Here is a 71,939-nt window from a genome sequence, read left to right as displayed (position 1 = left end):
TACTTTAAAAACAAAATCAAACGCAGACGAAGTCGCGGGCAACAGCTAGTAAATATATAAATATTCAATAAAACGTATAATCGGGACACGCAATAATCCGCGAAAAACAAGAAAGTCTGTACTTTAAAATTTGAATTTTTTTCAATCTTTATACTCCACACCAAACAGATATTCAGCAAAGTAATCTCTACGCACATTTCGCTCCGACACCGGAGCATTCTCAGCTGGTGTTGACTTCACAATGAATTAGTGCTTTCAAAGATTTATTCTAAGACGTTTTATTTTTGGCGGATTATAGCAAATTAAGCTTAATGTTTATTGTGCGCTTCTATTAAATTTTCAATATTTTATCCTCGCATCCCATGACTTCAGCTAGCTATTATTAAGCCTAAAGGGTACGAACTGAAATCTAGAGGGGAAGTAGCGACTCGTCCTCTACTCCACCTCTGTTGTACCTTACCTTTGGGTGACATTCTGCATGGCAAATTTGTTTTTCGAATATAGTAGGAAGGTACTATGTTTTTGTATTATAATACACATTACCAACTACATACGACTTGGATGTCCACTGCTGGACATAGGTCTTTTGTTGAGAGTTTCAGAAACCATACGCCACAGTCCGGGAACCGCTTGTTTCCAGCTACTCTCAGCGATTCGCTTGAATAATAAGAGTATACTAATAGAAACGATTATTTTGTCAATAGTTAAATAATTAGGGTGTAATTAAACACACATACAAAGATTATAAACTGTGAAGCAATAAACCCTGGCTGTGGTCCGATGTTCGCGCATTATGACATACTGTTATGTGTGTACACTTCCCCTCGCGCCGCTCGCCGGACGCGCGTACAATTAATGCGTGTTATTGCCATTTCACAAGCCCCGCGTGATTGCTGCAGCGAGCTCCCGGGGACTGCTCCGGGATGATTGCATACCTACAAAACCTGACACGTTTTGAATTTCGCTCTTATATAATGTTGGTAGCTTTTGACGCAATGGGATGCGGGGTCATATCGTCTGTGAATTACATTTAATTAACATTAGTTATTCAGTTTAACGCAACACTACTTGAGTACGATACTAGGATGAGTAGAATTGAAAATTTTATAATCAATTTTTCAACAACAAACCACAACTGACCGACTTGACATATCTCTAATAGCAAGTGGAGAGCCCGCAATAGCGCCACATCATCACATCAATCCATTATTGACCCACCACAGGGTACGGGTCTCGAGAAGGGGTTAAGGCCGTAGTCCACCACGTGTCCACTGGCCCAGTGCGGATTGGTGGACACATATCACAATTCAATACGTAATCTAGTATTTTAAACATTGAAATAATACGTAACCTCACAATGATACGAATAAGACCTACAGCACGCAGGGCACAAAATTAGAATGACACTGAATAATCATTTTCCAAAAAGCTTCAGCGAGGTAGCCTATCTATCGTTAAAATAACATCTATTTGATGTGATGAGACACAAAATTCATTTTAAAGCAATTCTAACGCTACTTAAATGGTCGCAGACCAGCAGTAAGTGTCTATCTAAATGAATTTTTAAAATCGAGTATGTTCTGTACCCCTAGTACGATTTTGCACACCTCATAAAAGGCGATAGTTTTCGATTATAGAAGCTCTAAAAAGAGTAAAATGTACATAACTCTCATTTACTTGATGTTTAACTGCTTCGTTAGTTCCGTTTGCTCTAATTTGCTTTCTCACATGAGAAAAGGAGCATGTACCTAACAAATGGCCATTATTTAGCTGTGACTGATAAACAAAAGTGACTTGTATTTAATTAAGAAATTAAAAATAAAAATAACAGTAATTAAAGTAGAATTTCATCAATTGCTTGTAGTTATTAAGGTTTTAAAAAGCCACAAATTGATAAGAAAACCGATTATATTTTAAAACCCTTCGGCGAAAACTATCGGAGCTTGCGTGGTATCACATACTAGGGTACAGAAGTACAGTAGATGGTTTCTCGCACAGACGATGACGCCAAGAAGCGTTGCAGATATAAAATATAATAAAATATCTCCTCCTTTCATAGACGAGCCAAACAAATAGATTGAATAATATTTCTATAACGTTCGGTGCAATAGGGAATTTCATATCCGCCGTATCGGGCTTTGTGTCGCCCCCGCAGCTCCCGACAATAAATCCCGGCTTTTTGAAAACATCCACGCCACTCGCCAGTCTCGCGGCAAATATAACGACTAATATAAACTGCTGTGCCATAGCTTGCCATTTTGGAGACACAAATCGGTTTTGAGTTCATATTATTAAGGGCGTTTACACACAGAACAGATTACAAATTCTGCAAATCTACTTACTCATGAATTGCTCAGGATCACCTTACGGTCGAAGCAGGCGCTACGTAACATAGCCTATATGTGCTATAATGCGCAAAAACAAACGTGTTCGTTATACTAAAATGTAACATTAATTATCAGGGCCTATTTACTTTTGGAACGACAAGTCGTTAATATAGTCTGTAAACTATTTATTAGATCTTTAAATCTCATCGTTTATTGAGTCATTACATCGTTAAATTATACTTACGTAAGCAATTTACGATAGTTAGATAATAACATTTTTTTTTCGCCATTCGACCTCTAGTAATGAACAGTTAATGAGAATGGTTTGTCCTGTAGGTACAGCTGGCGGTGTTTCTGTCATTCCGTGTGCCGAGGTCCCTGAGCAACATGTTTAGTCGGCCATTAGAAGCGGCGTCCGTTAACTGGCAACAACTGTAGTTCCGTAACTTGCCCACGCGGGGCATTTAAATTGTCCTTACTTCTGCGTTACCTTGACTTTATTACTGAAGTGATACTATCAGTTCGCCGGAAACTTAGACATCGCGTTGTAAGGGGAAATATTTAGTTTGATAGGCTTTCTTTTCATTAATAATAATAAATATATCGGCAATACACGCATTACCATCTGTAAACCTAGCTTGTGCCAGAAATATACATAAATACTAATAATATACAGATAAAAATGCCGATACTGAAACTATTCATGTCAATCGGCCGTCAATTCAGAAATAGTACGGATTTACTTATACGTTTTGTTGGCTGAGGAATTCCATTGTCCTATACGGTGCCTCATGAAGGGGAGCATTTCTTAAAAAAAAAAAAGCCAGTTTCCAACAGTTGTTTTGCACTTCCAATTTTGATCATTCTAAAGACAGAGGACAATACTTTGTGAAGTGCCCAAGTGTAGGTAACAAAATGCCCCAAAATGTAGTATAACACCAAGAAGATTTTTTTGGCCCATTTGGAAAGCCATCGCCTATAAATAGAGCAACATCACACACAATCGCAAACAGTCAGATTTACGTCGAACCGAGACACGTCCACGAGGAACGCACCCGCGGATTGACGTCTACCACTTTCCCCCCGATGTCTTCTGATGGTGAGCTCTCGCGCTCGCCCCGCTCCACCGGTGACGCCGTAGCAACCCCTCAGGTCGTTATCGGCAAGTGTCCGTCCGAAAAAGAAAAAGACAATCGCAGGGCCTGCAATGAACACGTCCTGCATCGTGCCGAACTGTCTTCATCAACTTGAAGCTGCGGTGTTAAGCCTCTGATGCCTGAAATTACTCCGACACCCGTACCATTCACACCGGCACACATATTACAACAATGCTAGTAGTACTTCCTCGGACGAGCTTGTACCTTTGCTAAATCCTATTAAATGTTCCAGTTCTAACAAACCCAAAACCTTTGTTTCCTGCTCTTGTGCAAGCAATGGTGTTGGAATTTTACGATCAACGTTGGAAACCAACAGGACCATCGTCATCATCGTCAATCATCATGACAACATTGCCGGCCCACTACAGGGCACGGGTCTCCTCTCAGAGTGAGAAGGGTTTAGTCCACAGTCCACTCCGCTGGCCCGCTGCGGATTGGTAGACTCCACACGCCCTTGAGAACAATATGGAGAACTCTCACGCGTGCTAGTTTCCTGCTGCTTCATTTCTTAAATTGCAAAACACACATAGCTTGGAAAAATTAGAGGCCCCCGAAAGGCAAGCCAAACCCACTAGGCTATCACCGCTATAACTTGACCCTGAGACCGTAATTCAGTAGTTATCCCACCTTCTCTTATAAATATACTTAACGTCCATATGAATCGTAAGAGTAGTTAGGAGCATATCCCATTACGCGCGAGTGAGCTTAACTCGCAAACGTACACGAGTGAGTAAAGTGTTCCGCCGGCACAAAGGTACAAAAACATATAAAAAGGGATAATCCGGCCCTTTGTATTTCAATCCGCCTACACCTGGGGCCCGCCCGTATAATGTCGTCGTTTCCGATCAATCAAAGCACCCTTTTATCTCGAATGATCCAAACGGATTAAACCGTAAACGATTGAGACAGCCTCGGAACGAATGTGGATCAAAAATGAGATTGTTTCCGTCATATCTTGTCATGTTGCTTGCCATTCATCGGAGTTTTTTACTAGTTTTTGTTTTTATTTCGTAATTTATGTAGCGTCATTAGGGGGTAGGACTTGGGAGGTGGACAAAGAGATAGATACGTCATCTTAACGACACCTCCGACAGACTCTGATTAAAAGCGAGATTAGTGTGTACGCCCCTGAGACTTTGGATAGAATGGACGTAAGACATTGCTGAGTCGTCTTTGTCGACGAAGATGTCGCATCTCTTTAGCTCTAATCCGTCTGATCATATGGGGTGTCTTCTAAGTGAATGGTATGGAGATGGATTCTAAAACAAGTTTTTAAATAGAGAAATCATTTAAAGGCCTGTCATTTCAATTATATTTGTGATTCACAAAGTTTTTGGCCATGTATTTTGGATTATTCAAGAGATCTTCGGAAAAATCACATTTTATCACATAGTAAGTAATAATAATATGCGGTGGTTAGAAAATCGACTTCACTTTCGGGGGCCGACTTCGAATCCCAGTACCTGCACATTTAACTGTAACTTTTTAGGTTATGTACGTTTTAAGCAATTAAAATTTAATTCGTACTGGGTCATCGTAGTGGACTACGGCCTAAATCCTTCTCATTTTGGTAGGAGATATTCTCCGGTAAAAAGTAGTCTATTATCTTTCACCTGCAGAGTAGGTACACCTGTTCAGCAGTCTGTGCCTTTCACCAAAACCTGTTCAGCAGTTTGAAAACTCATTTAAACAAATAGATACAAAACTTAACCATAGAACAACCAATGCGAATGCACGAAGTAACATTTAGAAAATAATATCTACACAGATTAGCGCTGGAAGGGATTAGGCGGCGGCTGGCGACGCGCTCGCAATCGATACGCGCCGAAAGTGGCGCCGTTAACACTGTGCTTTATTACATTTTTATTACCTAAGTACCTTTACCTCCAATACAGTACATTTGGGGTTACTTCGGGACTTTCTTTAACAGATATTGTGCGCGAAAACAGTATTTCAATGCAGAAACATTTAATTTTATCAAACAGTTAATAAAAATCAAATATTTGAGGTGAAATCCAGATATAAAAGCAAGTGATATTTTAATTGCTTAAATTAAAACGCCCATAACTCTGAATAGAGCGACAGTAATATTAAATGTAATATTATTCTATAAAACTTGCTAGGTAACTCTGCAGTAACCGGAGCAGCTAAATCTTATAACGAATTGCGGTTTAGCTTTCCGCGAAGAATGCTTTATCAAAAATGTCTCTCATATCCTAAAATACGTGGGTGGATGCTCGAAAGCAATTTGGAGAAAGGTATTCACTCGCAACCGCAAGCACTGCCTGGGAATTGCAATGCAAATACTCGATTCCCTGCGTGCATACTCTTACCCACCTATGTACCTGTACGCGGCGTGTCGGAGTGCCGCGCATGCCAGCTACAAACTATTTACAGGGCACGACAACACCAACTTTAAAGTTTTATTATACTCATAAACTACTAATGGTTGAAAGGTATACTGTTGTACCAAACTACACACAGAACTGTTATTTATTTTGTTACAATTGTTCGGCAAGCGCTCGCTGCTGAGTAAACAGCACCAAAGTAAACGGGTCTATGATACAATTTGACGAGACCTACATATACCTAAATATTTGTAGTTATGAATCATTTATTCTGTGTAACTCACATTATAATCCTAATTTATAAAGCTGAAAAGTTTGTGTGTTTATTTACTAGACCGCGGTGATCTCAGGAAATAGTGGTCCGATTTGAAAAATTATTTCAGTGTTGAATAGCCCATTTATCGAGGAATGCTATATATAATCACGCTAAGGCTAATAAGAGCATAGCACCGATAGGTAATGTTTTAAAATCGGAGTTTTTTTTTCTTTTGGGAGCTTCCGCTGCTGGTTTTATCGAATATTTAAGCAGCACATGCTTAAATATTCGATAAAATCATGTATGTTAAAGTTCTTACCCCCTAAACAGCATATGTCTAGTCATGTAGGGCAACACCGCTGCCGAATCTCTCCACGAATGCTCCACTAAATTTAGCGTGTTTTATATGTATTTATAGTGAGTGTATGAGTGTGTGTCTATGCACGCACGTGTAAGTGAGACAGTATACCTATGTGGGTGTGGGTGTGCGTGAGGTTGCGTGTGTCAGAGAGCTTGTACCTAAGCATGTGTATATATTGGTTTGTGTGGTCATATTTATATTTTAAATAAGTATTACAATATGGATCAACATCAAATCAAATATATAACATGTAGACATCCATATTTCTTTATTTACGAAATCAAATCTTCCGCTTCGATCATAACTAAATTTCAGTAGCCATGTAGTAATTTTATTTTAGCTTGGTATTGTCTGTGTCACAGGATAGATATTTTTTTTTTATTGATCTGTTTATATATTAAACTAAGAATGTATGTTGGTGTTTAAAGTAGGATTTTCGGAGCTTATGTATGATAGCAAACAATGTCGCTTCTGTGTTTGTTAGAGGAAAATGTGGGATCTAATGTAAGCGATGAATTTGTCTTAAGGGTACATAACAACAAGAATAGTTGACGCAATGTGAGGACTTTGCAGGATCCATACTATAACTAATCATCGTCATCATCACTATCTACCCATTCCGGGCCCACTACGGGCTCCAGGCCAAGTGCGGATTGCTAACTTTGAATGCCTTTGTGAACATAATTGAAAATTATCTGGAATACAGGTTTCCCCACGGTGTTTTTTCGCTAAAGAAACTAATATCACATTTTTAATGCACCAGTGTTTGAAGCGCAATCTGTAACGGCCAGCGTCTAGTAGAATAACATAAACAGTGGTGTATCTTATTAAAACTTCTGAAGCAACCTGGGTACCCATCCAGAGCCGACTTTGATTGACGTTGCTCAACCAGCGCAATCAGCTCGTAACTAGACCGCGCTATGCGCCGTATACGTACACATACTTCGTTTGTGTTTCATTTCAGTTAATTGCATAATTAATCTCACCAGATTTGTTATTCAAGAGATTTCTGCAGGGAATATCTCGGGCCGCTCCGACCAAGGAGGCATGGAGGCTCTCTGCTGCTAGCAACAATCATAAATATCAATTTAGCAAGTTAATTTTCCTCGTTGCTCTGTTTGTTTGTAAATATTTATTATTAAATATAATTTTCACAGTTGAATATTAAGTTTTCTCGTACGCCCACCGGAGCGCAAGGTTAACAACACACAAAGGCATTTTAATTTTTTTTTTAAGAGACTTTTTTAAGTCGATATTTTAAGTCGATTTTTTTTTTAAGTCGATATTTCGACCCAGTTGCATGGATCGTGGTCACGACGGGACTGCGTAGGCACGAGATGCCAAGTTGGATGTCACGGGCAGAATCTCACTACCATCCGATTGAAATTCGGAAGCACAAAAATTTCAATCGTGAGGACGGTTTTAAATTAGCAAGTGTGTGGAACCCAGTGGTAGAACTATGCAAACCAAGAATGCATCGTACAGCTTCTCAATTTAAAAGTGACGTTGTCAGTGTGGTGTCAGGTGTGTCGAAATGTTCATGAAATACCGACAAAACGAACACGAAAGCGGGTAGTCAGATTCTGCCCGTGACATTCAATCCATCCAAGAGAAATGTTAAAACCACGAAAATCTTAATTTAAAATCTTTAACATTTCTAAACTTTTAAGAACCTTGCTTCTTGGTATTGTAACTTCATGTTAAGCTGAAGATTAATGTAAGACTTATTGGAACAGGAATGTGAACAATGCAGTGGCTTCTCGAACTTGCTTGGTAGTTTCAGAACTAGTTAGTTGCGTATAAAGGTACCTTAAAGCCAAATACTATTAGAGCCGAACGCAAAAGTTCTATATCCAAGAGATTTAAACTACCACTTCGGTGAAACTTCACATTTAATATTTTGTATTCTAGAGTGCATCGCTCAATACTAGTATATATGTATTACATACTTGATAGTGTTTGAAAAGCAACGGTGATCAAAGTCGCCAAATGGATAGATGACCTTTGACAGGACCTTTGAAGAAGTATTTGCCACCTGCCGTTCTCAGCTGCTGACACTAACAGTGCCAAGTAATCGTTTAACTCATAGTCGAAATCGCAAGTTTAGATGAATCGCACGCAGGTTAATCAAAAAAATCCTATCTTTTTTATATTAGCTAGCGACCCTCTCATATTATGTGAGTCGTGTGCATGTACGAATTAGGTATCGATAAGCCAAGAAAATGGTTCTCGATTTTTGTTACTTATACATTGATGGAGCGAGTACAGTCGCGATCGCGAGCGCGAAAATCTTATTGCCTTTAAAATCGATGCGAGTTCAGACATAGGTATATTTCTAAGACAAAATTAAAAAAAAAACTCTATTGTATTATTTTTCATTGGCTCCTTGGCTCGTTGGCATTTAATGTAGGAATCGTCCAGTTACAGTTTATACTAAGTAAAGATAAATGAAGTTATGTTGTTTTTCGTATTCTAAAATATAAATTGTATTCGTTTTAAATAGTTGATTTAAAATATATTTACTATGTAATCTACAGAAATCTACATATTTGAGCCCTCAGCCATTTTTAAAGGACAAAGCATGACGTGAGCGGATCAAAACCGTGCATGTGGGCGGCCCGCGGTCCGGCCTCAGGACTCATGAATCCGTTTTAATCTACAAGTTTTAAATGGATTCATTTGTGTTGGCGCGCACCGTCCTTTGTTCGCGGTGGTTATAATAATTAAACAAAAGTAGGAATATTGAATAAATTATATTCTCCTGAACATTTTGCGGGTCTTACAACTTTTTGCGGATCATGGAACTCGCTGTTTTTTATTGATTAATTAATTCATAGAATATTTTAACAATAACGATTACGGACAGCAAGAACACAGAACTAAGAATATACATAAACCTTGTACACGACTAATATCAAAAACCACCCCACTTTAGAGTTGATTCTCGAACAAACGGTTAGTCACTTAACATAACATTTTTTAGCAGTTTAAGTAGTTATTTTACTTCTAATTTTCTAAACATTTACCAAAAAATGGGTAAAAGACAAAAAGTTTGTGGGCTAGCAACATTCCGCGGGTGTTACATGCGCTAACAGTCAAAGTTAAAGTCAATTTTTTTTTTTAACACACACTTTGAACTTTTGCGGCGTATCTTCTTCACTGCATAGGCGCAAGAACTAAGCCTGTTCAATAAATTATTTACATGGGGGACACAAAGAATAAACTTCCGGATACTAAAATGAATTTAATAATTAATATTACAACTACAGCCTTACTAACTAATACGAGCGGATTATTCCGAAGTTGGGAAAGTAATCGTGGGAACAGTCGTTTACAGCGATCCGCTATGCTGACGCATCGCATTACACCGGCAAACACGTAGGGCTGGGGCTTCAGGCTTGTTTTATAACTTGAGGACCCCACTGAAGTTTCGCTAAGTTGTTTAAAGAAAAACTGTCATATCCACCAGATTCAATTCCTCATTATTAAAAAGAATGATTAGTGGTTTTTAAAATGTTTAACATTCGAAGTTAATGTGAATTTTAAGGTTTTTTTAAATCAGTGCAAAAGAAAGTAAGGCTATTTTCAAAATTCTCCACGTGGTTGAGCCAATCATAGGTAACAAAGAAACTTGCTGCATTAGGTATATTAAAATGATTTAATTATTTTTTTTTTTATAGTGACCCCTAGCGTCCTTAGCCCTAGCTATAACACCTCGCCGAATTTTAACTCATACAATAAGCAATTCACTATTCTGAGATATGTAGCTCAGAGTGTATTTTAATCTCATTGGCTCAGAGTAAAGAAACCGTGGAGATCCCATTATTCGTATTATGAAAACAGGACAATTATAACGTTGCCTCTTTTTAGTAAATGCTGCACAGAGTTGTATGAAAGAAAAAGATGGCACATGTTTGGTATCATTTCTAAAATCTATAAAAATAAATACCTTATATGTGTACCAATGTGTGTGGCAATGTCCAACATTTTGTTTGACAAGTTTATGTTGATTATCAGTGATTGAAAACAATGCCCGTTTGCTACAAGTTATTGGAAATTAAATTTTTAATCAATGATAATTCGGAATATTTTGTAAGTGTATTTGCTTCTTCTTCTTCTTTTGATTTATGGCTTTTCGTAGTGCCAAAACAACACAATGTACTTTGCCAGGAAATCTTGTTTACTTTACTATATAGGTCGTAGACAGAGAAGTAAATAGACAAATGGATAGCATCCGTCGCATTCACACAAGTAAGAGAACAACTTATGTATACGTCTTGTAAATAAACGAGATAAAGCGATAGGGTCTTTTGTCTCATACCGCGTGCCGATTTTTTCATGGATTAGCAAAGCACTTTGCGAAACAAGTTTGACAGTTAGCCATCGTTTTATTAGTAAGAGATATTTTATTAGTAAGAAATTCAAGACAACGGATTGTGAGCACAAAAATACAGACCTAACTAATTTGACATTGTTAATAACCAGCTTCCGTGAAGAATTTCTGCGAAAACATGGTTCGGTGCAGTGTTTTAGGATATAAAAGTGATAGTGAACGTAAATTTACGGATTTGTCGTTCCACTCGTAAGTACAATACTTTTGATTTGCTAAAAGTATAAATAATTACCGTTAATTATATTTCTATAATATACAACACAATTTGCAAAAGAAAATAGATCGTTTATAAGGTTTTATGCTAATTTTAATCATACATAACCTAAAGTATAATAGAGTGCAGTGCTGCCTACATTCAACATGAAAATTGCCCAAACCGCGCAGTTTAATTTATTAAAATTATAGAATTTAAAGTTTTATCTGTCAATAATCATAAATTTAATTCCATGGATGTATGATACGATGTTGATGTATTTGGTGGAACTGTAAGAAAAAAACTTGTTGACTCCAACAAATATACAAGCACTACGTTGTAAAGTCTAAAGCTAATTTTTTTTTATACTCCTCGAAATATTTCGGAATCCATCGAAGATAATCTTTGACCATTTTCATGTACAGAAAAGTAAACTTAAAACTATACTATGCGGAGAAACGAATCTCCCAACTATTATTAAAAATTATGTTTAAAATATTTTGTTCCAGTTTTCCTACGGTCCATAATTTATTGTTGCTATGAGTTGAATCCACAGGTCGCACTAATTGGACACTCAAAAAGAGTTCAAAGATTTGCAGCAAACACTTTCATAAAAATATGGTCATTAAAAAGAACAAGCTAACGGTTCTGTATCCTAACGCTGTTCCAACACCGGTCAGTAAATAATTTAGCTTTTGAGTTTTCATTGTATGGAGATATGCTGGATGATATAATTATGACACTTTTTGTTTATTAGCCTACTATAAAATCATCTTTAGTTTGTATATATATAGATTTATAATGTTAATGACAAAGTTGCCTGGAAGCTAGCCGCTCCGCTTTCATCTTCCAACTAATCACGAGCCAGAAGCCTTTCTCATAAAAAAAACTGCAAAATTGCTTCACAGACCAACGTACTAATGTTTTTCCATAAATGTTCCCTTTTTACAATTAAGTTAATTGCGGAACATGCAGTTCCTTTAGGATATGTTTCTAAGTGCAGCTGCTTCTAATGAAACAAACGCCTACATTTTGCTACACTGATAAAGTTTAGTATGTAGGTAGGCATAAGTATCTACGCTAGTGCATGAGGAAAATTCCTGTAAAACTAGTCGTAAGTTGGAAATTAATAAATAAATTTTGTATGAAACAAATAGTAATAAACAAATACCAACAAACTATAAGTGTGGTAGAAGACCTGAAATCTGGGACCTTAGAATCGGAGCAAAAAAAAATGTATGGCAACACTTCTCAAATATGCTCTGTCTCACAAGCGGCACGCCAACCTATCTATTTACTTCTCTGTCTACGATATAGGTACTGCTAAATTCCTATTCTAAGGAATGTGTCATCATTTGACACTGACAGCTACGATGTGATTGTTTGTCACATTTTGTTTTACCATTTATTATTGTTGCATCGCTAGATAATTTTTAATTTAATGTAATTTATTTGTATTTACACACTTGTTTTAAGCTATATTCTTGTAAATAATGATATATCTAAGTTACTCCGTCATTAGTCCTGATTATTGAGCAATAGAACTATACAAGTGAAGTGTAATCATATAAATGGCTGGCGACAACGAGCGAAGTAAACATCGGACCCCAGAACGGTATCAAAGTAAGGAAAAAGATAGGCAGAGAAGCCCTAACAGAGAGAAGCGGGAACGCAGTCGAGATCGCCACAGGGGCAGCAAAGAACGACGGGGAAGCCGGGATAGGGACAGGTATGGGGACAGCAGTAGTGAACGGCTGAGGGACAGGAGGAATTGCACCGAAAGGGACCGCTCAGAGAGGCCGCAGAACCGTGATAGAGGCAGGAGCTCCTATAGGGAATACAATGGTGGAGGGTTGGGAGGAGGTATAGTAACCTTTTTTTATAATTATGCTTTAACAACTATATTTTAGTATGGATCCTGGCTTACCTACAATCCACCGTACATTTCACTCCTATTGCCTGTAGACTTTTTGGATTATCTAGACTGGAATTAAAAACTACAACTTTGGCAGCTCATATTTGGGAAACCTGATGCTCTTTGAGAATTTTACTTATACAATTCTTGCTTTTATTGGTTCTAGTTATTTGTTTCCGCATGGTTTCTGTTTAAACATTAAAAAAAAATGACAGATTATTGTAGCCATTTTACTACTACAATGAGAGATTATTGTAGGTAAGCCAATATATTGAAAGCTCTTTGAGTATCAAAGAAGTACTCTGAAAATAGAGATCAGTTTTGCTTGATATGTGGATACAGATCAGTTGGTCTTGCAGGAAAAATTTATAACAACTTAGCGGCTACTTATTTCTGTCATAAAAATCTCTGTTAGTTAAAATGTCAAGTTAATAATTTTCCAGGACTAGGTAGTGGAGCGCCTGCACCCAAGGGTCGCTACAAGCCCCAAGAAGAGGAGTTCTTAGATGCCAGACGGGAGGAGAGGGAGAGGATAGGGGAGGTAGGAGTCTCCTCCGTTTGGGGAAAGTCACCTACCAGACCTGAGTTAGTATTAAGGGCATTATTAGATGATATTTTTAAAAACATCAATTTCAAAAGGAGCCTATTTGTGTCAATTTTTTTCAATATCTAAAAGTAAGTCATATGTGTGTTGAAAATTGTTCCAAAATTGAAGGATGCATTCGTATATTTCATACCCTGTAAAAGTATTAAATCAAAAGAAGCATATTTATTTTTTCATAAAAACAAATTCAAAACATTCTTAGTGTTTACTTACGACAACCATTCAAGATAAAAGACCGACACGAGCATAGTACCTATGCTACGCGATGCATACCTAATACAATGATAAGGTTCACATGATTTTAATTTTGCATGTTATTTTAGGGCTATATATTTGATTTATTTCAATGAAAACTATGGCAGTGGTTTACTCAAAAACTATTAGGTTCTCAGTTTCACAGATGAGTCTCTAGAGACATTACAGCCTCTAAGTAGTCGAAGTATTACTTCAGTTTTCATTTTAACATTGTATATTTCACTACAATGTCAAATTTTTCATTATTCAAATATGCCAACAGGTGGTAATGAGATGATTAAATTTGTTAAATTAAAACTAAAACTACTAGGGTGCCTACTACAATTTGGTGTGTGATGAAGATTACAATAAACTTAGCTGGGAGTTAGAGAGGACTTAGAGAGAATGTGAGATGGTGATATAATCAGATTATATCACCATCTCACATTTTCACAGCAAGCATTGCCAAGCGTGTAATAAAATGTAAATAGTACAGAAGTATACACATGAGATCTCACAGCTTAGCACTTTATTATTAGCTCACATTTGTAAAAAGGATTTAGTTGCAGCCCTTTGCTAGGCACATACCATCTCTCTCATATATGTTCCTATTTAACTTTTGTAATGTTATTACTCGATATAAACTTTACAGTTCTGATGAGGAGCCACCGCCAAACAGTTCAGAAAAGAGCAAAGAGAAGAAAAAAAGCAAAAAGTCCAAAGACAAAGCAGACACGAAAGTAAAACTAAAGAAATTAAAGAAAAAACTAAAGAAGATAAAAAAGGCACGCAAGAAAGCCAAGAAGAAGTCCAAAAGTACAAGCAGTGATAGTAGTTCCAGCAGCGAGGAAGAAATCTGGGTGGAAAAAGGAAGTAAGAATGGCTTATTCTTATTTAACCACACAAAAAGGGGATGTTTTTTGTTACAGGGTATCCCATTGGCCTTAGGTCTTTCATTTAGTAGGGGAAACTATAAAACCCGTTTAAATTTGTTAAAATAGTTGTCCACCTTAAATGAAGGTATATTGTGTTACATGCTACCGTCAAGAATAAGAAATATTTTGACTTGCCAAATGTTGTGCTATTAGTCTTAAATGCCTTTACATTGGTTAGCAGTAATCAATTTAAACTAGACATGCCACCAATGATGGTTATGGAGAATAATCCCTTAGTAACAAATAAATAAAAGCAATTTAAGTAAGACTAACTAACACAGGTGGTCTGAACCAGTCAATCTCGAGACTTACTCAAGTACGTAAGTACTATATCTTTTCTAAGGCATGTATTGTATGTATCTATCATCTTAATGTAATCCATGTGTCGTGTGGTGACGGCAGATCGGAATGCAATTGTCACTTTGTCTTCTGGTGTCGTCCAAGGCGACCGAGGGAATATGGCGGCCAGCAGAGACCTCTTTGCTACTACTGCCAACCACTGCTATCACCAACCCATCCGCCCAGCGTGGTGATTACTACAAACCCTGTCATTCAAATTCAAATTCACAAATGTTTTATTTATATAGACCTTATTGGAGGCACTTATCCTTAATATTATTATAATAGGATTATTAACCTAACCTAAACTAACGTTTTATATACACTTTGAAATTATTGAGATTCGAGAGACCATCTCAAGGATTTCATTTGGTAATTTGTCAAAAATAATATACAATTACCCTTAAATGAATTACTAATAAACTGCACCACAAGTTTATTTGTATGATCCTGAAACTAAAACTGCGTATTTTCCGTTTGTGTCCGTCCGTCTTATCTGATCGCAACGTCCCCGTGGCCAGCGGAGCCGGGGCCCGAGGGCGCGGCGGGCGAGGCGGCGGGCGAGGCGCCGGGCCCGTCGCCGCGCGCGGGCGGGGCGCTGGCGCCGCGCGACTTCGGGCGCGCGCTGCTGCCGGGCGAGGGCGCCGCCATGGCCGCCTTCGTGGCCGAGGGCAAGCGCATCCCGCGCCGCGGCGAGATCGGCCTCACGTCCGACGAGATCGCGTGCTACGAGTCCGTGGGCTACGTCATGAGCGGCAGCAGGTGAGCGCCTCTCACTTCGTGGCGACGAAGGTCTTTCGTCGCGAGTTCCAAATTTGGGTCCAGCGACTCCCTCGTGGGGGTCTACCGATGCCGCGCGTATCGGTGCGAAGTCACCGCTCCAGCTCTTCGGGACCCCACCGTCCATCGGTTCTTCGAGCTGTGATCTACTATGACGTGGGCTACTAATTTCCTCACTCCTGATCACGGACACTCGAACATGCCCCCCGCAGGCACCGGCGCATGGAGGCGGTGCGCATCCGCAAGGAGAACCAGATCTACTCGGCCGACGAGAAGCGCGCGCTGGCCGCCTTCAGCAAGGAGGAGCGCGCCAAGCGCGAGAACGCCATCCTGGCGCAGTTCCGCGACGTGCTGAGCGCGCGCGCGCTGCGCCGCGACGACTAGCCGCCGCCCGCGAGCGCACCCGCACGCCCGCATCGAGGTGTGGTGGAAGTACCTTTAATTCTTACTTTCAATAAATATATATCTAAACTAAAATCAAAAAGAAAAATTGTTTTGTTTGTTTGTACCCAAGCTTCGAAAGTTCTAGACCGATGTTAGCCATTTCATCGCCAAAAAGAAAGCTTAACTATCGCGAAGTAACATAGGCTATAATTAATTTTCAAATAAAATGGAGATCCTCAAGAAAATTGCAATAAAGTAACTCAAAATAACAAAAAAATCCTATACATAATAATAATAGATAAATATACTACGACAATACACACATCGCCATCTAGCCCCAAAGTAAGCTTGTGTTATCAGTACTAAGATGACTGATGAATAATATACATAATTAGAATATACATATAAACACCCTGGCACTGAAAAACATTCATGCTCATCACACAAACATTTTCCAGTCGTGGAAATCGAACCCACGGCCTTGGACTCAGAAAGAAGGGTCGCTGTAAACTGCGCCAATCGGCCGTCGACTTTATAAATTTCGTTATGTGGCGTGTGCTGAGAAAACTATTGATGATAAATGTACTTTTGTAGTTATAATTAAGATAATCATTATTACCTACAAAATGTCCGCGAGAACATATACCCAAGTATCAAAGACGGCCGACTGGCGCAGTGGGCAGTGACCCTGCTTTCTGAGTCCAAGGCCGTGGGTTCGATTCCCACAACTGGAAAATGTTTGTGTGATGAGCATAAGTGTTTTTCAGTGTCTGGGTGTGTATATGTATTTTCTAAGTATTTATTTATATATAATTCCTAAAAATATTCATCAGTCATCTTAGTACCCATAACACAAACTACGCTTACTTTAGAGCTAGGTGGCGGTGTGTGTATTGTCGTAGTATATTTATTTATTTAAAGTTTAATTTCAGCTTTTGTGTTTAAAAATTTTATTAGCGCGCCGGTAGAAACCAAAGAGATTTACATTAATATTGCAGTTTTAACTCTTATTCCAATAAATATTTTTATCATCAAGGGTATTTATATGTATTTTAATACGTTTTTAAATTTATTTCAAGAGTTTAAAAATTTTTAAGGACTGTATGTATTGTGAAGCCTCGTTGGCATGGTTGTCAGGGCCAGGACTCTTCTCTGATTTTAACTTTTTTTAGTAGATTGGTAAACGCGACAAAAAAAACACCCAGATCTCACACGAGATATTTAGTTCTAATTACAGGTGGAGAATGTCACAATTGAATGGAGAATTTGCATATAATTATACGTTTGTAGGTTTTTCTTCCCTAAAGATAAGAGATCGTTTGTATTTTCATGGAGTTCAGTGTTAAATTTTCTTTTTAGTCACTTCAAGCTCATTTATAATAAATATACAGTGTGCAATGAGTTTTAACGTTTCTGTGGGAAATGTAAAATGAATTGCCATTTGCCGGGAACAGGGAAACGCGTAGTGTTAACTAGAGTGTTTATTATATTTTTGGCGGGAAACGTGCCATACTTTTTTAAGGCTTTGGATTCCTGTTATAGCTTGGGAAAAAAGTCCAGAAAGTCAGCGTACCAATAAAATTAAATGAAATTTGAATAAAAGAAAATAATACTTGGTATTTTAAATTAATAATGTAAATTATCATGATTTTTAGACTTGATACTTTTAGTTATTTATGCAACTCTTGTATAAAATTGAGTATTAAAATAAGAGTATGGGTTTGATAATAGTATCACTTGAGTGTTTTAATACCTAATTTTTGAGCATACAAGAATTTATCCACTTTCATAACATGAAACCTATAACAAATTCTGAAACAGTTAGTTAACATTAACAGCCAGTCTGAAAAATGGCGGCGATTTGAATAACCTACTTTTTTACGCCGCGCGGCGTTCAGCCTTGCATGCGCGGGAATGGTAATGTTCTTTTCTTAAATTCATACACACCCATACATCGAGTAGTAAGGAATAGGCTGTCTGTGTGGAACCCTTTGCGTAGAAGGTATTGAAAAAAAAACAAGTGTTATAATGAAATTCAGTACAACATTATAACATCCGTTTTGATTATATAATGGTTATTATAACTTGTTTTAATGTTGGCTATTAAGCTAAATGAAGTAATTACCACATTAAAATTAAAAATGCAACATGAATTTATTAAGATGGCATGTCATAATAATAAAAAAAAAATATTTAAGCTTACTGTTTCTGAATCTTTTATAGAGGTCTTAAAGCATGGGAGTGTATAAAAATAATAATAACATTTATTAAAGCAAGCCAGCAAGCAACTAACTAGTGCGATCTTGGAACTCGTACTCGTATATAACGCGACATTTAAAGTTTTCATTTTGATGCAAAGAAAAAACCAACAGAGAATTAGGGTTTTCAAACACAAAAGTATGAAATAATAACTGTTTAAACTTTAAATTAGAATTCCAAACCATAGAGGACATTTTAGAAATCAAAGCGTACATATAACTCTTATTTGAAAGAAATATTCAAGCTGCAAAAAAGAATTTTAAAACTTATCCTTAACAATAACCATAGTGACTATTCCGAAGCTCAGTGTAAAGTTTTACCAGTGCATGAACAGTTGAAATATTGAATTTTAAAAGAAAACTTTTTAAATAACATATACTGGAACAAAGTACAACATCCTGTATGCACGTGCTAAAAAAATATAAATAATGGAAGGCCCAGGTATTCAGATATTCACTTCAAAACCCACAATGTTCAGGATGGCACTTAGATCTTTCATTAATTAACAGTATTATTGAAGCTAAATACCTAGTTTCTTAGCAGTAATCATTTATTCTCATGACTATTATTCTTCCTTCCTATTAAAGTATTCATTTTATAAAATAAATCTTTAAAGCTCACCAACCTGCTTTAGAGCAGTGTTGTGGGTCTGTACTCTATAAACCTGACTTCCCAAGGAGTGAAATAAAACAACTGGACTGACTCTAATACTGTATATTAAGCTTCTCTATAATTCATATTACTTGTTATCTTCAAATGACTCTACTACCAGTTCGGAATGCTGTCTTCGGCAGAGAAGACCACTGGCAAGAAACTCTACCGTTGCTCTTTTATTCAATCAATTAAAACAACTTATAAACACAATTACAACATTATCATATGTTATAACGCTAGGCCCTTTGATACAAGACATATAAGACAGGTCAAACATAACTACTATGATCACTTATAACATCAGGACTTTTGAAACAAATTGTTTGTATAGAGCAAGCAACCTCTGCTACATAAGCTATCTGTATGAAATAATGCTAAGGCTCCATATATGATACCTGAATAACCCAAAGGATATAAGAGATATACTTATCTGATGCTACATCAGGTACAACCATAGTACCAACAACTTTTAACAACTTATCTCAACTCCATCACCAGTATATACGACTCTTGTTTTGCCACAACAATATTTCGTTAAGTATGTCGTTTCCATTATAAATCATCTATTCCCAATTTGTAACGTTCTATCCACAATACTTTACTTAATCTTCTATTCTCAATTCATTCATTTAAATCCGTCCTCACTTTTCTTTGCCGCCAATCTAACTTGTCAAACTCGCGTCTCCCGCCATAGATCCTATACTTTTATTTGACAGTCTACTAAAGTCCATTATTCTATTTTCAATACATTATCAATGAGTATACAAACTATGATTTGTTGATATATTTAATATAATCATCGGGTTTATCATAGATAAAGTGCTGTAATTCCCTATTTCCTAACACACGCGGGCCGTCAGTCGAGGCCGGTTACGCACTTCGGGCGCGTTCAATAGGTATGGCGAGCGCACGAACGTTTACCGAGTTCCTCGCCTTATTAATGAATTACCCACTGATGTACGAGACAATATTAATCCTCGAAATATTAAGAAAAAACTGAAGTCCTTCTATTTAAGTAACTTATGATCATTTTTATACACAACATGGTAAACTGGCAATAATGTTCTGTAGTTAACGTACCTAGACTTAATTCTCTGTTAGCATATATTACAAACCTGGGTGGTTTTCTGATGCTAGCTATAAGTATTTTTTATTTTTTTGGAAACTATATGTAATAAATAAATAAATAAGCAAAATGCCAATTTTATATGTAAGCACCTTCATTATCTTAGTAGCTAATTTAGGAAGGTTTGAAATAAAAAAACTATTCACATATAAAAATAGCTTTAATATCATTTTAAAATATTATTTACAAATGTAACGTTGATGACTTCATGTAACATTATTAACACGCTTAAAAATACCCTCTTTATATAACAATCTTATATACTTATATTAAAAAAAAAACTTATATTTAATTGCATAATGTTATGATTTTGTGCAAATGGTAGAAAAGTAATTATTTGAAATGACAATTTTATGAGTCTTAAAATCACTAGTTCTACGTAAATTAAAATCACATCGTCTGTTTCCGACGTTAGATCAAATGTATAGTTGCAGTTACAACACAATTTGTGGAAACCATTAGTTTCTCTCTGCCTCGTTTGTCTAATGTTTAGCATTATTGTCTATGATCAGGAATTTCAAGTTCAATTCCAAAATTGTTAGGTGTTAATTAAATCTTAAGGTTTTTTTTAATACCAGCTCAAGTGACGAAATCGGCATTGTCTATTTTTTTTTTCATATTCCCGTGACTTTGTGGATCACGTTAAGTCACCGCTTTTTGTTGTTATTATTAACATGTGGCACAAATTCATTGCAGCCAGCGGGCTAGCGACCTTTGTTGATCGACGGCGTTTGTGCGTAACCGTGGGCCAGTAATCTAGAAATAATTCTACGCCTAGTGGGTAAGGCTTCGGCTACCTTTCTTTGGGATCTTAGGAATACCACTTGCTTCAAGGTGAAGGAAAACAACGTGAGGAAACCTGCATCGCCTGAGAATTGTCCAGTGTTTTAAAATAGTAGTAGTGTAGTGCGCGAGGCGGGCGCGCTCAGGGCGCGGGCTCGTAGCGCGCGAGGCGGGCGCGCTCAGGGCGCGGGCTCGTAGCGCGCGAGGCGGGCGCGCTCAGGGCGCGGGCTCGTAGCGCGCGAGGCGGGCGCGCTCAGGGCGCGGGCTCGTAGCGCGCGAGGCGGGCGCGCTCAGGGCGCGGGCTCGTAGCGCGCGAGGCGGGCGCGCTCAGGGCGCGGGCTCGTAGCGCGCGAGGCGGGCGCGCTCAGGGCGCGGGCTCGTAGCGCGCGAGGCGGGCGCGGCAGGCCCGCAGCTCGGCGCGCAGGTCGGCGATGGTGGCGCGCGCGGCCGCCAGCTGCGCGCGCAGCGACTCCGCGTCGCCGGGCGCCGGCGCGGGCCCGAGGCCGGGGCTCGTAGTGGCCTGCGGAATGTGCACCGTTCGCCCGTGACCGTTGAAACGTTGCCCTTCTGCCCGCTGCAGCCTTAGTACAAGATTTGCTCGCTCGCAATCGAAGAGTCGTTTTCCAGTATGGAAATACTTGAAACTTAAATTGGCCTATGCTTTGCTTTTGATAGAACATTTATAAAACAAAAAATCAAAAGTACAGGATTTTTGACACTATTACGTCCATTTTACTTTGATGATACCAACTGTGTCCACGGATCCGCATTGCGCCAGCATGGTGCTACTCATTGCGCAGAAGTCCCGTGCCCTGTAATGGGGCCGGTAATGCGTTCATAAGGTAATACGGAGTTTGATATGCGAAAACGACTCCTCGATTGCGAGCGAGTTAATCTTGTACTAAGGCTGATCACGTTGCCCTGAGATCAGTACTGGGACGGAAGATTGTGAAGTATCAAGTATTTCTGTTTAGAGATTGTACCAAATAAAGTAGCTAATTCCAAAAATAAAACCAGAACTGGGTGATCAGTATGGTTTTCATGCTTATGATGGATCCGAAGAACTATTATGGCAAACAACAGTAAGAGCGACACGGACAAAATATAGCCGTAAAGAAATAAACTATCCAATTAATAACACTTTATAATTGTAACTAGCGGTTGCCCGCAACTTCGTCCGCGCTTATGTTTGTTTTTAAAGCATCACGTAGGCACTGTTTATATTTTAACTGATGTTTTTAAGTTGTGTCTTATTGTAAAAAAAAACTAAATTATATATATAAGCATTATATATAAACAATTAAGTCCTTCGGTCACCGTTTAGACTCCACTACAATGTAAGTATAACGTCAACTGCCTATAAAGTCTAGTCATAGCATGTTCACGAATTACGTGTAAGGTATAAATTTTCTGTTAAGAATCCTGGAGTACCCCGGAGTTAACCAAATTAATAGTGCCGGAGAGCACGTTAAGCCGTCGATTCCAATAATTATCTCGAACATTTGACAATAGTCATCGTGTCGCATTTGAGTAGCGTGGTGGATTTATGCTCTACAAATCCACCACGTTACTCCGATCCCTTAAACGAAAGAGGGGGCGGCCTAGTAGTGCTGGTGAGGCGCAGACAGCTGACCTGCGCCGCTCGCGTGCCGGCCAGCAGGCGGCTGAGGTGCGCCTTGTCCAGTACGATCTTGAGCGCGGGCCGCAGCCGAGCCGCCGGCTTGTCCGCCGCCGGATTGTCCGTAGCTGGCTTGTCCGCCGCCGGCCTGTCCGCCGCCGGCCTGTCCGCCGCCGGCCTTTCCACCGCCCGCGCCGCTGGCAAAGTGCGCACCAGCTTCACTTGCTGTAAATTAAAAACTCTCCAGTTACTTCAAACTGTCTATATACATTTTTGGCGTTTTATAACGTAACGATTCGAACAAACCATTACTTATTTTTAATTTTTTAATAAGAATGTTTTATTTTATTTATGAGGTTCGCCAACAGATCTTACACTGAAACTAGCCTAGGAACTACAAAATTGAGAAACAAAGTTATTGTGTGAACCCAATGACTGGCAAACTGCGTTTCTGAAATACAATGTGTTTCTGAAACACAATGCGTTTCTGAAAAAATTCAAGTGTTTGGTCGCAAGTTTACATTGATATTATTATTGTAACGAAAGAAAAACGATAATGAAGTTGAAAACATTAAAAATATACCTTAAATTAAAACAAAACTAAAATGAACGTGGCTTTGAATTGGTTTGTATTGCTAGCTAGTTAGTTATTTTTGTTAAATATTTTCAAATCAGCAAACAACGTGAAATTAGAAGATTTTATCTGATCACACACATAGTTAATAAACACTAAAAATAACATAGGGTAAAGGTGGGACCCTTGTGGGACGCCAGATGGAACCCTAAACGGATCTGATTCGAAACCAAAAACCACAACTTTTTACTGTGCGCACGATAAATAAGATAAGAGTCAAGAAAACAAAGTTCCCTGAATACCGGCATTATACGATTTGGATATTAAAGTCATATGGTCTACACGATCGAATCGAATCGATCGCCTTACACTAATGTTGTCAATTATCCGAGTGGTGTATTCAGTTAAAATCAATACTGTAAATATTTTATTTCAAAAACCGTGTTGTAGAGCAACAAGGTAAATAAAGCAAAATAAACGGATATATTAAAGAATCGAAGACTTGGCTTACAGTCGGAACAAGGACATTGGTCTATAATTAAGAATATCATCCGCTCGCCCGCTTTTCAGAATTGATACAACATTAGCAAATCCATTTATCTGGAAATAGCCTAGTGGCTAGATAGGGATTAAATATAAGGTTGAGTGGATGAGCTAGAGTTACAGTGCAATTTATAATGAAGATAATTATTCAGGACCTGCTCCTTTATTTTCAACCAATCTCTAATTTCATTTTTAGAGATTTTAAGTAAAGAATTTTTATTCGACACAGAGCAAGAGACCGTTTTGTGGTCAGCACGTGTGAGTCGATCTATTATCAGTTTAGACAGGCTGCGTGTAAACGGCATATGGCATACGGCAAGGACATATCATTCGGATTGCTCGTAAGAATCGGCCGAGCAGTTCCAAGAATCGCTACCTGCAAGTCGTCGGGGTGGATGACCCTTTTCAGCGGCTGGTGCTTGTTGAGGGTGAGCAGCTTCACTCCCTTGGCGGGCTTGGCGGGCTTGGCGGGCCTGGCGGGCTTGGCGGGCTTGCCGCCGGGCGCCGCGCCCAGGCTCTCCTGCAGCATCAGCTTGCCCGCGTCTGCACAGGCCGAGGGTCAGCGGCGCAGAAATAACACCAGACTCGCTCGCCAGCGCGCCGCTCACCCGACAGCACCACGGTGCGGCCGCTGCGCAGCGCCGTCAGCACGGTGGAGCCGCGGTCGGCGGGCAGCAGCGTGATGCCGTGCGCGCGCAGCAGCGCCGCGCCGCCGCCCGCGCCGCCCGGCACCGCCCAGTCGTCCGCCCCGCCGCCCCCCGCCCCGCCGCCCCCCGCCCCGCCGCGCCCCGCCCCGCCGCCCGCCGCCCCGCGCCCCACGTTGGCGCCCGGCGGGATGGCCTGCCGGTACACGAGCTGCCTTACACCACTCCGCCGCACAGTTGCATTAGCCCCGAGGCGAATGTTAAAGTAACCACCACGCAGAATTTCATACTGCCTACAAGAATTTAGTTTAAAGAAATAGAGACGACGGGACGAAAGACTCGAGTCACAGCAGTAAAGGCACTAGAAAAACGTTGGAATTCAAAAAGAATATGAGGACCAATATTTCAACTTCGGATACCTTCATCACAAAACGACAGGTGTGGTTTATCATAAGGTTTCGTTGTAAAACATCAGTTCACGGTTCGCACACGACAAAATATATTAATAAGCTAATTGTGGAAAAACTCTTAGGTATATATACCATTAAACTGGATCAGTCCCAGATACAAGACAAAAAAAGATTTGTTTTGCTAGAAAAATTGTGCTTGTAGCTAAATAATTGAAGATGGACGTTTTAATAAAGGGCTTTTGTTAATCTAGAAGTGCTTTTTAATCAACCCTATACCTAACATACTCAATATTCAACAATAATGGTAATGGTTCTGATTCATTAATGATCATAGACGATTGAAAACAATATTATGAAAAAATTAAGCTTTCTCAAGTTGAAAAATTTCTGTATTTGAACACTACTTTCGGGTACGTTAAAATACAGAATAGCCCCCGTGTAGTGATAGCGGAATATTTAGTAATGTGTAAAGTCTAAACTACACGATCGATTAATCCAACATACCTACCTGCGTTTTAGATTCTATTATAATCTTTTTGTCAGCTTGCATCTTCATTTTTGTTTGCGGTTTAATTTCAACTTCTGAAAGGAACAAATCGTTATATTATGAGTAAATAATAACGTGGTCATACAGTTCAGCTTTCAATTCAATTATTAACAAAATAAAACTTACTCACTTTGTACGTTTTTAAAATCTTGTTGAACTTTCACCGGCTCTTCTGCTACCGGTTCTGCAATGAATAATTTATACTTAGTTTTCCTTCGCCGCGTATGTCATGTTAATACCGAGGTTGTTGTAATTTAACCACCGTGCCATTGATGAGAGTGTTTCATTTATTTGTTTTTCAAGAGTACGCTTGTCCTCAGTTATCACTACAATCGTAGTGCAATCATGTCAGGGAGGTAATTCATATATAAGAGGAACAATAAAAGACCGAGTGCGCTCCCTCGAGGTACTCCATACGAATTTTGAATTCGATATCATGAACGGTAGGAGTTTAAAAAATTTCTAAGTCTGTAAGACTACACACTGTTCACGTTCATGAAGGTAATTAGTTATCCATGAAAGTGCTCGGCCTCGTATTCCATAGTTTTTTAATTTATTGAACGGTATTTTGTGACTCTAGAGTCAAAAGCCTCGATCACATCGAGGCAAATCGATACCATCGTTCCTTCTTAATGTCAAACGCGGCAGGCGTACCCCGCGGCGCGTCGGCGGCGTCCAGCAGCGCCACCAGGTCGGGGCGCTGCGCGCGCAGCGCCAGGCAGCGCGGCGTCTTGCGGAACTTGCAGCGCAGGCGCGCGTCGGCGCCCGCGGCCAGCAGCGCGCGCGCGGCCGCGGCGTGTCCGCGCGCCGCGGCCCAGTGCAGCGGCGTCATGCGCAGCATGTCGCGCGCGTCGGGCGCCGCGCCGTGGCGCAGCAGCAGCGCGGCGGCGGCGGCGTGGCCCGCGCCGGCCGCCAGGTGCAGCGGCGTGCGCTCCACCTTGGTGCGCGCGTCGCGGGACACGCCGGCGCGCAGCAGCACGGCGCACGTGTCCACGTGGTTGTTGGCGGCCGCCAGGTGCAGCGGCGACGTGCCCAGCTGCCACACATCGCACAGTCGGCTTTATTTTTTTATTCATCGGGCGAGCGAGACCGATATCCGAGTGAATGATACAGTTGACATGCGAGCGCGATAATATGAGCCCAAATAGTCAAAGAGCTAAAAAGCAATTTATTAATAAGCAATTAATAATAAGCATTGATAATTTCCAAATCCCAATATACCGCCATCGACTTTGAAATTGGTCCCATACAATTGTTCCCACGACGCCGCGCCAGCCTCCCCGTTACTTTCCCTACGTCACTCTCGCATAGATTATTTTCCCCCCGCGCTACTTGTCACGTGGAGCTGAACTCTTAAGGATAAAATATGATTTGTGACTTTATGAGAAGGTAACAAATAGCGCAGACCGTATCCCCGAGAGTTCGCATTCGCTAGTCCAGCGCGCGGCACGCGGAGGCCTCACCCAGTCGGTGCTGAAGGGCGCGCCCTTGGCCATGAGCTCCACCACGGCGGCCGCGTCGCCCGCGCGCGCCGCCAGCAGCAGGCGCCGGCCCAGCTCCACGCCGCCGCCGGGCGCGCCGCGCGCCGCCTCGCCCGCCGGCGCCGCGCCCTCCGCCTGCGCTCAGCCGCCATTACTGACTGAATCTACGTTCGAGTTCTATTCACATGATGCTGAGTTTTCGGTATGTTCCCGACGAGCCACACCCGAGCCTTTTTCCTCCATCGAGTCACTAGTTGGGCTGTTCCCGAAGAATAGTTGAAAGAAAGTTTCAACGAATAACAGGAATGACTCGATGGGAAAAGAGAATTCCCAACGCGTCACACTTATTAGCGTTATTCCACATATTGATTAACTAGGTAGCGCTTCTACGATACTATATAAATCGTTGATAACTTTAACACGATCGAATACGTAAGGAAACGAAGGTAGAAAATTTTTACTTTGCAATCAGGTCTGGCGGAGGAATTCGACAGTGAATAGTTACCGAGCGATTAAGCTTTCCAGTACACAGTAGGTTTAGGTTTGCAGAGCATACAACAATTCCTACAAAGTGCCACTCGAGGTCCGTCAAACCGACGGTCGACGGTCGGAAGCAGAGCTTAGCAGAGGCAGGAAACAAAAATTATATCCTCTGACAGAGGATATAATAATTAACGTGTACACCTGCTAAAGCGCGGGAACAGGGAAAAGAACGAGTTTACCCCCGTTTATTAGTGCACATATATTATTTCCACTTGAGCGCTGATGCTCTGAGAGTTTATGAAGCTGTGGAACATAAATTTTTTCCTTTCTACAGGGAGATAATTGAACATTGCAATCCTGCTTGACGACAGAATAAGCATTTCAATAGTATTAAAAAGCCCTACTACTGCTAGGATATATTATGGGTGTAATATAATCCTACCGTTAACATCTTATCATCCCGTACCATCGGATGAGATTGCAGTCAAGAGCTAACTTATAGTGAAATAAAAAATAAAATGCAATCAAGTAAATAGAAAGGAGACAAAATTTGATATGACCGATGACAGTAACTTCAGCCCATGATTATTTCTTTTTTTCATTTCTAAGCAAATCTTGCTCATCTGGCTTATCCTGTAAATAATGTAGTTTTTGCTTTATAAGTGATTTTGGCTGTATACAACCAATTTCAAGATACCCACTATACTAGTGGGTATCTTGAAATTGGTTCACAGAAACGGTCACACAGAAAAGGTCATAATTGTTAAAACATTGCTTGTTTAAATCAATTTAGTTACATGAATATATTTACTGAAGTATGAACAAGGTGTAATATTACTGCTGCAGATGACAGAAGTTAATCATGAACATGGAAATTAGTGTCTATGAAGTTTTATACTCACGGATATAATTTGTGATGATGATAAACGCACCACTACATCTTCCCCACAGAGATCTGTGCTCATGTTGGCCTACCTATAACAATTACATGTACATGAATATCTTACAATACTTTATTACAATATAGTCTTTGTGCTCTATTCGACTAGTACATACATTTTTCCTTAATGAGAATCAGGAGTAGGTACAAAGCTTTGTTTTTATGATATTAAATTATTAGCAAGTTAAAGTCACTTCATTTTATTTGTTCTCTTAAAAAGAATTTAAGAGACATGGAGTACCATTGTGAGGATGAGATCTAGTGAAAAAATTTAAATATAAGTTTCTTTTGGTTTCTGTAAAATATAAGAAAGTAGTTGCATCTTGTTGACACGATATAGCAAACAATTTTCTGAGGGAATTTCTGAAAATGTAGCTAAAGCAAAACTCCACAACCGGAAATAATAACATTATTTTTTAACTTAAAAGAAAACAAAAATTATTAAAATTCAACGGTTTGTGCTCTCCGCCTTTATTACGATATGACTAGAGATATCCATCATGACCTTTCGTAATAATTTATTCCCATAGTTTCACTTAATAAGTTTACACCCATTTCGCGCTTCATTATCATTATCGCCAACTTTTCTAACTTCATCTTCAACCGTAGAAACAGGATATGGATGTTGATAACAAATACAAGTGCTTGTGCTTTTATAATGCACTTTGATGATCGACCTCACACTTCCTTTTCCTGTCTCGACGGAAGTTCTTCTATTTAGGCAAATTATTGTCTGTTTCTACGGAAATAATTAAACAAGAAATCTCACCTTATAAATATATTTATGTGATTCATCTAGTGAAACGGCTCATTACTAATTTAACTTGCAATGTAGACGTCAACATAATAATCTCAAGTTTATGAATTAGCGAGCTCTATTTACTATACCGCGAAAACAAATGTCAAATTTATTATTCTGCTAATTTGGTAAAAGTTCCTCATACAAGTAAGTTAAAAATGCTGTTTATATAATAAATTAAGGATTAAAAACACAGAAAATACAAGAATAGTGTTTTTGAATGGCTTTTGTTCCTATATTAGAGGTTATATTTTTTATTGAATGTCAGTCTGAATGTTGGTAAGCCTGTAGGTCCGTACAGACTATACAATCAAAATTTATTATGATAATCTTTTTGAAATTACAATTGTTATTATTATCAACTTAACTAAACTCCGTTTACGTCTCTATCTCAATCTCTTTGTATAATGTGGAATAGCCTTCTTCCTCGTAGCTACATTCATTCATAGACCTAAAATGTCCAAGTCACAGAACAGAAAAACGTTAGTTACCTTACTCTCATTGTCCTTACGACGAGACCAAAACTGAAAAGCGTGTAATGTGCATGCGTGTAACAAAGTTAAAGTTAGTTAAAGCTGTAAAACGCTAAACCGATAAATATATTCGATATTGACAAAGTTTATTAATTTACAAAGAAAAATAATAGAACAAACAACTCAAAAATAATTTTATTACTTTTTATGTGTTATAATTAAGATAGGAATGTGCATGGTCTCTATGGTTTATTAATGTTAATAAATTTAAAATAAAATCCTTTTGTATTTTGGATAACCCTTTTGTACCTAGGATTTTATTCACCTCAGGATAACAAAGTGTTACCTCGTGTACTTTAAATACTTTAAAAAAAATATGGACTCAGTTGCGGGTAACGGGTTATTAATATTGTTTTGGCTCACTCCCATGAAGTTTTGTATTTTATAAGTTAAAATTTCATACAAATATTTGATGTATTTCATGGACGAGTACCGCCCTCTTAGTGATGTGCCACACATAACAATTACTACGATTATTTGTAATCTGTGATGACAAATAATCTCAGTAAATTAAGAATAAGGGACCACTCCATGTATGAATGTGGTCTTGACGAAGGTCTTGACGGTCGCTCATATTTTGTTTTCCTGCCCGAAACTCCTTCATAAGCTTTACGACGTCCTTCCTCCTAATATTCCCCGTACATAGTTTGTGTCCAAAGTTTTCTTACGCTAGTTTTTAGTCGCTATGTGAAAAAGTATGTAAAGATATTCAATCTTAAAAAAATAAGCTCTAAATATATCCCATTATGATTTATAATAAAAAATTCTTTAAATTATAACACTAACCAAAGACCACACTCCATTACGAGCGCCTTGTCAAAAAATAAACATACATTACCTTTGTGGATTTTCATAAACGTTTAAGTATACGTGACATTGGCGAAATACAACGTGCCGATTTGGCACACCTAAAAGCCAAAAAAAGCAAAAGAAGAAGAAGATGCTTATATGTAAATAATAAAGGTGTAAAAAGCTTTTTAAGGACTCGTTTCCGAAATTGATAGGTATCAAAACGCACTTCTACTTATGTAAGGGCCTCACTCACACAACTATACAATTCAGTTGCGTTAAAATTCAGAATATCAATGACTTGCTGTCCGTACCTTCGTCCGTCTGTCGGATAGCTGTATCTCATGTACCCGAGTAGGTAACCCTTAAGAAGTTTTATTTTGTCAAACCGTGCGTTTTCTATTATCTATTGTCGCTTTAACAAATATAATGAAAATCAGTCAAGTGCGAGTCAGGTTCGTCAGTCTGTTAGCGGGCTTGCTCTCATGAACCTATGGAGGGTAGAGGTAAGGAGGATCATCTGTGTATATGAAAAAGTGTCGTCAAAATGTATTAAATTAGGATGGCGCCACATTTGCATCAAGGTAACTCTTAAAAGAAGCGCGAAAAGTTAGAGTAGGCTTGAAAAATAAACAAGGAAGTAAGGTTATATTTACCACATTATTTTGTACAACGTAAGTTGTTGAAATTCTCAATAATTAACTACTTTAGTCGATAATGACATTCAATTTTTTAACTTGGCATACTTCAATTCATCTACGATTGCTACATTCATATCATACCCTGTGCATCCACCAGCGCCATTGTGGAGGATTTTTGAACTGTTATTTAGCGCATAAAACTGGACACTTTTTCAACTTTTCTCCCATATAAGATGACTCTACTTACCTCTACCCTCCATACATGAACCGTAAAAGGTAGAGGGTTAAAAATTTCAGTGTGTATATCTATTGCCGTTTTAACAACAATTAAAAAAAATGGTCAAGTGCGAGTCAGATCCGTCCGTCTTTCAGCGAGCTATGTCTCATGAATTGCAATTGGTAAAAAGTTGAAGTATTTAGGTAGGTTTATCCTAAAATTGTCGCTATACTATTGCGAGTCGGACGTATACGTAGAGTATGGGTTTTACGCTTATATGGAACTCTGTGTGTGAGGTTGCCACCCATTGGGTAAGAAACCATAGAAATGAAAAAAGAGATCAATTTGACTCGGCGGCCATCTTGGATTTCAGAAATAATATCTTATTGTTATCCACCTGGTAAACCTTAAAAAAGACACCCAAATCGTTCAATGGACAATTTGTCAATTATAATTCGTATTAATTCAAAAATGTTTTATTCATATAAACCTTATCACAGGCACTTATGAAGCGTTCATACATTTAACATGTTACCACTAATGTTAGGTGATGGTGATAACTGCATTCGTTAACTTAAACTAAAGCTAGGAGGGCAGCAACTTAGCCAGGTTTTTTTGTTATCACCATCTCACAGTCAAGTTAATATTTATAGACAGCGGCCATCTTAGATTTAAAAAAAGAACCCCAAGTAGCGAGTTCCAGTACCAAACAGAGGTAGGCTTCAAAGGTCATCTTAAGGTCTTTGTGTTTTAAAATTTTAATTAAATCACCGGTAGAAAAACATTACAACAGTATCGCAGTATTCATTCTTATTCAAAAAAATAGTTTCATCATCAAGGGTAAAATATAGCAGTAAAATACTTTTAATTCATTTCAATCGGACATTTAATAATTTACTAGTAATTGCGAGTTTATAAAATTTAAGGAGTGAGTACTCCCAAACAAAATATGTAAATACCTAAATGATTTATTATATTTTTTTACAAAACTTCAGTCGAAAAACTTATACAAAATAAACACAAATCAGAACAACGCGCTGATTTGGCACACCTAGAAACCAAAAAAAGCAGAAGAAGAAGAACACTATAATTGGAATATAATGATCAGAATATAAATCTGGGCCGCATATCGAAGTTGCCATTTTAATATCTATGGGTAAAACCTGAATGGGACACGTAGTGTTTATATTTTCATTGCCCACGGCGACAGGGAATGACGTCATTTATAATGCGCGCGCATTTGAATTCTTGGCATCACTAGGTATCTATCCTTTACCGGGTTCGCCTAATTTTTCATTCAGTACCTAAGCTAACATTATAAAAATTAGAATTACCTATTTAATGGTTTAAAATGAAATTATCAATGCCAAGATATACGTTTTGTTTTATATGCCAAATAACGTTTCTGTTTTGTGATCTTCTATTCAATTGCCTCAGTTTATTTCCAAGAAGTCGCGATGGTTTATTAGTTTTATTCATGTAAGTGCAAGAATCTTTTTGAATTTGAAAAATAATAACTATTTTATAAATAATTTTGATTTTTATTAGATTTCAGGATTTGTTCCTGATACTATCAATCACAACCATGTTGATGACATTTTTTTCAACATATTTATTCCAAGTAAGTGGTTAGCATAACTTTTATGTTGTAACTACCTGTTACTTCATAACACCGCACATCATAACTTTTGCCCGCAATTTGTTGGCCGCAAATCGTTAATTTTGCCGGGATAAAAAGTATCCTATGTATGCAGTATTACATTCTATGTAAATTTGGAAAAGTTTTGTTTAGGTGTACAGCTGCTCATTGTTAATATAGTTTTATTTAAAGTTTCCTTTGTGCTGCCTAGTAACAGTCTGCAAAATGCCAGTATATATGTGCAAAATTTCATCTAGGTAGACTGGTGAGAGTCAGCCGGCAATCTAATTCAGGTCGGATTAGATTGCCGGCTTGGATCAATTTAGTGATTTATGATTTTGAAAGGGCTGGTGAGACCTTGAGGTCTGGTGGGCTGCAGCAGTTGTATCAATCTGTATGGCTGCTCTGATTTTTTTTTTTATATCACTGCAATCAGAGATATGTGGTGCAATAGTTGTGGGCACTAGCAGTTGTTGTTAACATGTCATGCCTCTTTAGGCACAGAAATGCAAGAAGGTTTATAAAGGCCCACTTTATAAGCACTTTTGAAGTTCTCTATCACTGTTTCTGAAGGCAGATTTTATTGTTAAGCTGGGTTTCTAGTTGATAAAAGGTAAAATATGCACAGAATTAAAATCATACAAAATCCACGTTCAGCTATTATTGCATGCAGTGCATTGTGTCCAAAAACAATGAGAACACCCCACACTTGTTTCACTTCACACCCCACACTTGTTGCTAGCTCACAAACTTTTCACATTTTCCCTATTTTATGTTAAACGTTTAGAACATTAGAGGTAAAATAATTACTGGCAACTGCTAAATAGAACGAAGTAACAAACCGTGTACACATTTCTGTCCGCTCTTAATTTTGTGAAAATATGTTGGTATATTTTTGAGGTAGCTCTAATATCACGACTGCTGTGGTCAATTGTAGGTTGGTATGGATTTCACTGTTTGTGATAAATAATCTCAAATCTCTTTCTTTTATCCAATGCAATGTAAAGTATGTTTAGGCATACATTAGAAAATATGATGTTGACTGATAAAAATGATATACAAGTGTTAAAAATTTAAAACTGTAACAGCTTGCACTAAGATCAACATTGAATATTTTATTCAACTCTACATAATTGTTCCACTGGGTCGCTCACTCTGTAAAGTAGAAACTTATTATTTAACTTAGTTTTTCTCATTATTTAATCTTCATTATGAAAGGCAAATAAAACATGATGATATGATATCTTCCAGGCTGGTCTAGTGGAGGTGTTGATCCGCAAGTTCCGTGCTGCTGGCTCTGTGATCATTGCTTATGTGACAGCCAGTGTGATCTTACATGCTGCATGGCTGCTGGAAAAGTGGGGAGATTCTGAAGCAGTGTCATCACCTATGATGATTGTGCTGTTTACATTTCAACGATGTTGTGAGTACTTTTCTTGTGCTCCTATTATACAGCAAACGATACATGTGGTCATGGTAAATGTAGGAGTAATGCAATCTTTTAATAATTGTATAAGGGATTTCGTTTTATACATGATTTGTATTTTATTTCTTATGATATTATAGTATTAAAAATTAGTTGACTTGTAAAATGCTAGTGGTGGAAACTACTTTTGTTTATAAGCCCTGCGATTTCTTGTATGTCGTTATTAATGTTAATTGCTATTTCTGTGCTATTTGATACCACAAATTGTAAACATTATATTATCATGCGAATTAAAAATGTTGCTGTTTACAAGCTATCGGTTTACTCCAGTATTGTTGTAAATAGTTTTTATTTCTATTACATTTTCAGTATGTTAGCTGGCTGCTATGCATTTTCAGTATGTTAACTAGCTGGGTACAAAATTCCAGTAAAAACATAAGATTATTTCATAGGTACATACATACAAACAAACTATAGCAGGCTTTTTAGTTTTGTTACACATTATTTCATACTAGCTGTTCCTGCATTCTTAAGACATCAGCTTTTATTACGGTTTTATGCAAATCCTGTGGAAACCGTTTTTTCTGGGATTAAAATGAACCAATGTTATTTACTCTCAGACCTTTCAATTATATGCCCCAATCAAGTTGATGGGTTGTTGGTTAGGGTGTGAAGGAAGGACAAACAAACAAACAAACATACTTTCACATTTATAATATTGGTATCGGTAAAAAGAAGCGGTGATAGTGCAATGCTGAGTTCGAATCCCAGCATGCACCTCTAACTTTTCTAAGTTATGTTTGTATGTTCTAAACTAACTAAGTAGACTAAGACTTTAACCCCTTCTCTATGTGGGAGGAGACCCGTGCCCTGTGGGCCAGTAATAGATCAATATGATGATGATATTAAAAATAAAAAAAGGTGTGATTGTCTGCAGTGTCCCCATGGTACTACTTCTTCTACAAGCGCGCCGCACTGCGTGTCAGCGACCCGCGCTTCTACGAGGACATCGACTGGATCAACCGACAGCTGCAGGCACATTAGACGAGCCTCCTGGCGCCGGACGAAGTACCCACCCCACATACCTGCTTACTTGACTAAGTAGTTTTAGACGCTTTTTACCCCGTTACATGAATCTCTATTATGATTCATTTAACATTAACTAGGTTTTGTATGTAGGAGACCCTATGCAACTGGAGCATGAAACAGACAGCAGGAGTGGGATAGATCAGTGTAGCATAGTATAATATACCAATCTGTACGCTGATCATATTATGTTACATAAGAAATACTTTCACAACCAAACACTCCCATCCCGACTGCTGTTTGTTTAGTGCTTGGTTGGTTTCATAATAGAATAGAAATAATCATGAGTCAAAATATTTAATTGTTACAGTAGTCGTAGATGTAGTATTAGGAAACATGTTTATCACTACAGTACAGTATTTATATGATTACAGTACAGGGAATACAATATGAAAGTGAGTTTTATTTGAATTACAAACATACAAATGTATGCTAAGATCTGTAAAGCGTACTTGGGATGTGCTCGAGGTTATACTATGTCTTGGGAGATATTGAGTATAAATTTTCTAGAGGCAGTAGCATGGGTTGGATTGTATATTGCCGGATTGGTTACAAAGAACTTAATTAAGGTAAGGTTTCTCAGGTTGAGTTAGATTTAGGACACCTCTGGATTGTGCACAGGAATGCACATGCACCTTGGTGCACATAGTCAGATAACGAAAAAATAAAATGATAAAATCGTTTATGAGGGTCAAAAAATCTCACAATGCTTATGCTAGTTTGCTTGTATTCGCCGCTAATCATCGCCTACTGGCATTAAAAATGTATGTAGGTATTACGCTTTTCAGATCTCAGTCATAGTTTCCTTACTCTAGTTACACCTTAGATCAATAATATACTAGATGTATCAGTCTAAAAGTGTTTGTGATAAACACTTTACTTTAATTGTGATTTTCACTCATAAATTGGGTACCTTTTGATGTTAGTTTGCTGGTGTACAAGCCAATATGATTACATCCAATAAAGTAATAAAAGTGATGGATGCGAGTGATGAAATGTAAAACACTCAGAAAACCATCAGTTAAAAAAATACGGATCCTTTACTGCTTTTACAGTATTAGGAAACTATTACAGATTACGTATCTAGTATATTATTGATCGAATAGAATACCCCTTAAAAATAATTTATTAAAGAACCACAAGAATAACAATGTTTTTTGGGGGGTGCCCAAACAACAGGCAAAAACAACCAACAAAATATACACTAACCAAGATTAAAATTCAAATAATATCGAAAGTGACAAAATTATTGATTAAAAGGTCTATCGCAATTGCAGCATCGGTGGACCGGTTTGTTACCACGTGACTAAGCACAGGCGGGTTTATGTCAACCGGTTCTGCATTTACATATATGAAAACTAATATAAATCGGCCACGTCAGAGTTAAACTTGCGCACTTAGGATTCCCTTACTTTGGAATGAAACGTATAATTCAAAGAACACTAGCAAATTGAGTAATATTCGTCCTATATCATGGTATTTCAAGTAATGTTTGATTCTATCCTTGATTTAAAAACTTATTATTATTTGTACGGTAGATTTTTGGGATAGGAATAACAATAAGAAGAATTATATTCTTATTATAAAAAATTTCGTTTCTCTGTAATATTAAAATTAAACTCGACCAGCTATAATAACTTTACGTTTTTTGATTTTAAAACTTAGAAATTCGTTACGATTTTGATATTTTTTTATATGAAATCAGTCTTTTTTTTACTTTTTTCAGTTTTTGGGATACCTAAAGCTGAGGTCCTGATACATGGACGGACAAACACATTGACAATAAACGAAGAAAGCATAAAAATAAATAAATAAACTGAAATAATATGCTTACTCAGAGAATAAAATTAATAACAATACTTTCCCAACAATAAGCTCAGGTATTTTTATTACCGTAGATACCTATGTTACAGTTATAATATATGCAAAATAGGTTGTCTAGAAATAGAATGTCTAGAATAGGTTGTTTGTGGTTTACATATTATAAACTCACTAATGTGATAGTAGATACACGAAAAAATAGGATATAGGTGGGGCTAATTTTAATCCCGCAATTTTGGTAGGTCGTTATTATTTTCATAGTGTACAAAGAGCCGAAATTATAGAAAAAGTTAAAAAAAAACACAGGGTCAGTGTTTTTTTATTTGGCACTCTTCACTATTTCGTGGAGTATTTTTTTTCTCCTAATGCAAGTTAGCCCTTGACTAATATTACCAGATGGTAAGGGATGATATATTGTTTCTACGCCACAGCTAGCCACACAGTGGAGGAGGCCAGTCGAAGCCTCCCACCAAAGAAAATTCAGAAATGATGAACTTGCGAATTCATAATTTCTAAAACGGGCAAGGGTGGCGTACACTTGGCCCCTCACTAAAACACCACAACACTCAACACTGCGGCAAGGAGGTTGAAATAATAGTTTGCCCCATAAAAATTTAGTGGACTTGCGAAGATTTACAGTGACAGAGTTCAATTCAGTCAGCCAATTAAAGTAATTCTCTGAATTTACCGAAAAAAAGCATATGTTTTTTTCGATTTTTCTATAACTTATATTCTACTAGTAAAACCTAACTAATTAATTTTACAGCCATTAAGATTTCATCAAAATGTATAGACACTTAAAGTATTCATCAAAATGCTACTTGGTTAACTCTATAGACACTTAGATTTCATCAAAATGCTACTTGGTTAACAGTATAGACACTTAGATTTCATCAAAATGCTACTTAGTTAACTGTAACACTTAAGACTTTAATAAAATGCTACTTAAATAATGCTGTATAGACAGTTAGATTTCATCAAAATGCTACTTGGTTAACAGTAAAGACATTTAGATTTCATCAAAATGCTACTTGGTTAACAGTATAGACATTTAGATTTCGTCAAAATGCTACTTAATGAACTGTATAGACACTTAGATTTCATCAAATTGCTACTTGGTTAACAGTATAGACATTTAGATTTCGTCAAAATGCTATTTGGTTAACAGTATAGACATTTAGATTTCGTCAACTTGCTATTTGGTTAACAGTATAGACATTTAGATTTCGTCAAAATGCTACTTAAATAATGCTGTATAGACAGTTAGATTTAATCAAAATGCTACTTGGTTAACAGTAAAGACACTTAGATTTCATCGAAATGCTATTTGGTTAACAGTATAGACATTTAGATTTCGTCAAAATGCTACTTAATGAACTGTATAGACACTTAGATTTCATCAAATTGCTACTTGGGTAACTGTATAGACACTTAGATTTAAAAATCCTACTTGGTTATAAGTATAGAATAAAGACACTTAAATAAGTACTGTGAAAAACCCCTCCCTCGTTAAAGTTCTCAGTGTTACATCCTGTGACCCGGCCCTGTACATCCAAAGTAGCTTTTTAAAAATTCTTGATATAATGAGGTCAAACTTTGCTGCTTTATAATAGCAGAAGAAAAATTTAGTTTTTTTCTTAAAATCAGTTTCTTCTAGCGTGTTGTGAGAAAATATGATAGCTAGTCGAACAGAGTGTCAAGTGTGAGATTTTCTACTATCGTTTACTTATTCGATCGCGTGAAAGTTAACTACGATTGATGTGAAATCGAAGGAGCGCCATCTAGTTATAATACTGAGAATCCGAGCTGTCACTAGATGGAGCTCTTTCGATATTGTATAAATCGGAGTTGCACGGGGCACTTGGCACTCCGAGCTCGTATGTCGTGGGCCGGTGGTGCGCTGGGTACAGAATAGTGGTTGTGGTTGAGCTGAGCAGCATTAGAACTTGGTACGGCACAGCGGGCAGTTCGACTTCTGGCTATGCTGGAACCATTTTCGCTGAAACAATCATACTCATTATTATTTATTGTTATGCCAATTTTTGTTCAGAGAACTTATTTTTATTAATTCTTTTTAACTTTTCATGTAACCTTTCAATGGAACCGAATGGTACAAACTATAAAAATCTGGTGGCCTATATATTAGACATATATTGTGGCAAACATCGAGTCATTTCCGTCGACTTAGTCTTAGGTAAGTGACAAAACAAATATTTGGTACGCTTGGATCGCATAGAGATAAGAGGGATTTAAGAAGAAGGTTTATATGTAACTTACATGCATATTATAAAAAATTAAACAAATTCGATGATTTGTAATATGATTTCGTGATTTTTGTTTTGTGGATTTTTTGTTCAACTTTAACTTTAGGAGATCGATTAAATTAATGTACTACGGAATTGTATATCTTAAAAGGGTCAATAAAAAAATCCGCAATGGCGCAATGGGCAGCGACCCACACAACAGTTTTTTTTTGTGATGAACATGAATGTTTTTCAGTGTCTGGGCCTTTATTTGTATATTATAAGTATTTATGTATATTAAAAATTATTCATCAATCATCTTAGTACCCATCGCACAAGCTACGCTTACTTTGGGTCTAAAGGGCGATGATTATATTGTCGTAGTTTATTTATATCAACAAGTTTATCTCCAAAGGATCACAGTATATAACAGTAGTTAATCCTTACCCAATAAAATACATAAGATACGTCGCATTTCATGTGGATCCAAATTTTTCATTAAAATGGTCATCTTAGAGGATATCAGACATTGAAAAAGCGTCACATTAGTGTTGCACCCGTGCGAGCCGGGGCGGGCTTACACGGGCGGGTTACAAACTGTGTGAAGCGGCGGCCAGTACAGTACCAGGCACACGTTGTGGAACTTGTTCTTGCACTGGTGGCACAGCACGCTGGGCAGGCGGCCCGAGGCGGGGTGCAGGCGGCAGTAGCACACGTAGCACTGCGGCGCGCCCTGGATGCGCGCGTTCACCGCCTGGATCCACAGCTTCAGCGCGTCGAACAGCCGCCCGTTCTGCGAGCATGGCGAGTGCGCGAATACTCAACTTCACGTCTGACGGATCTCATTTCATACCTTTTTAAAGCTTAATTTCATTCTTGAGCTCGGGATTTCGACCAAACCTTTGTAAAACCAACCAAAAGTACAGGATTTGAGACTCTAAAACGAAAGGCATCAGGTCCATTTTACTTTGACGATACAGAGTTTGATTTGCGAAAACACTCTGCGAGCGAGCGAGCAAATCTTGCCAAAGGCCACCGTTCCTTTACTGGCCAATCGAGATAACCGCATGCCACTCTAATCTCAAACTGCGAGTTCTGTTAAGTTTAAAGACAGAATCTTAGTCCAATAACAAAATATTGGAATACGTAAAGGTGCGGCGCACCTGGTACGTGAGGTACAGCACGATCCAGCTGGTGGCGGGCGCGGGCGCGCGCGGCGGCGTGCTGACGGTGGGCGCGGCCAGCGGGTGGTCGGGCGCGAAGCGGATCGTCAGTTCCAACTCGGTGTCCTCCAGGTCAACCCAGCACTTCACCTCGCCGCGGTTCCAGAATATTGATACCTAAAGAGCAACCCTTTCATTTATTCATACTGTGTGCGGTAAAAAGAATTCAAATCCAAATTGATTTATTGCATATTACAGGTCAGGTTAGATAGAAATACATGAATGAAGTCCCAATGTATATTGCCTCTTTGGGCGTGCAACAAAGTATTATATTTTAAAGACTAAGTAATTATTTAAAACTAGTACTTTAAATGTCATATAACTAATTATAAAATTCATTACAAAATGTATTATAAAAATGAAAAACACTCTTTTTTAAAATTAATTAAATTAAATTCTTGGTATTTTTGTATAGCCATCACGCAGACACTTGTTAGAGAACGCGGTTTTGTGAGTGGGAAACCTAAATTTATCCATACAGTGCGTTGGACAACATGTATAGTGAATAGGAAGTTTAGCTTAATAGTATTTTCACGTAACCATTTTACTATATCCGATAAACTGTTATTTATTGCAGTAGCGTGTTCTTTTACATTTTTACTAATATATATCACCGTACAATCATCTGTGAATAGCACCATAGTGTGCTTTGCTGCATGTGGCATTGATATATATGAAGAAGAGCGGCCCTAGCACACTTCTCTGTGGCACGCCACAAGTAATTTTTTGTGCTTTGGAGAAGTATTTAGCTTCAATTTGTGTTTCCTCATTAATCTTATCTATTAGTGTTATTTGAAATCTATCTGTAAGGTACGATTTTATTAAATTCAATTTTAATTAATTTAATTTGCGCAATAGCATGTTATGGTCAACATAATCGAACGCTTTGGTTAAATCCATAAAAAATGATGATCAATTAGTTTAATATATATATTCTACTAATATTATAAATGTCATTGTTTGTTACGCTTTTACGCAAAAACTCCTCAACCGATCCTCATGAAACTTTGTAGACATATTCTTGAAAGTGTCCGAAGTAATATACGATACTTTTTATCCCGACATTAAGCTCGGTTCCTTCGGGGGAGGGTATGAAAGTGTTTGACGATTTTACACCATAGCTCCGACAAATTATAACCGATTTAAATAATTATTTTTGTACAATAGAGGTCATGATATGTGTTTGCCCAATCTGATGAATGCTGGTTATAAAGAGCGCGATAGCCGTGTCTAGTCGGGGCGCTCACCCGCGCGCCGTGCAGCTCGGCGGCGCGGTCGCGCAGCTCGGCCAGCTGGTCGCGCAGCAGCAGCGGCGTGACGGCGGCGGGCACGAGGCGGCGCAGGCCCGCCGCCACGCGCGCCGGCGCGCCGCCGCCCCAGCCGCGCGCGCCCGCCGCGCCCGCGCCGCCCAGCGTGCCCCTCAGCACGTGGCACGCGATGGCGCCCAGCGTGCCGCTCGAGCAGTGCTCTGCCGGACAATCGACGACAGGTTACCGCGACGACTATATTGTCAGTTCCATCAGGCTGTGACATGAGCTCGACGAATCTAGCGCCGCGGACGAAAACATACATTTGAAATAAATTAAAAAACAAATACTTAAATTATATATAAAATTATATTAAAAATGTTGACAATATATACTATAGAACAAAACTAGCTAAACTAACACAAATAAGAGTAAAGAAAAAAATAATAACTAAGTTTAAACAGTACCACAGTATTGCGATAGGAAGTGGTCCTTTAGTTTTTTTTTAAATATAGGAAGACTATCTCCTATTATGTCTATATCTAGCACTTTATTAATGCTGTTATACAAAGTTAACAACCTATTAATATACTAAGACACACATCTAGCCCCAGAGTAAGCGTAGCGTGTGTTGTGGGTGTTGGTGACTGATGAATACATTTCTGAATAATCAACATAAATACTTATTATACACAGTTAAACAACCACCCGTTGTAGAACCAGATTTAATATCAGAAAAAAGATATTCATATAATTGACAAAAGTGAGGTTAGGTTAGGTTAGGTTAAGAGAATTTAAGAGAAATTACCTTTATTTAGTACCTTTCTGACTACTTACGCCCAATAGAATATGCTCTATTTTACCTTTTCTGTTTTAAACTGCCTGTGGCACAATATCATTACCAAATCACTAGCGTTCGTCAATACACGATTTCTCACAACACTTTAACAATATTTGGTTTCGAACGGACTATACATAAATCAACTTGGGCACCTACTTCTATTCTGAAAATGACAACGATAGCGTGATCACGCCATCTATCCGCAGACAAGGTAAACTGCGAGAAAAATCATTATCATTACATAGTATAAAACAAAGTCGCTATAATCACCGTGCACGAGTAGGTCGGGCAGGTCGCGGAAGGCGGCCAGCGCGCGCGCGTCCAGCGCCGGGCCGCGCTCGTACGCGAAGGCCGCCACGGGCTCGGGCAGCAGGCGCAGCGTGCAGGCCATCAGCCCGTCGGCGAAGCGGCGCTCCCTGCAACCACAGCGCGCGTCACTGCCGCGACATGCGCTCGGCACTGGCCTTACAGCTGCATTCAGTGGCGTGCACTTCATACATGCACAAAAGCACTGCTTACCCTAAAATCTATATCGGATTTTTGCCGTTTAATGCAATTTCCTGCTTTATGCATACCGTGGTAAGAAACCCAGTGCACGCCACTGGCTGCGTTGTACGTCAAAGTATGTGATGATGTTTAGCGTACCAGGCAATGACTGCGTGCCTGTCATTGCCCGGCAACGCTGTGCGACACCACCGGCACAGGCCCGCACCTGAACTCCGCCATCAGCAGCTGCTGCAGGTCCCCGCGCGCGCGGTCGCACAGCTCCACGTAGGCCTCCGCCAGCAGCAGGTAGCCCAGCGCCACGCGGTGGCTGTCCGAGAACGGCACCATCTCGCACGTCTCCTCGCACAACCTGCGCGCAGAGCACGGTGCTATAGAAAACCTGCTCCGTCTGCTCTCTTTGTAAACAAATATAATTGCTAGATCGTTTATCGTCAGCGTCAAAATCGCCAATCCCTCGCTTTCTCCAGACTCTGCTCTGCGATTAATTAATGGTTTTTTTTAGAAAACTTGTTTTAATAACTTATCGTTATCATTGTCATCACAGTGCGTGTTGCCGGTGAAGACTTACGGATCTGAAATGTTTTCGGTTACTATAAGCCTCATAAGAAGGCTCGGTCACTCAGCGGGCGATGAATATTAGGAGTATCTCTACGTGATCATCACAAACGAGGAGATCCGCAGGAGAACGAGAGTTACCGACATAGCTCAACGAGTAGCAAAGCTGAAGTGGTAATGAGCTGGGCATAGCTCGGAAAACCAACCAACCCCAAGGTGCTGGAAGCGGGCCGACTGCACGGTACGAATGGGAGCACTCACTTGACGCTGGCCAGCGCGGCCTGCGTGTAGTCCTGCATGAGCTCCAAGGCGTCGGCGATGAGCTCGAAGCACATGGCGGGGCGCGGCTTGCCCTCCTGCTCCTCCGCGGCCCACTCGTCCAGGCGCCGCGCTGTGGGCAAGCCTTCGTGAGCGCGCGTCCGCGTTGCCAGACAACTACTACGGCGCACTGAAGCAGCGGCACGCTATAGTGGTTTAATGATTAAAATAATATCCGCTATCATATCACTTTCATATTAATTGTGTAAAAACAGATTCGCTTTTATAGATTGCCTGCCGACTCCGGCCTGGAAAATAGCTTGGCCCGACTCTTTGGAACATTTTCTACGACGGTTTTTTCAATCTTAAACAAGAGGAATAAAACCCTCGTGACTAGAACAAATACTGAGAAGAATCAACGGGTGGATGCGAGTAAAGAAAGTATCTCTAGCACCAGAGAAGACTGAAGCGATCGTTTTTAGCGTGAGGCGAAAACTAGACTCTATAAAACTTTAAATCGAAGATGCGATAGTAACTACAAAGGAGCATATCATATATCTCGGGGTACGGCTCGATAAATGACTGAATTTTTAAAAACACTTGGAAGAGGTAAAAAAGCGCAGAACTTTACAGAGGCGTTGTACAGACTGATGCCAACAAAAGGAAGGAAGGACCCCGAGCAAGAAAGGGAAGGGTTCTGGCATCGGTGGCTCCGTCATACTTATGCTAAAAGAGACTTTAAGTGGTTCAGAAAGAAATGGCGATAGGTATTTGTGAAGCATATAGAACAAGCTCCCCAGATGCAGTCCTTGTTATTGCGAGACTTATTCCCATAAATAAAATGGTCAGAGAACGCGCCCAGTTATTTATGGACATAGAATTGACGCCACCAAAAGTGCGGGACAAAGTCCTTACTGAATGAGAGAGAGTGGTCAAGAGTGGATAAAGTCACCTGGACCAGATACGTAATCAAGGGCCTAAAGAAGTGGCATAAGAGGAAGTATGGAAAAGGGGACTAGTGGATTACTCTGGCGCTCAGTGGCCATGGGTTTTTTTAACACCTACCTTTTCGCATTAGGAAAAAGGTCCAAATGAGAATGAATAAATATTAATTAAAATAAATATACAACCACAATACACACATCGCCAAAGTAAGCGCAGCTTGTGTTTTGGGTAGATAATTGTTTAGTATATTTATGAATATAATATATATAAATACTTATAATATACAGATAAACACCCAGACACTGAAATGCAATCATGTTAATCTCAAACATTTTCCAGGTGTGAGAATCGAACCCACGGCCTAGGAATCAGAAAGCAGGGCCGCTGCCCACTGCGCCAGTCGGCCGAATGTTACTTTTGTGTAGAGGAAGAAACTTTAAGAACATTTAAGATCTGTAGCGAGCAGCGACGTGGACTCCCGAAGCCCGATAGCGCGCATGCGTTCCAGCGACGAGGAATGGCAAAAATATGCACAAATGCTGAGAAGCAGAATGGTGAGAAGAGAAGAACGAGAGACAGATGAGAAGGTAATGACTTAAAAAAAGGTCTTCACGATTCGGACACGACCTGTCATCGTGCAGAAGTCCGAAGAAATTTTTTCCTCCTCACAAAAACAACAGTTCGGCTGCCGATCGACACGTGTAATTTTTGATACCGGACCATTTTGTCGTCTCGCTCACGTTTGAGTGCGAGTAAGGTACTCCGCTGCAACTCACCGTCCTCCGCCAGCAGCGGGCCGGCCAGCAGCCGCAGCGCGCTGAAGGCCAGGTAGGACAGCGCGTGGTGGCGCGCGCCCGACAGCGCGGCGGCGGCGGCGGCCACGAGGCCCTCGGGCGCCAGGCCGGCCGCCGCCGCGCCCGCGCCCAGCTGCTGCCAGTCCATGGCGCGCGCGGCGCGCAGCAGGCAGTCCACGGCGGCCGCGCCGCTGGCCGTCACGGGCGCGTCGCCCGAGCCTGGCGCGCGGTGTCGATATAAAACCACGCCAATATTACATTCACAGTTCCCATACTCAAATGGAATCTGGTCACGTCAAGATTTGAACCCCGTTACCCCGTGTAAATTTCCTCAATCCAGTATTAAATATTTAAATCAATTCAAATATTTTACAGTAGTAGTTTAAGTAACAGTAGGCGCTCACAGCATCCTGGCCAGGATCTGCCGCGAGCACCACGAGCTATTCCAAGCTACACGTGCTGACATCCACAAATGTTTTCTTCAGCAATACAAACAGATTCTGCAGCAATATATTAGTACAGCTATTTGATAATTGCCTCGTACATTTCCGTTTTGTTGTAATTTAAGTTTTCAACTTTATTATAAAGTTTTGTTTTCGTTTCAACAAAAATATCAACGTAAACTTGCGAACCAACACTTGTATTTTTTTAGATATGCATGTCGGTTTGCCATTCATTACGTTTACACTAACTTTATGTTTCTTTGTGTTGTAGTTCCTAGGGTTGTTTCAAGTGTATAATCCGCTCGACAACCTTATAAAAAATAGTAGTTTGCAACTGTGATATAATAAAGGGAATTCAAACATCTACTCCCATAATATGAAAGCTCAAAAAGATTCTGAAACAGTTAGCTTAGTGTTAACATTAAAACAGCCAGTCCTAGTAAACTAATATCATCACTAACTATATCAATAGCGGTACTACCATAGAAGCCGAAAAGCCGGGCTCGCGTTACAATAAAATTTTCTTTTAAATTTTGCTCGAATATTCCGAAATAATAATAAATACTTAGTAGCAATGAGGAAATAAACACAATATTTTAAGTTTTGTTCAATAATGCACAAAAAATTTAAAAAAGGTTAATTTGCTAAAGGTTACTCCGACAAGTAGACTCTGTGGTAGTAACCGGCTCATAGGAATTTAAATGTATTTAGCAGAGACAAAATACATTATTTAATGATTTAATAAGGACATTAAATGCAAGATTGCGAGTTGAAGTTCGTAAAGATGACCAGCGAGCGAGTAACGAGTTGAGTTTTTTTTTTGACGTGACAACGTCTTATAAATTGGTTTGCCGGGTGACACTTCAAGAAACTGCGTTACGCTCCGCTCACGTTATGCGCTCACAATGAGAGCGAGTGAGAGGCACGCGTCCCTTCCACTCGGGCATGGTTAGCCCGCCTAAGAGCGAGAGAGACAGACATAAAAAGTGAAAGGCACGCGTCCCTTTGTAGTAAACGCTGTTTCATTGTACGCAAATGTATTGCAAGTTATTGTATGTATATTTGTATATAAATACGTATGTATGTGTAAAGGTAAAAATAAAATTTTGTTAATATGAAATTCAGTGCGAGATTCTTTGTATAAATTAATGTTTTAAATATAATTCTTTGTATAAATAAATGTTTTAAATTGTTACTCTTTTTTTTTGTTAACGAAACAATACTGTCGAATCAAAATGGCGGGAATTTATTTTTTTCCGACGCGCTGCGCTCAGTTGTGCAAGCGCGCTCCTTTTTTGAAATTCATACACATTCCACGCATCGAGCGGTAAGAAATTGGCAGTCCGTGTGAGACAATTTGCCCAGCAGGAATCGAAAAAAACAAAGGAGTCAGACATTCGGTGTTTGAATGTTGGCAATCAGCCGACTCGCGGAGGCACTCACGCAGCGCGACCAGCAGCAGCGCGAACAGGTGCTGGTTGGCGTCGGGCGCGAAGACGTCGGCCCACTCGCGCAGCGCGGCGCGCGCGGCGCCCGACGGCCGCAGCTCGAAGCAGCGCAGCTCCAGCATGCTGGCGTGCACGCGCGCGAACAGCCGCGTGCCCGCGCGCAGCAGCGCCGCGCCCTGCGCACGGGGCACTTAGACCGGTAGCTAAACACTGTCAAAATAAGGCTCACTGAGCTGACGTGACGCTCACGTTAGTCGTCGCCCACTGGTCCGACGTGAGCGCTATGGAGTGGAGCAGCGAACTCAGGGCGATGTTGACGAAGTCCCAGTGCTCGGAGCTCATGTTCCGCCCGTGCAGGTACACCGTGTCGCCGAGGAAATCGGCTACGGCCGCGTTGCCCATGATCTGGATCCACGGCACGTTCTCCAGCGATCTGAACGGGACAAATAGCCGAGTCAGTCCCGCCGATGCTCGCGCGCCCTCTCCCTCGAGGGAGGCCAGCTACGGCCGTGCACGCCGCTCCGGCAGTGCCGGCTGGCTCGGAATATTTCCGTGCCAGGGTTAGCCGTCGAGGGATAGATTATTGCCTGTCTGTGAATGCATGTCTCATTTGGTCGTCGATCGACAAATGTACTAAAGGGTTACCCCCTTTTACAGCAAGTTAGTAATGTTAGTTATTGTGTACGAGATGTCTTGAATAATCCATTTTTAAAGGGTGAAATTAGTGATTCTCGTTCCTCACATTCTCGACCCGACAGGACTTAATAAAATTCCCTGAATTCGCCGGGGCTGCATAAAAAAAATTGGAAGAAATCGACAAATTAGAGTGGAGTCGGTGTTTCAGTTCGTGGACGGTTCCGGGATCCGGACTGCGCCCACCTGTCGAACAGCATCATGGACTGGCCGCGCTCGTAGTCGTGGTAGCCGCTGATGACGACGTCGGGCCCGAGCGCGCGCGCGCTGCCCACGGCCAGCAGCAGGCGCGTGAACACGGCGCGCTGGTGCGCGTGCGCGCTCATGAGCACGCGCATCAGCACCATGAAGCGCGTGCGGTAGTCGCGCTGCGGCTGCGGGCTGCACCGCGCCTCCGCCTGCCACGGACATGCGAGCCCTCGCGTACCCGAACATGCACACCGGAGTGGAAAGGACACGTCATGTCTGCGGGTATATACTAATATACCCGCAGACATTACGTGCCATAAACACTCGCAGTGAGTCAAATATTATTATGATTATTTCCTTAAACTATTCATAAAATAACTACGAATTATTATCGAATTTTACAGTGAAGTTGACAGATAAAATCCTGTGTTAAAATTGTACTGTGACATTAGGTCCATTTTACTTTTTACTCTTAGTTTTCGCATATTTCGCGAAAACTACTTCTCGATGACGCGCACCCCACTCTTGTACTAAGGCCACGACTCATTTTTTACAAAGAGTCAGCATTCTTTTGCACTCGCTGCAATCTGCCACCTTATAATGCACTCCTTGGACACGCATATCACACAGTCCATCCATCATTTTTCAAAATCGAAACGAATTTAGCACAATAAAAGCCAGGATATCAGCTGCCATATTTTTTAACTTTTACCTCCAGGTTGACAACCGATCGTTTTACTACAAAACGAATAATTCGACAGTGTTTTTATACCCGTCGCAAGTTTGCATGCAGTTGGTAGGATGCCAGTTGCTACCCGATAGCAAAATAAAAATAATTTGACCTTAGAGGTCCCCCCTTTTAACATGCTAAAAGATGAGATGAATTTGAAATCGCGCTTCAAAGTAACGATTTTTGGTGACGCCGTTTTTACTTTCGGGGAATCATCACCATAATAATGGATTTTATATAAATTTAGTGGACTGTATAATTTAGGGTTTGCTGCATTCTTTTCCCCTTTTTAATGCTAAACTATGGCCTTAAAGGAAATAAAAGAAGGGATAACTAGGGTTGGACAGAGAAGTATTTGCACGTGGACTTACAGTTCATCGTAATGCAGTTTTCCTTTGATTTCTCGTCACATCACAAGGTTCCACAAGTTATCACTAAACACTAAACCACTGATGTAGGTTTAAATACTATTAATCGTCCAGTATAAAGTTCTTTTGCCGGCGGGCCACGCGGTATGTTTGAGCGGATGAGCGGCAAATTGCCACGGATATAGGTGCGCGACTAATTAGCGGCGTGGTGCGGGAATATGAGGAAGCGGATATAAAAAGGAAGATGGAAATCCATAGTGTAGCCATTACCTATTATTTCGGCCACAGATTAATTAGAATCTATCAAACAATTTTGTTCTGATAAACCAGAAAACGCCTTTAAGGACGCCTACATAATGCGTAAAGAAAAAGTATACTATTATTACATACAATTCACTAACCTGCAAATTAAAATAGTATCCATTATTACTGATGACTTCCTGTATACACGAAAAACCCAATAATGTTTCCCATTGCAATTGATCTTGATGTTCCGATTTTCCAATGGAAGATTGAACTTCATCGTGGTCTGATGAAGATATTGAACCCAGTCCATCACATTTACTCTGATGTGATTTAGTTTTACTCTGTTCTAATGTGGATTCGAAATTCGTCTGTTCAGGTTTAGATTCGAAGACTTTCGGTTCTGAAGCAGGTTTGGACTGCTTCGGCCCTGGTTTTATTACAGAATTAATCTTTTCTGCGACGTAACTTAGCTGATCTTCATCTTTAGTATTATTTTTATGAACTGTATTAATCTCTGTAGACTTGGTTTTGGGACTCTGCTCTGGATTGACTTTGGCATCACTTTGTTCTGTTTGAGCTAAAGAAATGTTGTCATCAGCTGTTGATGGACGACCAGGTTTCTCTAATATTATATTGGAAACATTTTCTGCGTCACCAAGTACATTTGCACCATCATCTACATAACATTCTGCTTTATTAACTTGCGCATTTATTTTTGTATTTGGAATAAATTCATTGAAACTTTTTTTAGATTTTTTTATATCGCGGGCTTTTGATATTTCAATGAATTTCATATCAAACAATTTTCGCGCAAATTGCCAATAGAAGCCCTTTTTACGAAATGATGCCGTCAGGAACGAATAAATGCCATCTTTGGTTTCAATGGTTATGTCATTTATAATATCTCCGAGTATAGATTCCATTTTTTGTTTCGTTTCTATAAGTATCTCATAATGAGGCCACTAAAAGAAAAATGAAGAAAATTATTAATACTATTATTACCTCCTCGCATTACGCATATAAGATGGTTCTAGAGTCCAACCATGTTGCTCTAACGCGGGAAAGTAAGCTACAGAAATTTATATTATAACATTTTGATGAGATATTAGTGAAAGCATAACTATGTCACCGTTTCAGCTGAGTAAAACGTAACCGTGACTTACATTACTTTTGAGGACCCGGTTCAATTCCCACTAACGTTTGACATAATCATTACTTGACAGTAAGCAATCATTTTTCAAGCCCGCCGACCCTAAGCTCCATTTATCCTTTTCCTGTGACGATGAATGAAAATCGACATTCGCTAACTTTATTTTTAATTCTACTAAAAATACGAAGTCGAGAGCTGCAAAAGCTCTATCTTTACCTTTTCATACGAAATAGCAGAGCGTATTATAAAAGAAAATACTTACAAAAGCGTAATAGTCGAAAAGGGTTTTAGTTACGGCGTAGTCGTACAAAATTTGACTAAATTCTTCTTTGAAGTACGAATCGCTCAGAAGAAAGTTGCACCAATAATTGATATTCTCGCCATTTTCATCTGATTTGTTTTGCGTTACTTTACGCAAGAAAAACAAACGAAATAGACTTTTGCACGCACAGACGATAAAGTCCTCTTTTGATAATTCTTCGTGAGTTGTCGCAGACGTCGTGCTAATTTTTTGAAAAAGCTCATTGGTTTTTTCGAAAGCCAGGGTAATGTTTCCGTATATGCAATCGCATCTTAATGCGTACAACTCTAAAGGGTTCTGTGGCTGATGGGTTTCTACAAGCACAAAAAGTTTTTTACTTATTGAAACTATTTCGGCAATATTTTGTTCATTTCCTTCAGTTGCACCAAAGAGATTCGGGCAGAACGATGCGGCCCTTTCTATGCGTTTTATATCAAAGTCTTCCATGCTGAAAACAAAATATATCAAAATGTATACTTGTTTAATGATAATCTATACGCTACTGTGGGTAGTTCCACTTGCAGCGAACCCATAGAATAGACAATAAATGCGGCCACTACGAGAGTGCCGAATTCGGTAATCGTATAGTTTTCGGAATGCTGCATTCCTGCCGCCCGCGATCTATCTCGCTGGCTCATTCTGGCTTACGATTAAATTATTATTAGTTATAATTAAATGTTGACTAGAGGAAAGTAATTCGCGTAACAGACTATGTATGTAAACATGTCCCAGTTCTTCGGAGCCCCCACCGAGGTCCCATCATAAATAAAAACAAAAAATATTAGAGAGACATTTTTCATGTTCGGTATCAAATGGAAGAAATGAACGGGTAGACTTAAACAATGTTGTATATGCGTCTGACGTAGGCAATGCGTAGATTTAACGGTATATAGAAATAAAAAAAAAATCTTTTTATCTATGGTAAAACTCGAAACGCGGTTTTCCCTTTTTTGACTAGCGGCGCGCCGAACGTCAGGCGCGCGCGAGCGGCCGGTACTCACTGCGCGAACACGTGGTGGCACAGGTCCGGCAGGCTGCCCTCCGCCAGCTCGGCGCGGCGCGCGGCGGGCAGCGCGGCGCGCCACTCGTCCAGCGCGGCGTCGGGCGCGGCGTCCGGCGCGGCGCGGCTCAGCTGCGCGCGCAGCAGGTCGCGCAGCAGCGCGGCGGCGGGCGCGCGCGCGGCGCCGGCCAGCAGCGCGGGCAGCAGGCGCGCCGCCAGCGCCGCGGCCGCCGCGTCCGAGCGCAGGCGCGCGCGCAGCCGCGCCGCCAGCCGCGCCGCCGTGTCCGCGCCCACCGAAGGCTCTGCGACTGAGAGGGGTGGTTCACGTGGCGCGACACTCTCGTCTCTCTCTATACGAATAATACGAGCGACGGAACAGTCGTAGACGCGGTAACTGTTAGTTCTAATGAATTCCACGACTGTTATTCTAGCCTCCTGTTTATTTTCGAAAAAAGAAAGCCGGACCGACGCCGGCGCGCCGTGGAGCGCCGTGCGAATTTCGATTGAGCTTCGTTGCGGGGGTATGTTCCGTCACGTTAACGATCACCCACCCTTAATGAGCCCGACGCCCGTTTTATAAATCGGGCCGGTGTCCGATGTTAGCACAGTTATTAGAGATCCTCGTTGTCAGTCTATTCTGACAGCGCTTACGCCCGCCTATAAGCCAAATCGTAAACAAATGGAAACAAATAGAAAGGTCTCGAATGATGGAGTCTCAGAATTTGTTAGTCACATACTGAAAACCCCGTCGTGTTCTACCCGGGACGAATCCAGAGGATGATCCGCCGGCCTCTATTGTGCGAAGCACCCAGTCCCGATCGAGTCCCGTATAAAGCCCTGCGCCATCTATTCCTGCGACCAATTGTTCTTTCTCCTCTATAAGTATTCTTCTTGTCCAATTTTTAAATTGGCTGTTCGCTTTCAGTACATTTTTTTGCTGTCATCAATCTCTGGGCCACTATTTAAAAAAATGTGTCTACAAACACCCATATTTTTGTCTTTACCTACCCTTCGACGGCAGCTTTATCAGGCCCTCCGATTTGCCAGGAATGTCAATTTTGTTAAGTCAATTTCCCGCTCACAACAATTATTATGAAATATCCTCTTCACCACACTTAAAAAAACCACCATCGATATATTTTTTCCAGTTGTGCTTCTTCGTCATTTTGCAGTTGGTCATATTTATAGTGACAGGTATTAAAACACTAATTCCTACCCTGGGGCTCTCTCCGCGCTAGCCAGTACTCGCTCCTTAGGTATGGTCGCTTATAGTTTTTACCCCTCCGATACTTTGCGTAAATTATTAGTCCGATAGCTTTCGAATTGGATTTTTTTGTTTTAGTATCGGCTTAGGGCTACATCGGCTTAGTCAGGAGGCGGATGAAACCGGATGTGACGTCTTAGAAGAACGAAACTGGTAAGAAATCGACGGAAAACGAAATGCTACTCTTAATATAAAGCCCCCAACGGCGGTCTAGTTTTTCAATAAGAATTAGAAATACTCACTGCCGGTTTCGTCATTTTCGAGACACGCGAGTAGCAGAGTAATCGCGTTCTCGTCGTCGTCTCGCTCGGCCAGAGCCAGCACGCGCGCCTGCACCAGCGGCCCGCGCAGCCAGCGCGCCGCCGGCCCGCCGCGCCGCGACACGGCCTGCGCCAGGCACCAGCTCGCCACCGACGGCGGAAACTGCAACACGGACCGACACTTCCGCTGTTACATTTAAAGGGGCGAGGCTCGAATCAAACGCGAGCAAGGCTTGCATAACTCGTTTCTCAATGATTCAATCCATTCCCACCATCATAGATTCATTATCATCAATAACTCTTCAGATATACACGAGGTTCATTTTAGGGATAAAATTTCCAGGCCGCAAGCAGCTAAACCAAATTTGCGCTGTTAATATGTCAGTAAGTTGAAATGCATACACGTCTTTTGTTACTACGGCGAGACACGTAATTATGCCGATTTTTAAATTAGAATAAAAATATGCCACGGAAGCAAGTCTCACTTGTTGGAAAGAGTTGAACAAGGACTCCTGCTCCTCTTCTGTCAAATACTTGATCAATAGGAACACCACCTCGACGAGCGCCTTGCATCTCATGGTGTCCCCCGCGAGCCACGGCCTCAGCACTCGGTCGTAGAAGCCATACACCGTGTCTGCGTCCAAATGTTGCGTCACAGCCACAAACAAGTTCCTGCTATCGAACTCTATTAACAGAGGCGTTAGAACTGGAAATACAGCTTGCGCAACTTGCTTATTGGTTGCAAAGTCTACGTAACTGCAAAACGTTCTCTGGACGATTTCGTTCAAATTGTGTGTGTAGCGTTCCTTTAGTTGGTCGTCATTGAGCACATCCACTTCATCTGCAGATATTTCCTCAGCCGTATCTTCCATTTCATCCTCAAATTTAATGCGCAATTTCTTTTCAGTCTTTTTCAATAATGATGCCTGTAGAGTTTTCAATAATAATGTATGCGATTCAATAGATTGCTTGATATCATTTTCTTCAATTGTAAGGATTTCAATCTGTGTGAGAATAGTTGAGCCAATGTTTTGCCAGAAGTTTCTTATTAATTGGTCGTATTTGTCACAGTTTTCAACTTTGGACTGGTTGAGCCAATATTTAACCAAAGATGCCATAAGTTTGGTAGAATGGCTGATCAAGTTTTTCGATGTATAGGGTTGTTTTGTGATTTCGAGAATTCTTTCAACCCAAGTCCGATGGACGTAAGTGATCACTTCGACGACGTAATCTTCGTTTTGAGTCGTTAAGTAACGCAAGCATTCGACAATATTGGATATCCACATTTGCCTCTCGCTTTTAGATCTTATAAGATTTCTGTTGTTTAACCTGCAAACAATTTGTAAGTCAGACAACGAGAATACAAACTCGGCGGGGAACACTCGGAATCGTAGGAGAATGCCCTTATCCTTATCCATAAGCCACTTCGCGCGGCACGACTTGAAAATAAACTAAACTTAAGAGGATTCGCATGAACAACTTACCCAGGTATTATTATGGTTACAACCATCATAGAGGAACAACTCTGTTGTTCACGAATACTAGTCTAAATTGACAGGTCCTAAAATAGGACTATCCCAGGACTCCTTAATTCACAAACAATAGGAAGAATAAATTTTGACATATTAGTTACTTTCGGGATTCGTGTATGGAGCTATGGAACAAGGGTTTACGGGTCTATGACGTCACGACTGCGCCCGTGACGCCCGGCGAGCGTTTCGTAGGAAATAGTTAGAAATATAATCTATGTATGAGCAAAACTAAGACAGTCGGGGCCGCAGTGGCTGCTGCGGAACGTCACGGGCAGTCGTGGGCCAGCGGTACGCACCCCACGAACATGGCGCGGAACAGCTTGTCGTAGAACTCCCGGCCGAGCAGCTCCCGCGGCAGGCGCGCCAGCAGCGGCAGCAGCAGCGCCGCCGCCACGCGCGCGCTGCCCCACGCGCCTGCGCACGCGCCGGCTGAGAGGTGCGGCCCCGCGCCCCCCGCGCCCGACACGCAGACGGCCCGGCAACGGGTCGTCTGCGTGTCGTTGTTACCATAACCGACTGCGTCACGACTTACCGTACTAGGTGGGCTGCAGTCGATTGACTTGTAGATAACATATTGAGAATCATTTATCGTATGTTCGGGCACTGGGGCCTTTACTGCCAATTTATTAACTAAACCCTCCTATCACCCCCTTAAAAAGTCACCTTAAAGTAGTACTTTGGGTTTATAAAAAGCGACATACTATTTCATTTGCACAATCAGATTCAAGATTAACTGCGTGCGTTAGTGACGCAAAAACTTGAAAATGGCTCAACCCCAGAGTAAGCTAGAGAATCAAGAAAGTGGTAAGCTACAAAACCGTAGACCACTGACTCCCTATTATACCAATCGTAATACAATATAAATATGAAATTTATGGTAATAGCTAGAATAAATATTAGATACATTTTAGGAACAATGGATCATTCCAGTTTTATTCGAGGTGGTTTGAGAGGAGATTTTTTTTGTATATCTAGGGGCCGGATCGTTTCAGAGATATCCTCAATTTTGTATTTTTCTAACTCGAAATTGAGCTTTCTCTTTCATACAGTAGTCAAAACATTCAACTGCTGGTAATAAGGCCCCTGGGATCGATTCCCAGAATAGTAATTGTCCTCTTCCCTACCCACTGTGGCTTACCATTCTCTAACAAATCCAGAAGGCGCGTAATGAGAAGGTCCTTGTTCTCCAGCCACTTGTGCCAATCCTGCAAGACATTTAGAATCATTATCCGCAGCTTATCAATTTCGCACTGCTGAACTCTTTTAAGACGCATGTTATTAAAGCATTCACCCACCATGCAATCAGTTTGAAAGGAGCATATGAATCAGTGCTCCCGGTGGTATTAAACATTCTATACAAAATATTCTTGAGCTAAGTGAAGAAACTATTCTCGCGGTAGAAGTATTGCTCTATCCCACGGAAAGAGAAAGCATTTATATTTGTTTATTTTCGTATTAAAATATACTTCCTTGTGAACATTTGAGAATGCTTTACGTTAAAAAAATGGACCACGAAAGAGCTCGGGGGCACGTCAACTAGTCAATGCAGAAACCTTCCACCAGACTAGATTTAATTCACAAATTACAAATTTCAAATGTTGGAGACCGGGGATCGAATCTCCCACCTAAAATCACACTCACTAGTCTAGTATTATATAAACGATTTCGTGACTAACTTCATGGTGGTAACCATATCTGCGCGAACAGCTGTAGTCTCATTGAGAGAACTTTCCTCTCATCTGGGTTTTAACCAACTTCTGTCAATAAGGAGGTTGTATTCGGTGGTTTCTTGTGGCCTTACGTTTGTGCGGTTCGCGCGGGTCAAACTCCGTCATTTTTAGACGGATTTTTCCCGATATGGTCCATTCAATCTGATGAAGAGTTTCAAAAACTTCCGGCAAAGCGACCGCAAATTTCTGCCGTTGCATACATATGCGTCGTGTCGGTCGGTGTAGGGGGTAAAGTGTCGCACGCACCTGCACGTGCGTGGCCAGCTGCAGCAGCGCGCGCCAGCGGGGCTCGGCCGCGGCCGCGCTGCGCTCCGGCTCGGCCAGCAGCGCCCGCGCCGCGCGCCGCCCCAGCTGCGGCGCCAGGCGCGCGCCCACGCACTGCAGCGCGCCGCCCGTGGCCGCGTACCACGCGCCGCTGCGCACCGCACGGTCACACGCCGCTCGCCGAGACGGCACACTGCGCATCTCGTGTGCCGCCTCAGCGCGGATCAGTGTCCGAGGTCTTACATATCAATATTAAGTAATTCAAATGTCAATCGATTCAGCGGCGAAGGACAACATCGTGAGGAAACCATACGCCGGTCTAACGGGTCATTTGTGCAAATTGGTGTCCCCCAGGGATCTATATTAGGACCCTTCCTATTCCTCATTTACATGAATGACCTTCCTTACCTAGCTGAGGAAAATCACGGGATAGTATTGTTTGCTGATGATACATCATTGATGTTTAAAATTAAACGTCGTAGAAAAAATCTTGACGATGTAAACATATGTCTAGCTAAAGTAGTACAATGGTTTGAGACTAATAACTTAGCTCTTAACGGAAAAAAAACGAAGAGTATTAAATTCACACTACCGAATGTTAAACAAGTAAAAACCATTGTACAACTTAATAGTGAGGAGTTGGATTTGGTGGATACTACAATCTTTTTAGGAATAACTTTAGATGCTAAGCTTCAATGGGGCCCACATATAAATAATTTAGCGAACAGACTTAGTTCTGCAGCATACGCGGTAAAAAAGATTCGTCATATGACAAACATAGAAACTGCTAGGCTTGTTTATTGCGTTGAGGTTGTGCTCTACTCTCGACATTTCAAAAAAAGCAGTTTTCTCGAAACTGAAATTGATTTTTTGTTATTCATATTGCACTTACAGGTTAATTTGAGTACACTAATATCAAGTCAAATAATTTGTCAGGCACATAAAATACATTTCAATAACAATTTTTTTGTTCAACATAGTAAATAATAACATTAAACATAATCTTTTCTGGACGTCCATGTATGGACGGGTGTATGTGGCATCAAAATTGGTCGAAAAAATGATCGTATCGGAATATTTTTTTTTTAATTATCTAAAGTAACACACGACATAATTTTTTAGTTCATATGAGCGTTCAATTCACTGTTAAATTTCCATGTAATTATTCTAGCTAATATTAATTGTAACTTTCAATGTGCAATCATTATGACATTCCCGTGTCTTGTTTACAAAAAATGAATAATAATTAATATGAAAAAAAAAATTTGTAATGAGCATTGAAAGTTTCAGTTAAAAAAAAATCAATTTTATTGTGAAAAAAATGAGATTATGAGGCGTGCACTTTTGGATTTTCCAAATTTTTTTTAGTTATTTTCACAGCATTATGTCCTATGGCATTTTATTATGGGGTAATGCTGCTGATATAGATTCTATTTTCGTCCTGCAGAAAAGGGCTGTTCGTGCGATATATAAAATGGGCCCAAGAGAGTCATTAAGGGATAAATTCATTCAAGGGCAATTGTATATTATTTTATAACAAATTACCAAATGAAATCTTTGAGTTGTCTCTCAATAAGTTCAAAGTTTATATAAAACGTAAGCTTACATAAAAATCCTATTATAACATTAAGGATTATTTAAACGATAAAAAAGCTTGGGTGTGAATTGCTCTAGCTTCATAGCTTAATTTAAATTTACTGGAAGATGGTGATAACAAAAAAATAAATTTACCCGGCTAAGTTTGTTGTGGGCTCTTAGACCAGGGCGCGTTTGGAACCCTCGTAGCTTTAGATTTAAGTTGGCGAACGAAGTTATCACCATCCCGTTACAATTATGTAAACAAATATGTATGAACGCTTCATAAGTGCCTGTGATAGGCATACATGAATAAAGAAATTTTGAATTTGAATTTGGACATCTTTTTACACATGTTTTGCAAATGTTTGTGCATTATATAAACCGCAGATAATCCCAACGTAAGAAGTGTCCGCTCACCGCAGGTGTTGCTGCGGGCTGGCGGCCAGGCGCCAGTAGTGCGGGTGGCGCAGCAGCGGCGCGACGAAGGCCTCCCACAGCCAGGCGGCGTGCGCGCGCAGCCGCGCCAGCAGCAGCGCGGCGGCGTGCAGGCTGCCGGCCAGCACGAGCGCCGTCTGGCGCCGCCGCTCCTCCTCGTCGTCCGGCCTGCGACAGACGCCCGTCACTCGCGTGCGAGCAGCCACGCGGATGCCACTATTGATGCATTCCCCACGCACACAAAACAAAAATATCTTTGTGGCAAAGCACTACCCGCGGCCGACGCCTCCCCCGGCCGAGACGAAAGATAATTCAGCAAGTATAATTTCCCTGGAAATTCCCTTTAAATTAAAACTATGACATGAATAGGCTAATACGCTTAGTAATTATTAGTCATTACTTAGCTTCCTGTCAGAATAATGATTAAAGTTCCGGCTTATCAAAATACATCCAATTCAAATATAGTTCAGCTATTTTAAACATTACTATGCACAAATGCACAGACAAACTATATTAATATAATAAAAAAATATTTTTTTTTCTTTGTTTTTACCTAATATGCTCCGAAACTACTGGACCGATTTTAACCATTTCTTCGCCAAAACAAAGCTCGAGGTATCTCAAAGTAACTTAGGGAAATTCTTAGAATCTCTAATATTTTTGAATTTAAAAATAGATTCTAAGAATTTGCAATAATGTCACTCAAAGTAGCAACATTTTGGCATAAAAAATTCTTTGTAAAATATTGGTGATACATAAAAATGATGTACTACATAATTAAAGAACTCATTATTACATACAAAAAAGTCCACGAGGGAATATATCTAACTATCATAATTAAGTCGCAATAGCAGCTTTTGTTTTCTAAAATTTTATTCGATCACCGGTAGAAACAAAAGTTTAACATTAATATCGCAATATAAATTCTAATACAAATAAATAAATTTATCATCAAGGATATTTATAATGCAGTAAAATATTTTTTAATTAATTCCAATCGGGCATATAATGTAGAAGTTAACGAGAGTTTAAAAATGTAAGGATGTCTCTTTAAGAGACACACTCATTTGAAAAACTACACCCCATTATTTTTACAAGAAAACACCACTTAAAATATGCAAAACTAAGCGCCTTGACAGCTAGTAGTCATATAACAATATTATGACAAACCTTTTAGCAATCATTGCATCAGCATTTCCGGTGAGGTTTTCGCTGAGAACAGAGACGATTTCGGCTTTGCAGAACAACAGCGCTTCAGTAAGCTTGTCTCCAGGAAAAGTGCTCTGCGAACAGATGAGCAGAATACATCTGCATCTCCCATTGATTCATAATTATGATATAAATTCAAAAGTGTGTCTCTTTGTTTGTTACCTACTTTTGAGTTAACCGCTGCACCTGCATTGACGAAATTTCGCACACATAAAGCTCGCATTCTGGAGATAGACGCATTTACTTTTCATTTTCCCGAAAAGCATACGGGAAACGTTCCAGCAGAATTTGTCGCTTTTCTCAGTCAGCTTTACGAAGAATAATAGTCTTTTTTAAGCCAAAGTCAAAAATATCTTTATTCAAGTAGGCCCATAGATAGATTTCACTTATGATGCATACATTCGATGAGAAATGTGTACACGATAGTGTGATGTATAACCATATTAGTAAACTTAAAACTAAAGCTACGAGGGTTCCAAACGCGTGCTTGTTTAAGAAGAAGCCCACAACAAACTTTGCCGGGTGTTCTTTTTTATCACCATCTCACATTGTCACAAAAAGGTTGAATTAGAGCAATAATTCACAATGAAGCTTTTCTTATCGTTGACGTAGTCCTTCATACTATAATAGGACTTTTCTATAAGCTTTCGTTTAATAACGAACTTTGCAGTTTCTAAGAGACATCTCCAAGTCCATGGGTAGTTTATTGTAAAAATGACACACATGCACATATCGAAATTATGCATAGTTAATTGTCGCCTGCCTACCCATGCAAAGTCACCATTTTAGCACACTTTCTATTATAAAGTCGATAGAACATACAAACATCTCTTCATTGTCCTTGGGACACCCAACTAATCATTCGGGGACTGTCAACATTCCTTTCTATACAAACCTTGTTTTTATTCCACTACAAGCTCTAGACTGCAATCTCACTTGGTGGTAAGTAATGATGTACTCTGAGATGATAAGCGGCTAACCTGTTAAGGAGTATGGCAGTTATATTTCACCCATACCCCCGAACCCAGGGGTTCCCAACCTTATTAAGCCAGAGGTGAACTTACAAGTTAAGAACTTTGTCACCTCTCTCGCGCCCTTACCCAGCTTGTTGATATATATAGTTACTTGTTAGTCAGGCACATAGGCGCAAAAAATAAAACATCCTCATTATGAATCTAATAAAACCATAATAAATAATACAATTTATCAAAGATTTTCACTTCTCGTGTTCTTAAAGTCGCACTTTCGGCTACGTTTACTATAACTCAATTTCAAGCACTTGTACATAAGTCTATAGTCATTATTTACTTTCTGGTTTTGGGTTCTAGTATTGCTGATCATATTAAGGCATATTTAACCATTAGGTGAGGATATATTTTTGATGCAAAGAATATATAAACACATGTTTGTTAATTTTTTTAATTTTTTAGTTTATCAAAATGTTAATATTTATTTATTCCTTGATGTTTTGTTTTAAAAGTTACTTTGCCTTTTGTAAAATAATTGATATTATTTCATCGCAATATAAAATTCGGTAATAAAACTCATTTTATCGTTCATTTAAATAATACCTTTTGGTAAGACCCGTGAATCTAATTTTAGTCATCGAACAAATTTCCTCGCAATCGAAGTGAAAAACTTTTTTTTGTTTCTTTATTTCTTTGTCCATTTTGCGCCCTAACTAAGCCACCGACCAAATAGATTTCCGGTATAGAGTTAGGTGAAAAGACTAAGATATGTGCCGAACAGCTAGCTTAAAACAAAATTGCAACGGTAACGTGGATAAGGGCACAGATTTTCTGCTTCTAAGTGTGTGTAGCTCGGTCATTAAATCCATTGTATCCACGCCTCGCCGTGGTAGGGTAACCGTAACCATTTAGGCTACAGCGTAACCACTGTGGCTACAGCGTAACCACATTGGCTACAGCGTAACCACTGTGGCTACAGCGTAACCACTGTGGCTACAGCGGCGGCGGGAGGGCGCTCACCTGCAGGTGCAGCTGCGCGGCGGCGGCGGCGGGCGCGTGCTCGTCGTGCAGCGCCAGCAGCCACACGGGCAGCACGCGCCGCAGCACGCGCGCCACGCGCCGCCCGCACGCGCTCGCCACCGCGCCGTGGCACAGCTGCGACACCAACCGACTATTCTTATAACTTCCCCGGGGAGAAACGACACCTGCCCGTGCGAGCCGTCTCATAGAAGGAACCGAGAGCATACGTAGGAGTGCATGCTTTCTACTCATCATCACCATCCGCAGACTATCAATATCCCACTGGGCACGGATTAATGATTGGTCTGTCGCACAATTCCACAGATAAAACTTCAGAACTCTGAGTTAAGAGTATATAATGACTATGGATTTTAAGATTTTGACGATAAAATCATCGAACGCAGACCATTAACGTTCCACTGCTGGGCGCAGGCCTCGTGTCTCATAGGTGAGACGGTTTTAGAGCACAGGCCCCCCACGCTGCTTCCATGCGGGTTAGTGGGTTTTATCTTTTATAAGCACAAGTGATATTAGCCGAGAGCGCCTGCGTTACGTTCTCTGTGAAAACGACAGTTGAAAATGCCAATTTCTTACGGACTTACACTGAGTTAAAATATATAGATCATAGCCCGACGCAGGATTCGAACCCAGGACCTCATGATCTACTATTGAACATGCCAAGCATAAGACCAACAGGGCAGTTACTTTACAGAACATTACCAGAATCTGATACTACTACCATCTACTGCAATCACCCACTCAACACTGCCTAGCATGATAAGTATGAGCAATCCCGCCCACTGTGAGAGGCCTTTAGTCCACCAGTGGACTGTGATAGACAGACGATGAATGACATTTCTGCCTAAATATTTCTGCATATAACGTTTTATAATATATTGAAAAGAAAAGAATTACCAAGCTACTTGTAATGTAAATTTTAAGTACATTTTTCTTAGTTGGATAACAAAATTAATAATATTTTATATGGACATTATATTATTATAGAGTAGTTATTTTGATTATTTTGAATCAATAATTCATATTGATATGCACTCTTAATTTAACACTTAATAATAAGTAATAATAAAGTTATGATTCACTTATTTACTCCTGAATTGCAAATAAAGTTGTTGCACACTGAAATCGAATCCTGTCATCATACAAGTAAACTGTATACCTGAGCAGCCTCCCGCACTCTGTGGTCACAGTCAAACGTGAGGGCCTGGTAGTGGTTCGCCCAACTGGGCAGTGCAGCCTCAACATCATCCACACTGCCTGTCTTCACTAGCTCTTTAAATTCCTGCAAGGCCTGGAAATAAATAATCACTCAAATAAATACTCATCAAAAAGCATCTTATCCATATTCCAAAAACATAGTCCCACTAAATGTGCCCATTCCTTGCAGCAGTACTCTCACAGGGGATTATTTTTCAGCAAAATTTTATAATTTACTGAATGACAAGGTTGCCCAGCTCATCCATCTAACAAAGAAGATTTACACTCACAAAGAAAAGTTTACATACTAAAAAACATCTTAAACAACAGGACTTCTCAAGCCCATTCAGTATTCAAACTATAATTTATAATTAACACTATATTCCAAAAAAATATGATTTTACCTATGTAAAGATTTCACTTCTATACAACGAGTAACGGAATTACGAAATACTGTTGAACGGTGCATAAGTATATTTCATAAGATCACCCTTTCAAAATATTTAATCAAAAGAAGCATATTTATTTTTCCGCACAAACTAATTCAAACAATTCTAAGTGTTTACTTATGACAACCCTATTGAAGATAAAAGACCGACGCGCGCATAGTACCTACGCTAGGCGACGCGTATCTAATAAAGTGACAAGAGTCACTTGATTTTACTTTTGCAGGACATGTTAGGGCTCAGGGCGTATCTGATTTCTTTCATTAAAATCTATGGCAATGGTTTACTCGAAACTATTAGCGTTTCGGTTTCAGAGATGAGTCTCAGAGACAGTAAATAATGTACATCTAAAGTGTCTGAAGTATTTCGGTTTTCGTTTACACGTCGTATAAGATAAATCTGAAAAGTTTAACAGTATATTTCAATAAAATACAAAAATTACCAAATCAGTAGCAAATTACAGCTATTATATATATTTAAAATTGCGCGGAAATTTTTAGATAAATATGAAGCGCTTAGCTGCATCCACAATATAATATAAAATTTGCTTATGTGCGCCTAATGTCTAAGCATTAATAAACAACGAAGGACAAAATTCGCCCACATGAATTGTGAAATGTAACATGAATGTATGAAAATCCTAGAAATAAGCTGCTTAACAAAAATCTTAATACACACAGTATGTACAATATTATTTAAACAATAATTATTTGCTATTTCCATTATATCATTCTATTCCAGATGAGCCATGCAATGGATACAAATAAATTGACCTACAGACTGTCGCATGAGAGAAATAATTATGGACTGTACCTTAATCTTAGTAACCGGGTCTTTCTTGGTAAACTTCTTAAAGCACACGGAAAACTCAGGAGTGAGATCTTGATCCATATTGGCAGATGCTAAAGAAGGGAATAGAACTGGCTGCGTCTTCCCACTGCCTGCAGTGAAATATTGATCTACATTGGTGGCATTTTGTAGAAGCTCTGCACTACGGCCACTGCTTGAGGGCTGAAAATAAATAAGATTCAATAATGTGATACTTGAAAAGATAGGCAAGTGCTGCAAAAAACGACTTGGGTATACTTATGTACATGCGTTAGATGTTACCCTTCTTTGGTGTATCAATTTCAAATTTGGCAACCGGGTCTCTTTTAGGATAGTTATCATTACTGCCAATGAATCTTGAAAATAGCACAGTATATTATGGTTTGATTGACCGGTTATAAAAATGAACCGGAAAGAGTGGTTTTGTTGTGCACGATGGGAAAAGCGAACACTTACACAAGACATATTATATAAACATCACAAAACATACAGGTTCCCGAGGGAAAATTAAAAATTGTTTATAAGCAAATCTTTAGACCCAATTCTGAAATCCAGGCAAACGAGAAGTCACGGGCAAAACAAGTATACACAAGTATAAAGGTATTTTATACTGCGCCTGGAACATTTTGATAGTATTAGTGTTAAATGAGTATTTATTTAAATATAATAATAAATATATAGTAAATTTATTTAAATATAATATAATAAAAAATAAAATAAAAGTTTGGAGGTGTTACTCGACATCTCTTGGTGAAAATGAGTTGTCAATGAAGATACCCCATCATCAAACGAAACTCAGTTTCAACTCAAAAGAAGGGAAAATTTTTATTCATTTTGAGCTAGGATACACCTTTTCCATCATCATCATCATCATAAAAGCTCCCCAGCCCTGGGTGGGCCTTGGCTTGGTCAAGCAAATTTCTCCATTTCTCCAGAAGCTGCTTCTTTCCAGCTCCCAACTCCCAAAATCCTCAAATTCCTCTCAACTCCATAACTCCACCGACCTCTAGTTCGTCCTCTGCCTCTACGCCCCTCCATCAACCACGTTGGGGCTCTCGTGGTCTTGCCCTGCCCATTGCATTCTTAAAAGTTTAATCGTCTTGACGATATTCGGTTCTTTAAAAAGTTTGTGCAGTTTGTAGTGGTACCAAATGCCAAAAACCATTATCTTGTATAGCACCGTTTCCAAGAAATTCTTACTATCCCATACTATAATTTTTTTTTTTTATGTGTTTCTAACACAGGACACAAAAAGATGGCAGCCGCCACAAAATCGCGAATTATATATTCTTTTACAGCTCCCACAATATGGGTATCAAATGAAAGGGCTTGACTAGTAGAATACTAAACGCATACAACCATTTTCAAATCCAAGTTGGCTGCCTGCACAAATTGCTGAATTACATTTCTTTTCACAAGTCCCTCAATGTTGATACTAAATGAAAGGATCTAAATGAGGGATATAAATTATACCATATCAGTATGCAAGGTAATATGTGCTAAATTTCATTGCTGTGTTGTAACAACAGATCTGAATAGTCATCACCACACCTCCTCTTTAGTAGGTGTTGTATGAGGCGAATAAGGGAATGTAACTGAGACTGGGCAGCCACTTCTTGTGAGATGGCGCTTAAGTAAGTTTCCTAATACCCCTCAAATTCACCCCACCGACAACGGTTGGATTTAAAAAAAAAAGGTAATAAATAGGGAGGATGTGGACAACAGCTACCATTCCGGACTGCTAAATCTATTGGACTAATAATACACATACTAATAACACTTTGATTTAATACTATAAATAAAACCTCTGTAAAGAAATAACCTCTGTCCAGACCAGATCAGAACTAATTTAGAAATTATAGGTAGCAATAAGGCCACACCCCTAATGTTAGAACCTATCCTTTGTACTATAGTTCTACCGAAATAACTAATTAGTGTACATCCCATGTAGGATATCATACTGTGTGATGTTTAAGTTGTGTCCCCATGTGTTTTTAAGGGGTTAAATGATAAATTGCCTGTGATAATCATAAGAATTCATCAGATAGGGGTTGCGCGCGCAGCTTACCCAATAGTACCTTACTTCTACCATATGTAGCCACAATGTAGCTTAGGATTACAACGCAGACAAATATTAGACAGTTAAGAAATTAAAAAATAATTAAATAATGTGTTAAAATAAGAAAAACTAGTGTATTTCGTATCGGTACTTACACGGGCATTGTTCTTTGTTCTTTGACTTTGATTCGATTTTCCACCCATTTGAAACGCGTAATAGAAATAAAAAAATAACAAAAACAGTCAGTTAATTTGCTAAATTTTTGCAAAATTCAATTGGGAAACATTTTCACTACCACAACAATCAATCGATACCAAAGACTAGAAAAATCGATAAAGTCAAGTGTAAAAAGTACGTTTATATTTCTCTTTGGTCAAGTAACAAAGACAATCACCTCCATAGTAGTTAAACGTAATAAACGGAACAACTTGTTTATTGGCATATTTTCTATGCTAGACTAGATATAATATCGTTATATATTATATCGTTACATATAACTGCATTTATCTCCAATTATGCACGTAGAAATATTTCACATTGTTATCGAATCGGTATGCCAACATCGGCTTACAGAAAAAAATTTATTCGTGTAGGTACTAATGTACACACGTAAGTAGTGAAACTTTATGCCTTTTTTTATTTCATTGTATGTATTGTATTTATTAATAATTGCTACTTTTAATAAAATTATTTACATAATAATCATCATCATCACGTCAACCCATTACCAGCCCACTACAGAGCACGGGTCACGGTCACCACGCTGACCCAGTGCGTTTCCGTTAAAAATTACCGCTTACAATTATTTACATTCAATAACAATAATCTCACCCTTGTGTTCAATGTATTAGAAATAAATAAGGCGCGTAACGATAAATGTGACTCAAAAATGAAGATGGCGCGTAATAGGAAAAGATGGCACGTAACGGAAAAATGTGACGGTAATTTTTTTTCCAACGTCAATAAAGAAGTTTCACCGATGATTAGAATTATGATATATTCCTACACCTTCTGTTCTCGTGTTCAGTCGTTTAAATTTTTTCGATGCATTTGAAGTTAGTGATGTTTATTTCACTGTCATTGTTCAGCCATGTTTCAGATAGAACTAAGACTTTGACAATTGAAAGTAAAAAGATGGCGCGTAACGGAAAAATGTGTCGCTTAACCGAAAAATGTGACGGTAATTTTTTTTCCAACGCCGCTTTTATAATAATACATACCATATCTGAGCTTGCTATAGTTTTTTTAGGTCCGAATTTTAGTGTTTTTGTATGTTGTGACTATTACCCTGTTTCGTAATATATTTGTAAATATCAATACACGCTTTTATAAGTAATAGATGTTCACTGCAGTTTCACCTGGGTTACATCACCACTAACTAAATAAAACAAATTTTCTTTGGCACGTTTGTGTGTCCGTTACAACGCGATTTACTCGAAAACTACCTAACAGATTTTTAAATGGTTTTCTGGATATGATTCTCGAGGGAGGTCAAACGTTTATAGTGCTTTGTTCAGTAGCTATTGGTTAGGTTAGGTCGGCCCAACAAAAGTGATCACTCAAACTTGACTGGTCTTGAATTATACTAATCTAAGCTGAAATACTTAAAATTAAATTGTTTAACTTGAGAGAAGCTTATATTATTACTTAAATTTTATATAGAAGAATATGATAATATAAGGAAAGGACATTTATTAATTTAAAAATAAATATTGATTATAACTTAAAATTTATTCTAACAAACTATATAGTATGTACATTAGAATTTGGTGTATGTACATTTTTAGTATTTAATCCTATAAAAGTAATTTAATGCCTACCGCTGCCGTATGCGTAACCGCAAGGGAAGCCAGATAGACTGACAGATTTCGTAAGACGGTACGTTACGAAGCTGTACACCGTCCCAGAAGAAGTTATCACTTTAAAAAAAACCGTTTTATTTGATCCTCCCAAACACCCTCATTGGACAGCGTGGTTGGTCTATGCTCTTACACTGACCCAGCAGTGGAACGTTAATGGTCTGCATATGATGATTTCATCCTTAATCCTCAAATCCATAGTGGTGTACTTATATCTGAGGGAGTTGTGCCCCAGAACAATCCCCTATTTTTTTTTGAAGGCCTTAAAGGACTTGAATCCATGGCCGTAAAATAAATTTAAAAAAGCACAATCATTACTCTGTGCTAATCACCAGTTATAAAAAAAAAAAGATTTATTATTATTTTTGTTTAGAACTTTCCAACTTTCTGAGTGCACTGATAATATCCATATCAACCCATTACTACTTTGTTTTTTTCTAAATGAAGATGGCTGTGCCCAACTGTGGGTCATTAATAGGGTGAGAATGATTGTTATAGTGAGTAGATAACAGAAACAACAAATACACTTTTAAAAATTTAATTTACAAGTACAGCTGGTTGTACAATAGTTGTTTGTTTTTTTAGTATTGGACTCTACTAAAGAGCCTTTCAAAATGGAAAGCTGGAGATTTGAGTCATGTAGCTATTGGACCCAAATGTGGACCAAACAACACTTCACCTTTGACCCCTATGGAAAAGCGTATTATTGAGATAATTTGAAGTGTATATAGAGGAAAATACTAAATTCCAATATCCTATGAGAGTAAGTATAAATTAAATGAATTTATATAGTTTTCAATTATTTAGTTATAGAAATAATGCAAAGGGTGATGCAATTTTTTTCTCAGCTTGTTTGGTCTATTACGATGATGATACTGAAAATGGTTGCCACTGCTGAGCAGAAGGCTAAGTTTGTAGCCCTTTTCCTATTGTTAAATAATATACTTTGTTAACTGAACTCGTATTGGAAATAGTGCCACACTATTTCTTGTATAAGTATTATATGGTGGCTGATTGGAACAGTGGGCAGCAACCCTGCTTACTGAGTCCAAGGCTGTGGGTTCGATTCCCACAACTGGAAAAAGTTTGTCTGAAGAACATGAATGTTTTTCAGTGGCTTCTTATATATATTAGAACTGTTTATGTATCTTACAAAAAATATTAATTAGTCATCTTAGTACCCATAACATAAGCTACTCTTATTTAGGGCTAGATGGCAATGTGTGAATAGTTGTAGTATATTTATTAATTCTATTCTATTCCATTCTATAACAAAAACTATTTTAATTTCAGGTGTAGAGGATACCACCCCATGGTCCACAGATGTTGAAAGCAAGAGACTGGAAAGTCAGACATAAATAATAGAAGAAATTCAAGGGGTCAAATAGGCTGTGCAAGCATAAACTATTGCATTGAACAGTATAGGAGAGTTACTGTCAGGATGGATAGAAAATTCTACTGCGCACTAACCACAGTCTTCCATTTAAATTAAGTAATAATTTTAAATATTTAAGTTGATTGTTGTGTTGTAAACGTTTACTGCGGTTACTGTAGACTTCACTTGGATAGGATTTTCGAATTCTTTTTTCAAACAACCATTTTAGAGGATAAATACTAAACCATGAAATTGGAGCTCTTATTTAATTGCTGTAATGACCTTCTTCCAGACAAACTAAACTCAAATTATAGCATTGAAATGTGAGCTTAATGTCATTTGGCATTAAGTGTTGTTTAAAGTAAAATAAAAGTCAAATATATTTTAAATTATAAGTACTGTATTACTTAATATTATGTCTCCCTTGATGCTAGCGGTGATATTATCGGTGATGCTTGATGACGGTGCAGTGGGTAGGAGCTCGACTACTTCCCATAAAGTGCCCGTGTCAGTTGGCTATTTGATGGATTTTTTTTAATTGTTACCTTTCTTCTAAATTGTTTTTGTTAAAAAATAATATAAAAATGTAAATACTGTTCATTTTTTTATAAAATTCACATAATATTTCGGAACCGACAGGATTTGAACATGCGTCTAAGCTACGGGTCTGATGCCGCCGATATCGGAGTATGCATTTGAAAAATAAAATCGATGTTTCCTCCAAGTGTAGATATAAACAATTCATTAACTATTATAATAAAGTAATGTGTCATCTTCTGTCAAAAAGTTTCTCACTGGACAAAAAGGCATATACAAATTTGGATTAAGGTAAAGCATACAGGCCGCGATTGCAAGAGAGTCGTAGATACAAACCATGTCGATTCGTATAAAGCTGTAATTTCCTTTTTAACAAAAATGATAAAACTTTGGGCAATTAAGATAAAATATACAACTTGGTGGCATTATCATATAGCGATATTATCCAGGCGACTAAGCGTAAAAAAACCTTTAGGTGCAAAGAAACTGCTACAATACAACACATACCTTTTGTTATCACCGATTTTTGATTGGATGAAAGTTTATTTGGGCGATACTAAATCGTACTGAATCGTTTTTTTTTCCATAGACATCGCCTCAATCATTAGGCATTCTATATAGGCCATGACTCGTAATAGTAGGTTCATTTTTAATAGTGACAAAAAAAAAAAAAAAAAAATTGACAGATTTTGATATATCATGAATTATATTAGTCATTCTTAACCCGGGTGGCTAGTTTGAGACTTTCTACCTAGGTTTACTTATCGGATTGCGTGGAATCTTACAATCATTTTTTGGGCATCGAAAGCGCCATCTCGTTTGAATACTGAGAAACGGTGTTTCCACTAGATGGCGCTCTTTCCAGTAAATCTAAAAGTCAAAGTCAAAGTCAAATATTTCTTTATTTAAATTGGCACATAGAGGGCAGTTTTGGTGCGTT

The 71,939-nt window shown here is 39.4% G+C and overlaps 4 protein-coding genes and 1 long non-coding RNA gene across 6 annotated transcripts in view; 3 read left to right on the top strand and 2 right to left on the bottom strand.

Moving 5' to 3' along the window:
• Nucleotides 1–12,406: 12,406 nt before the first annotated feature.
• Nucleotides 12,407–16,420, top strand: LOC120626607 (NKAP family protein CG6066). Its single transcript, XM_039894218.1, has 5 exons — nt 12,407–12,898; nt 13,394–13,535; nt 14,441–14,661; nt 15,584–15,824; nt 16,055–16,420. Exons 1-5 carry the CDS (start codon nt 12,607–12,609, stop codon nt 16,224–16,226), a joined length of 1,068 nt encoding a protein of 355 aa, XP_039750152.1. The 5' UTR covers nt 12,407–12,606; the 3' UTR covers nt 16,227–16,420.
• A 5,927-nt stretch (nt 16,421–22,347) lies between these two features.
• LOC120626367 (poly [ADP-ribose] polymerase tankyrase) lies at nt 22,348–29,302 on the bottom strand. Its single transcript, XM_039893872.1, has 8 exons — nt 29,058–29,302; nt 28,251–28,319; nt 26,848–26,973; nt 26,015–26,420; nt 25,346–25,422; nt 24,392–24,623; nt 24,160–24,326; nt 22,348–22,891 (listed from the first exon to the last, which is right to left on the bottom strand). Exons 2-8 carry the CDS (start codon nt 28,311–28,313, stop codon nt 22,616–22,618), a joined length of 1,347 nt encoding a protein of 448 aa, XP_039749806.1. The 5' UTR covers nt 28,314–28,319; nt 29,058–29,302; the 3' UTR covers nt 22,348–22,615.
• A 3,232-nt stretch (nt 29,303–32,534) lies between these two features.
• Nucleotides 32,535–39,403, top strand: LOC120626368 (transmembrane protein 138-like). Of its 2 annotated transcripts, XM_039893874.1 has the most exons (5): nt 32,535–32,746; nt 32,816–32,888; nt 34,158–34,329; nt 35,270–35,400; nt 39,386–39,403. In XM_039893874.1, exons 1-4 carry the CDS (start codon nt 32,619–32,621, stop codon nt 35,374–35,376), a joined length of 480 nt encoding a protein of 159 aa, XP_039749808.1. In that variant the 5' UTR covers nt 32,535–32,618; the 3' UTR covers nt 35,377–35,400; nt 39,386–39,403. The 2 variants fall into 2 exon arrangements, with proteins under 2 accessions (XP_039749808.1, XP_039749807.1); XM_039893873.1 differs by lacking the exon at nt 39,386–39,403 and having other exon boundaries at nt 35,270–35,808.
• Nucleotides 35,700–67,529, bottom strand: LOC120626516 (E3 ubiquitin-protein ligase listerin). The gene is made up of 25 exons (XM_039894042.1): nt 67,384–67,529; nt 65,155–65,352; nt 63,858–63,989; nt 62,681–62,815; nt 60,654–60,766; nt 59,466–59,651; nt 57,453–57,708; nt 56,615–56,681; nt 55,773–55,890; nt 54,430–55,273; nt 53,927–54,107; nt 52,422–52,728; nt 51,382–51,868; nt 50,125–50,931; nt 48,623–48,834; nt 47,993–48,176; nt 47,571–47,919; nt 45,835–46,071; nt 44,117–44,303; nt 43,506–43,649; nt 43,064–43,209; nt 41,953–42,173; nt 40,646–40,822; nt 40,108–40,275; nt 35,700–39,238 (listed from the first exon to the last, which is right to left on the bottom strand). Exons 1-25 carry the CDS (start codon nt 67,429–67,431, stop codon nt 39,179–39,181), a joined length of 5,964 nt encoding a protein of 1,987 aa, XP_039749976.1. The 5' UTR covers nt 67,432–67,529; the 3' UTR covers nt 35,700–39,178.
• Nucleotides 67,530–69,441: 1,912 nt separating this feature from the next.
• The window catches only part of LOC120626623, a 2,551-nt gene continuing 53 nt past the window's right edge, over nt 69,442–71,939 (top strand). The window contains exons 1-3 of the long non-coding RNA XR_005658864.1: nt 69,442–69,584; nt 69,673–69,850; nt 70,381–71,939. The exon at nt 70,381–71,939 is cut by the window's right edge and continues 53 nt beyond it. This is a non-coding gene — a long non-coding RNA (uncharacterized LOC120626623). The remainder of the gene's footprint in view (nt 69,585–69,672; nt 69,851–70,380) is intronic.

This window comes from Pararge aegeria, chromosome 9, assembly GCF_905163445.1.
Source record: "Pararge aegeria chromosome 9, ilParAegt1.1, whole genome shotgun sequence".
Classification (NCBI taxonomy): domain Eukaryota; kingdom Metazoa; phylum Arthropoda; class Insecta; order Lepidoptera; family Nymphalidae; genus Pararge; species Pararge aegeria.
The sequence above is the reverse complement of the archived record's forward strand: the minus strand, read 5'-3'. Positions and strand labels throughout refer to the sequence as shown.

Excerpts from the sequence above, each read along its gene's own strand:
- LOC120626367 (XM_039893872.1), bottom strand. The coding sequence starts at position 28,313 with ATGAGCACAGATCTCTGTGGGGAAGATGTAGTGGTGCGTTTATCATCA. Across the intron at positions 24,624-25,345 it reads TAATAGAATCTAAAACGCAG|GCCATCCCGCCGGGCGCCAA; the intron begins GTAGGTATGTTG and ends GTGTACCGGCAG. Across the intron at positions 24,327-24,391 it reads CCGCACCGTGGTGCTGTCGG|ACGCGGGCAAGCTGATGCTG; the intron begins GTGAGCGGCGCG and ends CGGCCTGTGCAG.
- LOC120626368 (XM_039893874.1), top strand. The coding sequence starts at position 32,619 with ATGAAATTATCAATGCCAAGATATACGTTTTGTTTTATATGCCAAATA. Across the intron at positions 32,747-32,815 it reads GGTTTATTAGTTTTATTCAT|ATTTCAGGATTTGTTCCTGA; the intron begins GTAAGTGCAAGA and ends GATTTTTATTAG. Across the intron at positions 32,889-34,157 it reads TTTCAACATATTTATTCCAA|GCTGGTCTAGTGGAGGTGTT; the intron begins GTAAGTGGTTAG and ends GATATCTTCCAG.
- LOC120626516 (XM_039894042.1), bottom strand. The coding sequence starts at position 67,431 with ATGGGTGGAAAATCGAATCAAAGTCAAAGAACAAAGAACAATGCCCGT. Across the intron at positions 56,682-57,452 it reads AGCTGGCCACGCACGTGCAG|GATTGGCACAAGTGGCTGGA; the intron begins GTGCGTGCGACA and ends AATGTCTTGCAG. Across the intron at positions 54,108-54,429 it reads TGTTCAACTCTTTCCAACAA|TTTCCGCCGTCGGTGGCGAG; the intron begins GTGAGACTTGCT and ends TCCGTGTTGCAG.
- LOC120626607 (XM_039894218.1), top strand. The coding sequence starts at position 12,607 with ATGGCTGGCGACAACGAGCGAAGTAAACATCGGACCCCAGAACGGTAT. Across the intron at positions 13,536-14,440 it reads AAGTCACCTACCAGACCTGA|TTCTGATGAGGAGCCACCGC; the intron begins GTTAGTATTAAG and ends TAAACTTTACAG. Across the intron at positions 14,662-15,583 it reads AATCTGGGTGGAAAAAGGAA|CGGAGCCGGGGCCCGAGGGC; the intron begins GTAAGAATGGCT and ends CCCCGTGGCCAG.